The 71,279-nt window shown below is 47.4% G+C and overlaps 3 protein-coding genes and 1 pseudogene across 3 annotated transcripts; 1 reads left to right on the top strand and 3 right to left on the bottom strand.

Annotated features, from left to right (window-relative positions):
* Positions 1–11,394: 11,394 nt before the first annotated feature.
* LOC147349683 (myeloid-associated differentiation marker-like) lies at positions 11,395–12,308 on the bottom strand. Its single transcript, XM_086365008.1, has one exon. The coding sequence runs from the start codon at positions 12,306–12,308 to the stop codon at positions 11,478–11,480; it is 831 nt and encodes a 276-aa protein (XP_086221134.1). The 3' UTR covers positions 11,395–11,477.
* A 17,040-nt stretch (positions 12,309–29,348) lies between these two features.
* LOC147349682 (myeloid-associated differentiation marker-like) lies at positions 29,349–32,429 on the top strand. The gene is made up of 2 exons (XM_086364629.1): positions 29,349–29,385; positions 31,549–32,429. The coding sequence occupies exon 2, from the start codon at positions 31,581–31,583 to the stop codon at positions 32,427–32,429; it is 849 nt and encodes a 282-aa protein (XP_086220755.1). The 5' UTR covers positions 29,349–29,385; positions 31,549–31,580.
* Positions 32,430–45,900: 13,471 nt separating this feature from the next.
* LOC147349681 (myeloid-associated differentiation marker-like) lies at positions 45,901–47,284 on the bottom strand (annotated as a pseudogene).
* A 13,681-nt stretch (positions 47,285–60,965) lies between these two features.
* On the bottom strand, positions 60,966–65,732 carry LOC147349680 (myeloid-associated differentiation marker-like). Its single transcript, XM_086365338.1, has 2 exons — positions 65,249–65,732; positions 60,966–65,095 (listed from the first exon to the last, which is right to left on the bottom strand). The coding sequence occupies exons 1-2, from the start codon at positions 65,337–65,339 to the stop codon at positions 64,398–64,400; spliced, it is 789 nt and encodes a 262-aa protein (XP_086221464.1). The 5' UTR covers positions 65,340–65,732; the 3' UTR covers positions 60,966–64,397.
* Positions 65,733–71,279: the final 5,547 nt, after the last annotated feature.

Genomic DNA, 71,279 nt, shown 5'->3' with positions numbered 1-71,279 from the left:
GAGATCCAACCAGTCCATTCTGAAGGAGATCAGCCCTGGGATTTCTTTGGAGGGAATGATGCTAAAGCTGAAACTCCAGTACTTTGGCCACCTCATGCCAAGAGTTGACTCATTGGAAAAGACTCTGATGCTGGGAGGGATTGGGGGCAGGAGGAGAGGGGACGACAGAAGATGAGATGGCTGGATGGCATCACTGACTCGATGGACGTGAGTCTGAGTGAACTCTGGGAGTTGGTGATGGACAGGGAGGCCTGGCGTGCTGCGATTCATGAGGCTGCAAAGAGCCGGACATGACTGAGTGACTGAACTCAACTGAACTGAACTGTTGTGTGAAAATTGAATAAATCTTAATTATGTTGAATGGTTCATAGCGCTTTTCAGGTCTACTATACTTTTCTGCATTTTCATTCTATTAATTTTTGGGAGTTTGCTATTAAAACTCTAACTAAAAATTGTAATTTATCTACTTAAAAAGTAATTGAAATATATAGTGGATATTACATACATACCTGTATTACATATACATATGTAACTTTGTTCTGTATTTTGCAAGTCTACTGTAAATGTGTTATCATATTTTCACAATTTAAAAAATTTAAAAAATAAATTAGCATAATGTTTGGCTTCTAATCTCCATAACTGCCATCCAGGTGCAGTCTGGAAAGATCTAGGAGTACTCCTACCTGAGTGAGGATTTTCCTGGCCTGGGAGACTGGTTAGCAGCTTCAAAGCTGGGAAGAAGGGATTGGAAATGAACAAGGATGCTCCATCTGATGCTGATGGGGAGCATTTAGATTCATTTAATCGCACAGAGGAACCAGAGATCGAAATGCCAACATCCGCTGGATCATCGAAAAAGCATGAGAGTTCCAGAAAAACATCTATTTCTGCTTTATTGACTATGACAAAGCCTTTGACTGTGTGGATCACAATAAACTGTGGAAAATTCTTCAAAAGATGGGAATATCAGATCACCTGACCTGACTCTTGAGAAACCTATATGCAGGTCAGGAAGCAACAGTTAGAACTGGGCATGGAACAACAGACTGGTTCCAAATAGGACAAGGAGTACGTCTGTATACTGGCTGTATACTATCACCCTGCTTATTTAACTTATATGCAGAGTACATCATGAGAAACGTTGGGCTGGAGGAAGCACAAGCTGGAATCAAGATTGCTGGGAGAAGTATCAATAACCTCAGATATGCAGATGACACCACCCTTATGGCAGAAAGTGAAGAGGAACTAAAAAGCCTCTTGATGCAAGTGAAAGAGGAGAGTGAAAAACTTGGCTTAAAGCTCAACATTCAGAAAACGAAGATCATGGCATCTGGTCCCATCACTTCATGGGAAATAGATGGGGAAACAGTGGCAGACTTAATTTTTGGGGGCTCCAAAATCACTGCAGATGGTGATTGCAGCCATGAAATTAAAAGACACTTACTCCTTGGAAGGAAAGTTATGACCAACCTAGACAGCATATTCAAAAGCAGAGACATTACTTTGGAAACAAAGGTCCGTCTAGTCAAGGCTATGGTTTTTTCCAGTGGTCATGTATGGATGTGAGAGTTGGACTGTGAAGAAAGCTGAGCGCTGAAGCATTGATGCTTTTGAACTGTGGTGTTGGAGAAGACTCTTGAGAGTCCCCTGGACTGCAAGGAGATCCAACCAGTCCATTCTAAAAGAGATCAGTCCTGGGTGTTCTTCGGAAGGACTGATGCTAAAGCTGAAACTCCAACACTTTGGTCACCTCATGTGAAGAGCTGACTCATTGGAAAAGACTCTGATGCTGGGAGGGATTGGGGGCAGGAGGAAAAGGGGATGACAGAGGATGAGATGGCTGGATGGCATCACCGACTGAATGGACATGAGTTTGAGTGAACTCTGGGAGTTGGTGATGGACATGGAGGCCTGGCGTGCTGTGATTCTTGGGGTTGCAAAGAGTCGGACATGACTGAGCGACTGAACTGAACTGAACTGAATCACACAGAGGGAGAGCTTGGAGGAGAGGCATGGGGGTTCCTGCTGGGTGGGATAAGGCATGTGCCCTCTCTGGCTTCAGTTCCCCCACCTGGAAATCAGCAGCTTTACCTGGGTCTTCCAGCAGCCCCTCTGCCACTCTAATCTTTGAGGGTGGCGTGGTGCCCCCTTCAGAGCCCAGCCTGGATGTGGCTGAACCTTGCCTGCCCAGCAGCCAAGCATGTGGACTGGAAGACGGTGAGCCAGAAGGGTCATGGCCTGGACAGAGGAAGGAAGGAGGAGGTGCCGGAAGGACAGAGAAGAAGGAGGGGAGATGGACACTCAGAGGGACAAGGAGTCTGTGGGGTGTGGAGGAAACTGGCAAGTTACTTTACAGAGCCTCCATTTTCACATGTGTGCAATGGGCTGAATACCTACTATACAAACAAACTATACAAAGTTGTATCCGACTCTTTGTGATCCCATGGACTGTAGCCTACCAGGCTCCTCCGTCCATGGGATTTTCCAGGCAAGAGTAATGGAGTGGGTTGCCATTTCCTTCTCCAGGGGATCTTCCCAACCCAGGGATGGAACCCGGGTCTCCCGCATTGCAGGCAGACGCTTTACCCTCTAAGCCACCAGGGAAGCCCCTATATATCAGTTAAATGAATGAAACTATGTGAAGGGCTCCTCAGAGGGCCTGGCACGTGGCACTCTGGATCCATACAACCTACCTGTTCCCCTCCCCCTGAAAGAAAACCCAGAAGTCCCTGGCTCCACTTTGGACATAAGCACACGCAAGCTTGATTTGCTCCAGACCAGAGGCTGCACACTTGTACGTCCTGGATGTGATCTGCCTGTGTGTTTGGTTTTTCCTTCGCAGTGCTTTCAGGAAGAGATGTGTCGGATCAGCTGTGTTTCTTCCTCAAGTGTTTGGTAGATGCACAGTGTTTTCATCTCACATGAAAATCCAGATTTCTAGCTCTTTTAGCTCTTCTAGCTCATAAGATCAGCTGCTATGCCCTTTACTCTATATTATTCTTGATCCTCATCTTTGTTTGGTTTTCTATATTTTTATTCTCCTCATGTATAATTGACAAAGTAGGATTATGATCATCTCACATGTGCCCAGTTTCTCCTTTTTGGTGTGGCCAGGCTTCCTGCCTGCTCATAGAAGCGTCCACCCCTCCATCCAGGGAGCATCCATGTTCTCAACCTCATGTACAGCCTTCAACACATTTCACATATGTACATGTGTGTAGGGCACACATATAGATATTTTCAATTTTATAAACTTGAGACCGTATCATCACACAGCATCTAGCTTTTCCATCACCCCTGACAGGTGCAGCTGGTCCTCTCCAGGGACCCTAGTCCTCTCCATCTCCTTTACTCATTTCCTTCCCTCCTGGCTCCTGTGGGCATTTGGACTGAACACCCTTCTCTGTGATGATCTCTGTGGTGATCAGTGAGCCTCCTGTGAGCCTCAGACACTAGGATCACAGGACATGACAAGTGGTCCTGGGATCCATGTGATCTCCCTTCTCTAGGGCAGAAGGTCAGCAAGTTTTTCTGGAAACTTTTTAAAACTATAACAAAGATTTTATTTTTTATCTCTAGTAACTGGAATGTAGAAAGAAGTTATACAACTTAATAATAGACAACCCAGTTGAATATCAACTAAACTTCCTAAGATGTTTTAGTTATCTTACTGATTTAAACGTGATAATTTTTAATAATTTCTTTAGATACCATGGAACTCTAAAATTTTTAATTTGGTATTTTACCCTCTAAGCCTTGCTTCAAGGCATTATAAGTCTATGAGAATGGCTACTATTTTACAAAAATGAAATTCATATAAGAGATAAATGATTTAGATGCAGTGAATCCACCTAATCAGTACTTGTGCTCTTTTGGAAAAATGTATAAATTGTGTAAATCAATAGTTGGAAAAGTGAAAGTTAATATAAGAAATAGATCATTAAATTCAAATGGCACAGTTTGATTGCAAAAAATAGGCCAAAATATTTTGCAAAGACAGATACGGGAATAGTGTTAGTTGCTCAACCGTGTCCGACTCTATGCAACTCCATGGACTGTAGCCCACCAGTCTCCATGAGATTGGTTCATGGGATTCTTTACACACAAATCCTGAAGGACGAGCCCCAGACAGAGTGACAAGTTCTGTGGCTTCTCTTTCTTATGTTAGATGTCAGGGTCTGGTCTGAGAAATTCATCTCTCTGGGCAGAGTGCATGGAACAACCAGGAAGCCATGAACTTTATAATCAAATAGTCATGAGTTCAAGTTCTGACCCTACCACTTAACACTGTGCTTAAGTTTGACTATCTGCTGTCCATGGGATTCTCCAGACAAGAATACTGCAGTCTGTAGCCATTCCCTCCTCCAGGGGATCTTTCCAACTGTTCTTTCAAAAAATGTCTGAGATTTTTGAGAAGGGTAATTATTTAATTTTTAAAATAAAGTTTCATAGGACTCCCCGATGGTTGGCTCAATGGTTAAGACTCTGCACTTCCAATGCAGGGGGCACAAGTTCTACCCCTGGTTTGGGAATTAAGATCCCACATACTTGTTGCTCAGCTGGTAAAGAATCCACCTGCAATGCCAGAGACCTGGGTTCGATCCCTGGGTTGGGAAGATCCCCTGGAGAAGGGAAAGGCTTCCTACTGGAGAAGGGAAAGGCTTCCCACTCCAGTATTCTGACCTGGAGAATGCCAGGGACTGTGTAGTCCATGGGGTCACAAAGAGTCTGACACGACTAAGCGACTTTTACTTTCACTTCACATACTGTGTGGAGGGGCCAAATAAAAACAAAATAAATAAACAAACAAACATCTTGTAACTGTTTAAAATAAATAAATAAGTTTCAGTTCAGTTCAGTTCACTTCAGTCACTCAGTTGTGTCCGACTCTTTGTGACCCCATGAATCGAAGCACGCCAGGCCTCCCTGTCCATCACCAACTCCCAGAGTTCACTCAGACTCACGTCCATCGAGTCAGTGATGCCATCCAGCCATCTCATCTTCTGTCGTCCCCTCTCCTCCTGCCCCCAATCCCTCCCAGCATCAGAGTCTTTTCCAATGAGTCAACTCTTTGCATGAGGTGGCCAAAGTACTGGAGTTTCAGCTTTAGCATCATTCCTTCCAAAGAAATCCCAGGGCTGATCTCCTTCAGAATGGACTGGTTGAGAAAGATTAATCTGACATATGTTCATAGAATGGTGAATTTAATAAAAATGATACAACATGAAAAAAAACTAATAAAAAGCATAGTGTCTTTTTTTAATAGAATGCAAGTTATAAATCATTAAAGTCCTGAAGTTATAGGATAGATAAGCTAATCTAATTGTCAGTTGGCATGTCTAAAAAGTTGTAATCAAATTATCTTGCAGAAACTGCAGGCATTTCTTCCATAGTTTGACTACTTTTATAGGAGCATCCCCTCAATTACGTTTTTACTTTGTATAAAACAATGAAAGTGTGAAAGTGAAAGTCGCTCTGTTGTGTCTGACTCTTTGTAACCCCCATGGACTATACAGTCCATGGAATTCTCTAGGCCAGGACACTGGAGTGGGTAGCCTTTCCTTCTCCAGGGGATCTTCCCAACCTGGGGATCGAACCCAGGTCTCTTGCATTGTGGGTGAATTCTTTACCAACTGAGCTATCAGGGAAGCCCTGTATGAAACAATAGTTGTTGACAATTAGCTCCCATATTATCACAAAATAAAAGACAATAATTTAACATATTAGTTTTTGTGTAGTTCACAATTTTTACATCTTCACTAAGCCCACTATTTAGTTTTACTAACTTTATTTTTGTTTTTGGCAAAACATTCTTGATTAAGGGAGCAGAGCATTGATTCTCTAGCCCAGCCTCCTTCATTTGGGTCATGCCTGTCCTGCCACTGCTACAGTAAACTTACCCTCCAATTTGCTGACTCTCATCATACTCTTGGATCTTTGTACAATGTCAAGTTGCCCTGCTGCTGCTGCTGCTGCTGCTGCTGCGTCGCTTCAGTCATGTCCAACTTTATGCGACCCCATAGATGGCAGCCCACCAGGCTCCCCCTTCCCTGGGATTCTAAAAGTTTCTAAATACTCCCTCTCACTTTCTGTACTTCATCTCATTGTGAACAAGGAACAATTTGCAATCCGCACTAATCCACAAACCACACTCTGAGGAGCACTGTACAGAGCTCTCTCTGGGAAATGATGGATGAGCCCAGAGTTAGGGTACGAGGCAGAGAACTGAACTAAAGTTCTAAAATGGTCCCTCCACCCAGGGATGCTCTGATGTTGTAGTTTGGGAAGGAGATCATCTGGGGACATTAAATGTTCAGAAAAGCTACCAAATGTTTCTGAACGTGCTTCTCCTGAGGCCAAGGGAGGTCAGTGCTCCAGACAGACAACCCAGAGAGATTCTCAAATCCATACTCCCTCACTTACACTGTTTGATTCAGCAATTTTAGGAGATCCTACTTCTTCAGAAGTTATGAGAGTCCCTTGGGAACTCTTACCTTTTCTGCACATAAATCCCCTTGAAAACATGACTATCCTAGAAAGACAAATGTACCTACATTGGAAATCTTGCATTCATTTACAAGGCTTTGGTAGACCTCTTAGACCCCATTCCAGGACATCAGTGGATTCATGGGGCTTAGAGTAGGAAGCTGGCCTTGGAGGAGTAAGTCAGGTGATTTTTTTTTTTATAATTTTATTTACTTATTTATTTATGGCTGTGCAGCGTCTTTGTTGCTGTGAGGCTTTTCTCTAGTTGCCTTGCCTGGGCTTCTCCCTTGTGATGACTTCTGTTTCAGAGCACCAGCTGTAGGGAACTCAGACTTCAGTAGTTTTGATTCCTGGGCTCTAGAGCACAGGTTCAGTAGTTCTGGTGCACAGGCTTAGTTGCTTCAAGGCATGTGTGATCTTCCGGGATCAGGGATTGAACCACCGTGTCTTTCGCATTGGCAGGCAGATTCTTTACCACTGAACCATTAGGGAAGCCTGGAAAGTAATGGCTTCTTACAAATGGCTGCTGAACTGGACTCCAAAGAAGTGGAAAGGAAGAATGTGCAGGAACAAGGAAGTCTGGGACACCTCAAACTGTAGGGGCACCTGGAAGCAGTTTGGGTTTTTGACAAAAATCACTGGAGAGTTGGACCCCAGGGAAGTGACTGAGGAAACTCATGTTACAAGAGAGAAACACATTCCCCACCAAGCAGAGGTCATGGGAAGGAAGGTCTGTGTAATCAGGGAGGATGTGACCAATAAACAGGACCCAGCAGCCAAGAGGAAGCAAGCAGAGAGGGTGGACAGAGAGGAGGGAGCCGGCTTCCATCTCCACGTCTGAGTCTCCAGGACTGGCAAGTCCAGGGGCCCCGGAAAGAGGGGGGCTGGGAGGGACCAGGGGTCTCTGGCATCCCTCCCCCATCTAGCAGATGAGGAAACAGACTCAGCAGCAGTGAGTGCCCTCCTTGGGGGGACGGGGCAGGTTTGTGCAGAACAAGGGTGGACGGGGCAGAATCCCAGCCTGGAGGATGCTGCCACCACACTTGTCACAAGCAGCGTGGGGCCGTGAACGGACAGCCAGCCTGGGGACAGGGCACCTGGTCCTGACTCTGACTCTGCCACACGCAGGGTGACTCTGGACACGTCCTGCCCCTCCCTGGGGTCCAGCTGCTCCTCCTGTATGGCGAGAGGGTGGGACTAAGCAGAGGACCTTTCTACCCTCTTTTGAGCTCCACAGTGAGGGGACTGGACCAACCTTGGAATTGTGACAAATGACCCTTCACCCTCCAATAGGAGGGATGCAGCAGCCGCCGCTATGAACCACAGGCTTGGACGGTGAGCCCCTTGTGTGAGCCCACCCTGTACAGGTCTTTCACTAAAGCACAGAGGCATCTCCAGCCTCCTGGGAAGTGAGGTCCCAAGGTTGTGTTCAATTTGATTCAGGAAAACATAGGACTCTGAGATTCCCTGCACCGAACTTATGGAGATAAATGCATACTTGCTTATATCGATGGAAAAAATTGATCAGTAGTCAAGAAAGAAATGGAAAATTTTATTCAAGCCAACATAAGAATTATAACCAGGAAGACAATTTCAGAAAGCTGTGAAAACTGTTCCAAAGCGGTTAGGCGTTGAGGGCAGTGTGTATGTGACTTTGGTGAAGGGATACACGCAACCAAGCTCACATCTTGACAAAGTTACTGCTTTTCGAAAGGACCAGATACCATGGTTAATAGTTTCAGTGCTTTTCTAAGTATGGGAAGATGCAAGGTACCATGTTTATAAAAAATTCTCCTGAAAATACATAAGTATCTGAGGGCTGGTTCTGCCAATTTTCCCAGAGCACAAAGGGCCGCATCATGACATTCGCCCTGAATTCCTTTCAGGGTGGATTGTAGATCAGTGACTGGAGTGACTAATGACTTAATGCTTGTAGAACTGGGTGGTGGGCAACATTCTTTATTACACAATGCCTTCCAATTCCCTCTTAATTTCCAGCAAGGTTTGGAAAGCATTTTTGACCAATTGTTCCAGAAGTCTAGAAATGTTCATTCCCAAGTCAGGAAAGGATTTTGCTGACTGACCACTCGGTGTGCAATTACTCACCTAGTCCTGGTAACAGTAGCCTTAATCCTCTGGGCCACCTGTCTTACTAGTCTGTCAGCTCCAGGAAATGGTTCCCTCCTTTGCTTCTTCCCATAGCCAGAGTCACGCTATTATAATCATATAGATCTTATAGACTATATATCAGGCCAGTCATTTCAAGTATTTGGTCATCATCATCATTATTTTTTTTAACCACAGCCTAAATCACACATTCATTAATGTAAGAAATAACAATCTTATAAAATAAGCAGAATAAATTAATAATAAGTAGTGACATTAATCAAATCATGAATAGGTAAGCAGTGTTATCTTCTAAGGAGTTGCATGGCTGGCACTAGAAGAAAAATTGATCTTTTTGGCCAAACCCTCCTTTGAGGAGGGCTGTTTAACACAATGCAGATGTACAATGGATACTAGAGGAGGAGGAGGGCCAAAGGGCAGAGAAAATTTTTTATGTTGAAATTTTTCTTGTCTTGCCTTCAAATTTGAGTTTCGTTTCATCACTTTTTATGATTTTCTGATCATGGAAAGCACCTCCTGGGAGCCCTCCCACACCACCCCACCTTCCACTGCATGAAGAGCTCATGCTTCCTCCCAGTACAGGACTGAGGGGCAGCCATGGGGGTTCCTCCCCTCCCCTCCCCTATCCCGCAGCTCTGCTTGCCTGGCTCCTCTGGCCCTGGTGACGCCAGGATGCTGGGCTCTGAGACTCTGTGTCTGAAGACAGAAGACTTTAGCCACCAGTTACTGTAAAGGGCTGCTGGTGTCAGTGCACCCGTGGCCTGGAACACACACAGAGCATGCACACAGGCGCACAGCTTTACGGAAAGGCATCCAGGTTCTGACAGGGGCCCTTTAAAAGCTAGGGGACAGGGTACTGGGCAATGGGGTAGGACCCGTAGGCTACTTTTCCATGGCTGGGCCAAGCTCCTAGGCTCTGGCCAATGTGGAAATTGGGAGACAGTGAGACAGGTTTGCAGAGAGGGTTGTTTGGGTGAGAATGGAAATCTACTTAGTTGCTTCTGAACTCTAGACAAATTTGAGTCAATTAGATTATGTTATTTTGCAGGGGTTTTTCTATCTTTCTACTGAGGTTTTAAAAAGTACATTGCAGATGCAGGAGAAGGCTTCTCTCTATGATACAGAGCAGGGACTTATGGGAACCAGAAGCTCCAGGGAATTTTAAAATTTTTTACACATTTAGGTGGCACTAGTGGTAAGGAAATGGCACCCCACTCCAGTACTCTTGCCTGGAAAATCCCATGGATGGAGGAGCCTGGTGGGCTGCAGTCCATGGGGTCGCTAAGAGTCGGACACGACTTCACTTTCACTTTTCACTTTCATGCATTGGAGAAGGAAATGGCAACCCACTCCAGTGTTCTTGCCTGGAGAATCTCGGGGACAGAGGAGCCTGGTGGGCCGCTGTCACTGGGGTCACACAGAGTCGGACACGACTGAAGCGACTTAGCAGTAGCAGCAGCAGCAGTGGTAAGGAACCCACCTGCCAATGCAGGAGACATAACAGATGTAGGTTTAATCCCTGGGTTGGGAAGTTCCCCTGGAGGAGGTCATGGCAACCTGCTCCAGTATTCTAGCCTGGAGAATCCCATGGACAGAGGAGCCTGGCAGGCTACAGTCCATGGGGTAGCCAAGAGTAAGACACGACTGAAGTGACTGAGCGAGCACACATATAGATCACATTATATGTGAGTCCTAGAGAAGCAGAAACAGCAGTAGAAAGCAACTGGCACACAGAAACTTGTCTGTGCAAAGCACAGTCAAGGAAAGCAAGCATTAATACTCTGACTATTGAAGCAATGATACCCACTCAACCAACCCACCTGCTAATCTAAAAAGGGTTGAAAGGCACTTCCCCCTTAAGAATAAGGCCACACAGTAATTTTTACCTTTGTGATAAAAAAAGAACAGAAACTGTACCGAGTCTAACACCAGCTTCAAGGCTGGCAGTGTCCATGTTCTCCCTGCAGAGGCAGGACCTGCTGTTTTTAGCACTGAGGACGGTGGGTCACATCTCTGCACCTCTGAAATACTCTGGAGTATTGTCTTCAAGAAACTGCAGCTCTTTGCCAGTTCAGTTTTTGATTCCCCAGAGAGCAGTTGGACTGGAAGTCATCTACCCTTCACTAGCTTTAAAATGAGCTCTAGGCAGCAGGTATTTAATGAGTCCACAATATTCTGGAGCCAATCTCAGGTAGGACTGAGCATCAGATAGGGCCTCTGGATCCAAGGTCTCTGGTTTAAGCTTGCAACTCACTGGAGTTATTGACCTCCTGAGTTTTTCTTTTACCTTAAAGAGGAGGGACACTGTATACCACCTTACACAGGGAGAAAGGTGGCCCAATCCCTAGCTACAACCCCCCTCCTCCTCCCTACCAAGCACACATACACACACCAACTAGGGCACCCAGGGGGACAGACACGCTTTGGCAACGAGGCCCCTCCAAAGGCCCAGGGTGTGAACAGTTGCACAGAGGGCTGTGTGCTGTGGAGTCAGCACCTTAGGAAGGGGGAGGGGCGATGGGCAAAGAAGGAAGGAGTCTCAGGTCCTGATGGATCAGAAGAAGGAAGATGGGGGGAGGTGGTCAGGACACAGGAGATGAGAAAACTAAGAATGACCCCAAAAGGGACAAAAAGTATAAAATGAGGAAAAAATGAGAAACAGGCAAAACAGGGTGTGGGCAACCACACAAAACAGGAAGGAGACAAAACAGAGCAGAAGGAGGGAAGGAAACAGAAAGGATAGAGAGATGAGTGGGGCAGGATGAGAGGAGAGAGGGAGCCAGGAAGGAGACGTCAGAGCATGTCAGAGCTCGGTAAAGAAACCTCCAGTGAGAAGAGGGAATCAGGAGCCTCTGGGCAGAGCCTCAGATCCGGGAGGCCGAGATCACCAGGTCAACCATGTAAATCAGCAGGTTGATGGCTGTCAGGGTGGCCACAGCCAGTTGTTGGTCCCAGATGCACACGCTATACCCAGCATTGCAGCTTGCATCTCTGGACCGCTGGGGATTCCCGCCAAACTGCTCATTGAACTGATGGAGAGGCCAGAGGACAGCAGCAGTGGTGTAGAGGAGGACGGAGAGCACAGTCTGCCCAAACACAAAATGGGAGGAGGGTAGACTCTCATCACAATCACACCGATGCCGCAATAAGGATATGACCCCCAGGATGAAGCAAATGGAGTACACGGCCACACACCACACCAGGGCCTGCTGGTGCATGTACAGGAAGGTGTTGCTGATGAAGGCAAGGATGCAACAGGCCACAATGATCTCTAGCTTTTTGAGCAGGCCGATAAAGGAGCAAGACTCACTAGTGTTGACACAGGTCCAGATTGTTTCCATGGCGTAAACCACTGAAGCAATAAAGGAGAACGCAGTGGCGGCGATAGCATGGTTCTGCTGGGTGCCATAACTCAACAGCTGAAGATGGATGATGGGGTACATGATGGAAGCTGAGAGGCAGGCGAGGGCAGAGAAGCAGGTATAGGTGATGAGAAAGTTGTCCCAGGACAAAGAAAATTGCTCCTGGAGTTCACATACCTCAACTAGGACAATAAAGTGATTCACGACGAAGCAGAAGCACCAGATGAACATGGACCAGTTGCTTACGTCTGCTCTCCAGGCTTTCTCACTGGCCACCAGGGATAAGGCCACACAAGTGGAGAGCAGCTGCAGCAGGCGGAAGAAGTAGCCCATGATGGTCACAGAGCCCAGGCCTGAGGACGATCACGCGGTCATGTGGATCACTGACATCAGGATGGCTGTGGTCTTCTTGAAGGAGCTCAGGAGGTGGATTGAGTCAGACAAGTAGAAAAAGTTCAGGGTTCAGTGTCAGCTGAGGCTCAGGATCTGCAGAGTTGAAACCAACGGCCCAGACACTTGGGTAACAGCACAGCTGCTCCAGAATGGTTCTCCCCACCCATCACCCTTGACTTTGCCACAAGACTTGTCTTATCCCAAAGCTCACAGCTGGCTTGGGTCTGGCATCAAACCATGGACATTACTTATCTCTTTGAACTTTTTGCCATTACTGTCAGAGACACGGGGTAGGATGGTCCTTATCTATAATCCTAACCTTCAAAGCTGTGAAATATGCAAAAGAGTTTTAAAAATTTGTTTGGTAATAACATTTGACCTGAATGAACATGAGACAAGTTATGATCTTTATTTATTTCACTTACTGTTAAACTTCAAAAAGTCAGTTGCAGAAATGTTACTATGCTTGATCACAAGGTGCTTTCAGACCCCAGAGTGGTGTGATGTCATATACAGCAGATGCACCATGTCACCTGTCTGAAGCAGAAAAATTCTGAATTCTGGAGAAGATCTGACCCCCAAGTTTTCAGAATAGCAATTGTACATTGTACTGCTTACCATTTGACAAAAGAGAAAATAAGGCTCAGGGAACCAAATGTCTACCACGAGGTTCCATGGATAGGAGTGGGAACTCAGGTAACAATGCCAAAGCTGTGGCTTTGAGCATTTGGCTGTACAGCCCACATGTCAGCAGGGCCTGTGGGTGGGAGCCCAGGACCAAAGCTCGGGACTCTGGGACTCAGAACACCCCTTTAGGGCCACAGCCTCCTTCCACAGCAACCTGAAGACATATGTGTCCCGGCCCCTCCTGCCTGCAGCATCACTAGAAGGAGCTGCCATCTGAGGGGAAACAGACCCACCCAGAAGCTTCAGGGGTGAACTGGGAGGAGCCATGGGATGAGAGCAAGGCCGTGGGGACAAGATGACATGGGAAGCAGGGACTGTTGTGAATCCTCTCCGCCAGCATGACTCCAAGGTGAAGTGTGTTGGAGGAATCACAGAGTAAATTGACATAATGTTTGGCTCTTAAGCTCCAAATCTGCCATCCAGCTGGGAGTCTGGAAAGATCTAGGAGTAGTCCTACCTGTGAGGATTCTCCTGGCCTGTGAGACTAGTTAGCAGCTTCCAAGCTGGGAATAAGGAACTGGAAATGAACAAGGATGCTGTGACTGATGCTGATGTGGAGCCTTTCAGGGCATCCCAGGGAGGGGGTGGGGATGGACGGATGATCAGCCCCCTTTTAAGGGAAGGAGCTGAAATAGGAGGCACCTACAGGACCCCTGGGAGGGGGCAGCCCTGAGGATGCTGGGACTGGGGTGGGGGTGAGGGTCAGAGTGGGGATGACTGGGGGTATCCCAGGGTCCCAGGGGCCCTGAGGCAGCCCAGTAGGGGTCTTCTGACCCAGAAGGGATGCAGGCATGGAGCCAACCTTCCCATGGAGGAGGGGCCTGGACTGGAACAGAGAGAGGAGAACAGGGACCTGAAGAGGTTTCAGAGCTGTGACAGGGACACATGGCCAGAGTGGCAGGGACCCTGGAAACCATGGAATTGCCCAGGCCACCTGCCCAAGACAGTCCCTCCAGCCAGGGCTGCAGTCCTGCTCACATAGGGGCTCCTCCAGGATCCAGTGTGTCGGGGGAGTGAGGCCCCTCCCAGCCCGCCCCCTCCTCAGGGACAGCTGCCCTGTTTCCAAGGGCCTATTTGCTGAGAGGCCCCCAGAGCTGAAGGGCCAGCAGTCTGAGCCCCAGCCAGCTTCCTGCCATCAGGGCCCTGTCACCTTTGCTGATAATAAACCCCGGGACAGGCTGAGGCTGGAAAGAGAAACACAAAGCTAAGCCCAAGAACCTTCCTGGACTCACAAAGATCCTTGAGCCCCAATTGTCAGTGGAACCCTGGAACCTGCTGGCCTCCCAGTGGGCCATGAGAGAGGCTGGGATGTCACTCTGACTGTTCCTGAATTTGTTCCCAATTTACTGTTAAAATGACTCTGCGATTTACACCTAAGTCTAAATAATAACTTTGGATCCACTTAACACTACAGAAGCAGAGCTTGGAGAAGGACAGGATGAGGTTCCTGCTGTGTGATCCTGGGTAAGGCCTGTGCCCTCTCTGGGCCTCAGTTCCCCCACTTAGAAAGCAGCAGCTTTACCTGAGTCTCCCAGAAGCCCCTCCTCCACTCTAGTCTGTGAGCCTGGACATGGTGCCCCCATCAGAGCACAGCCTGGATGTGGCTGAGCTCTGCCTGCCCGGCAGCCAGGCATGTGGACTAGAAGACAGTGAGCCGAGAAAGTCATGGCCGGGACAGAGGAAGGAGGAGGAGGTGCCGGAAGGGCAAAGAAGGAGGAGGGGAGATGGACATCAGAGTTACAAGGAGGCTGTGGGGCCTGGAGGAGACACTTTAGAGCTGCATGATCCTGGGCAAGTTATTCATCAGAGCTTCAGTTTCTTCATCTGTGCAATGGGCTTAATACCTGATTTGTGTCAGTTAAATGAATAAAAGCATGTGAAAGGCTCCTCAGAGGGTCTGAAACAAAACACAGTCATGCCAGCTACCTGTCTCCGCCCCCCTCACAGAGGACCCAGAAGGCCCTGGCCCCACTCTGGACATGAGTACACGCAAGCTTGATTTGCTCTAGATCGGGGGTTACAAATTGGTTTGTACTGAAGGTGGTCCCCTGATGTGTTTAGTTTTCCCTCACAGTGTTTTCTGGAAGAAATGGTGTGGAATAAGTATTGTTTCTTCGCTAAGGGTTTGGAAGCTGCAGTGTTTTAATTTCACACGAAACTCCAGATTTCCTGCTCCTTTAGAAACCTCAGGAGATCTGGTATCACTGGGCTATGTTCCCTTGGTGGGGGACTGACTGGAGATGAGCAGCGGCTATGCCCTCTATATTGTTTTCCATTTATATCTTTGTGTTGCTGCTGCTGCTGCTAAGTCGCTTCAGTCGTGTCTGACTCTGTGCGGCCCCATAGACGGCAGCCCACCAGACTTCCCCGCCCCTGGGATTCTCCAGGCAAGAACACTGGAGTGGGTTGCCATTTCCTTCTCCAATGCATGAAAGTGAAAAGTGAAAGTGAAGTCGTGTCCGACTCTTAGCGACCCCATGGACTGCAGCCTACCAGGTTCCTCTGTCCATGGATTTTCCAGGCAAGAGTACTAGAGTGGGCTGCTATTGTCTTCTCCAATATCTTTGTGTAGTTTCCTATATTTTCTTCTTCTTATGTATAGTTGACATAAAGCAGGACTATAATTATCTCAACATGTGCTGAGTTTCCCCTCTTCAGCGTGGCCAGGCTTCCTGCCTGCTCACAGGAGCGTCCACCCCTCCATCCAGGAAACATCCATGTTCTCAACCTCATGTGAAGCCTTCAGCACATTTCACATGCTCTGATATCATATGTAGACCTGTGTGTACATACATGCACATGTGTTTGTAGGGTGTATCTGTATCTTTTTTCTGTTTTATAAGCATGAGACTGTGTCATGCACACAGCATCTTGCTTTTCCACCACCGCTGACACGTGCAGCTGGTCCTCTCCGTGGGCCCTAGTCCTCTCCATCTTCTTTACTTATTTCCTTCCCTCTTGGCTCCTGTGGGCGTTTGCACTGATCTCCTTTCTCTAGATCAGTGGACCCTCCCCTGCAAGTCTCAGACACTGCGGATGTTAGGGGAAGCACACTGATTGAAACCGCCCACCTTGGCCAGGCACCATAGTAACCATTTGCATGAGTTGTTTTATGACAGGAGATCCTGATAAGGAATAGGGAACTAATAAGCCACCGCCAACCAGAAGAGTTCAGGAAAGGTCAAAAGGAGACACCGCGTGTCCGTCCACTTCCCAGAATCCCTCTCGCTAGCATCCATCTTGGCTGAGCAATGTGTGCGCCACCAGGAAAGACTCTGAATTAGAATGATTGGCCAAAGACCATCCGGAAACTAATCCCATCACCATAAAACCCGAGACTGCGAGCCACGCGGCAGAGCTGTTCTCCTGGTTTCCCTTACCCTACTCCTCTCCACCTGGTGCCCTTTCCCAATAAAATCCCTTGCTTTGTCAGCACATATATCTCCTCGGACAATTCATTTCCAAGTGTTAGACAAGAGCCCAGTTTCGGGCCCTGGAAGGGGTCCCCCTTCCTGCAACAGGGACACAGGATATGACAAGGGAGTTCTGGGAACCTCACTGTATGACCCTCTCAAAGGCGACAATTTAAGCTCTGCAAGGGTGCCTTGCTGTTGTATTTTCCAATATTTGGATTAAACCCTTTTCAGAGAGTGGACCATGATCTGGAGTGACCATCCTGAGGAAATGAGGGGCTCCTGAACCAGGGCTGTGCTGGGGGAGAGGCACTTCTCACAGTAAGCAGGAGAAGCCAGGGTGGGTGTTCTGAGCAATGTTTATGATGGAGAGAGACAGAGACAGACACACACAAGAGAGAAGACTCTGGCAGGGACAGGCATTCACAGCCTTCAGTTCAGTTCAGTCGCTCAGTCATGTCCGACTCTTTTCGACACCATGAATCGCAGCATTCCAGGCCTCCCTGTCCATTACCAACGTCTGGAGTTCACTCAAACTCATGTCCATCGAGTCAATGATGCCATTCAGCCATCTCATCTTCTGTCGTCCCCTTCTCCTCCTGCCCCCAAATCCCTCCCAGCACCAGAGTCTTTTCCAATGGGTCAACTCTTCACATGAGGTGGCCAAAGTACTGGAGTTTCAGCTTCAGCATCATTCCTTCCAAAGAAATCCCAGGGCTGATCTCCTTCAGAATGGACTGGTTGGATCTCCTTGCAGTCCAAGGGACTCTCAAGAGTCTTCTCCAACACCACAGTTCAAAAGCATCAATTCTTCAGCGCTCAGCCTTCTTCACAGTCCAACTCTCACATCCATACATGACCACTGGAAAAACCATAGCCTTGACTAGACAGACCTTTGTTGGCAAAGTAATATCTCTGCTTTCCAATATGCTATCTAGGTTGGTCATAACTTTTCTTACAAGGAGTAAGCATCTTTTAATTTCATGGCTGCAGTCACCATCTGCAGTGAGTTTGGAGTCCCAAAAAATAAAGTCTGCCACTGTTTCCACTGTTTCCCCATCTATTTCCCATGAAGTGATGGGACCAGATGCCATGATCTTTGTTTTCTGAATGTTGAGCTTTAAGCCAACTCTTTCACTCTCCTCTTTCACTTTCATCAAGAGGCTTTTTAGTTCCTCTTTACTTTCTGCCATAGGGGTGGTGTCAGCTGCATATCTGAGGTTATTGATATTTCTCCTGGCAATCTTGATTCCAGCTTGTGCTTCCTCTGGCCCAGCGTTTCTCATGATGTACTCTGCATATAAGTTAAATAAGCAGGGTGACAATATACAGCCTTGACATACTCCTTTTCCTATTTGGAACCAGTCTGTTGTTCCGTGTCCAGTTCTAACTGTTGCTTCCTGACCTGCATACAGATTTCTCAAGAGGCAGGTCAGGTGGTCTGGTATTCCCATCTCTTGAAGAATTTTCCACAGTTTATTGTGATCCACACAGTCAAAAGCTTTGGCATAGTCAATAAAGCAGAAATAGATGTTTTTCTGGAACTCTCTTGCTTTTTTGATGATCCAGCAAATGTTGGCAAATTGGTCTCTGGTTCCTCTGCGTTTTCTAAAACCAGCTTGAACATCTGGAAGTTTACGGTTCACGTATTGCTGAAGCCTGGCTAGGAGAATTTTGAGCATTACCTTACTAGCGTGTGAGATGAGTGCAATTGTGCGATAGTTTGACCATTCTTTGGCATTGCCTTTCTTTGGGATTGGAATGAAAACTGACCTTTTCCAGTCCTGTGGCCACTGCTGAGTTTTCCAAATTTGCTGGTATATTGAGTGCAGCACTTTCACAGCATCATCTTTCAGGATTTGAAATAGCTCAACTGGAATTCCATCACCTCCACTAGCTGTGTTCGTAGTGATGCTTTCTAAAGCCCACTTGACTTCACATTCCAGGATATCTGGCTCTAGGTTAGTGATCACACCATCTTGATTATCTGGTTCATGAAGATCTTTTTTGTACAGTTCTTCTGTGTATTCTTGCCACCTCTTCTTAATATCTTCTGCTTCTGTTAGGTCCATACCATTTCTGTCCTTTATGGAGCCCATCTTTGCATGAAATGTTCCCTGGGTATCTCTAATTTTCTTGAAGAGATCCCTAGTCTTTCCCATTCTGTTGTTATCCTCTATTTCTTTGCATTGATCGCTGAGGAAGGCTTTCTGATCTCTTCTTGCTATTCTTTGGAACTCTGCATTCAGATGTTTATATCGTTCCTTTTCTCCTTTGTTTTTTGCTTCTCTTCTTTTCACAGCTATTTGTAAGGCCTCCCCAGATAGCCATTTTGCTTTTTTGCATTTCTTTTCTATGGGAATGGTCTTGATCCCTGTCTTCTGTACAGTGTCATGAACCTCATTCCATAGTTCATCAGGCACTCTATCAGATCTAGTCCCTTAAATCTATTTCTCACATCCACTGTATAATCATAAGGGATTTGATTTAGGTCATTCCTAAATGGTCTAGTGGTTTTCCCTACTTTCTTCAATTTAAGTCTGAATTTGGCAATAAGGAGTTCATGATCTGAGCCACAGTCAGCTCCTGGTCTTATTTTTGTTGACTGTATAGAGCTTCTCCATCTTTGGCTGCAAAGAATATAATCAATCTGATTTCAATGTTGACCACCTGGTGATGTCCATGTGTAGAGTCTTCTCTTGTGTTGTTGGAAGAGGGTGTTTGCTATGACCAGTGCATTTTCTTGGCAAAACTCTATTAGTCTTTGCCCTGCTTCATTCCATATTCCAAGGCCAAATTTGCCTATTACTCCACGTGTTTCTTGACTTCCTACTTTTGCATTCCAGTCCCCTATAATGAAAAGGACATCTTTTTTGGGTGTTAGTTCTAAAAGGTCTTGTAGGTCTTCATAGAACCGTTCAACTTCAGCTTCTTCAGCATTACTGGCTGGGGCATAGACTTGGATTACTGTGATATTGAATGGTTTGCCTTGGAAACAAACAGAGATCATTCTGTCGTTTTTGAGATTGCATCCAAGTACTGCATTTTGAACTCTTTTGTTGCCATGATGTCTACTCCATTTCTTCTGAGGGATTCCTGCCCACAGTAGTAGATATAATGGTCATCTGAGTTAAATTCACCCATTCCAGTCCATCTTAGTTCGCTGATTCCTAGAATGTCGACGTGCACTCTTGCCATCTCTTGTTTGACCACTTCCAATTTGCCTTGATTCATGGACCTGACATTCCAGGTTCCTATGCAATATTGCTCTTTACAGCATCGGACTTTGCTTCTATCACCAGTCACATCCACAACTGGGTATTGTTTTTGCTTTGGTTCCATCCCTTCTTTCTTTCTGGAGTTATTTCTCCACTGATCTCCAGTAGCATATTGGGCACCTACTGACCTGGGGAGTTCCTCTTTCAATATCCTATTATTTTGCCTTTTCATACTGTTCATGGGGTTCTCAAGGCAAGAATACTGAAGTGGTTTGCCATTCCCTTCTCCAGTGGACCACATTCTGTCAGAACTCTCCACCATGACCCATCTGTCTTGGGTGGCCCCACCAGCCACCAGCATGGCTTAGTTTCATTGAGTTAGACAAGGCTGTGGTCCTAGTGTGATTAGATTGACTAGTTTTCTGTGAGTATGGTTCCAGCGTGTCTTCCCTCTGATGCCCTCTTGCAACACCTACCATTTTACTTGGGTTTCTCTTACCTTGGACGTGGGGTATCTCTTCGTGGCTGCTCCAGCAAAGCACAGCCACTGCTCCTTACCTTCACCACATTAAGCATTTGGGACTCAGTAGAAAGCCATTGTTGAGAGGTAAACAGGGGACTAACATTCACTTACAGAGAAGCCTCTGGGAATTCTTCCCAGATAAGAAAGAGACAAATATACAATGAGAGGGTTTCAAAAAGTGAGAGTCTTGTGGTGCCCAAGACTGTGAATGCCTGTCCCTGCCAGACTCTACTCTCTCTCTCCCATAAACTGCTCAGTCCTCTCTGCCCCTGGCTTCTCCTGTGAGAAGTACCCCTCCCCTGTCAGAGCCCTAGTTCAGAAGCCCCTCAGGGTGCAAACCCTAGACCAAAATCAACTCTCTGAAAAGAGTTCAATCCAAATAGCAGAGAATATAGCAGCACTTCACCTTCCTCAAAGGCTTCAATAGTCACCTTCTGAGGATCCTGCAATGGGGGTCCCAGAACTCCTGAGTCATAGAAAGAAAAGGGGACCACGAAGATGAGTGTGGGCATCATTGTCAGGACTCAGACTCCTTGGTCTGCCTCCAGAGGACTCTCTCGTCTATCTGGGGACCTCCGGCATTTGAGGGGGGCACCAATGGGGGAGCCCTGAGTATGAACCAGGAACCCATAGTGCAGGAATCACCTGACTTACTGCTGCAAGGCCACTTCTTACCCTGAAGCCATGAGTCCACTGATGTCCTGAGATGGATTTTAGGAGGTCTATATAGCCCTGTAAGTGAATATAGTATTTCCAGGGTATGTGCATGCATATTTCTGTGATAGTCATATTCTCAAAGGGAGTTGTGTGCTGGAAAAGCTGAAAAGTTTCCAAGGGGCTTTCTTGTATCTTCCAAAGAAGTAGAGTTTCCTAATATTGTGTACCAAACAGAGTAAGTGAGGAAGCATGGAGCTGAGGTTCTCTCTGGGCTGTCTGTCTGGAACAGTGACCTCTGTTGTCATCAGTAGAAGCATGTTCAGAAATATTTGGTAGCCTTTCTGAGCATTTAATTTCCCCCGCTTGTTTCCTTCCCAAACCACAGCATCAGAGTATCCCTGGATTGAACTGAAACGTCATATCCTTTGACAACATCTCCCCATTTCCCCACCACCTTGTCCCTGGTAACCATTGTTCTACATTCTGCCTCTGTTAATCTGACTTTTTTAGATTCCACACATAAGTGAGATTTCGCTAGCTTTTCTGTATCTCTCTTTCCACTTAGTGTAACGTCCTCCAGGTTTATCTCTGCTGCTGCTAATGTCAGAATCTCTTTCCTTCTTTAGGGCTGAATAGTATTCTGCATATGTTTCTTATTCTATTCACCCACTGATGTACACTCAGGATGTTTTCATATTACCATGCTCTTTAATATCAGGTAATATGAAAGGGCAAAAACTGAAATTGGACATTTGTAAAAACAGAATGTTTACAGATTGTTATAAAATGTTCCATTATTTAAAACATTATCAAAAGGTGGCATATGCATGTCTTGATACTGCATATTTGTAAAATGTTATCAAACACTTTACAGAATGAGAGGACACCTTAATTTTCATTTTCACTCAAAAGAAAATCCATGCACAAAAAATTCATGGGTTCAGAATCTATTTCTTTCAATTAAAGTTTAATTATAATAAACAGTAATAAGAAATTATAGTGTTACAGAGTAATTATTGATACTGTCTACTAAAAAAACACTGAAGATAGTTTTTAAAACAGGTCAGCATTTACCTTGCTTTGGGAAGTAGCTAAAAAATAAACCCTGAGCTTGATGAAGTTACTATAAAATCTCTTTATCTTACCCTATTATAGTCCTATGAGACTGCTTTCCGTACAATGGATATTGGTGAAGCAAAACACAGAAGCCATTTACTCACATTTGTCTCCTGTGACTAACATTGTCATCAATCCAAAACAAATATATTAGATTTTTGTTCAAAATGTGTGTTTTGGGGATTAATATGGGGAATGAAAAATTTCAAATTTGAAAGAACAGTGAATACCCATACATTCATTATCTAGTTCTTCAATAAATATATGTACTTACTCCATCACATATCTCTCTACTTACCCATTTCTCTTTCCATCCACTAATATATCTTTTTAAGAATGTACTAAAGTAAGCTTCAAATGTGCTTCACCAGCCCTGAGTACTTCAGCATTGCTAGCATTAACTGGGGTTCAGCATTTGTTTATGGTTCTTTTTTATTCCTTTGGGTAAATTTTATATACAACGACAGGCACAAATCTTAAGGGCGTCGTTCGATGAGTTTTGGCAAATGCAAACAGCTATGTGTTGCAAACAGTTAAAATAAAAGCAATAAATACACCTCAGAGGGTTTCCTCATACCCTTCTAAGTATATCCATGTCCCCCACCCAAGAGGGAACTGCTTCTGACTTTTTCCCCTCATAGGTTCAGTTCGGTTCAGTTCAGTCGCGTCCAGCTCTTTGCGACCCCATGGCCCGAAGCACACCATGCAGCACGCCCTCATAGATTACTTGAACCTATTTCAGCATCTGCAGTGGATACTCTTTTGTGCCTGGCTTCTTTCACTCGGCATCCAGTGTTTGAGATGCATCCATGTTTATGTAGATACATGGTTCATTCGTTTGTATTGTGGGTGATATCTAATTTTGAATGTCTTTGTTGTTTAGTTGTGTCCGACTCTTTGGCAACCCCCATGAACTCTGGCCCACCGAGTTCCTCTGTCCATGGGGTTTCCCAGGCAAGAATACTGGAGTGAATTGCCATTCCCCTGTCCAAAGGATCTTCCCAGACCAGGAATCAAACCCGTACCTTCTGCAAGCATCTTCTGCATTGCAGGTGAATTCTTTCCTGATGAGCCACCAGGCAAACCTCCCTTGAACAGATTACTGTTTGTTCATCCCCCAGTTAATTGACGTATTGTTTGCTTCCAGTGTGGGATTATTATGGGAAAGCTGTGGTCAACATTCTCATACAAGTCTTATAGAGTCAACTTTCATTTCTGTTGAGAAAATACTTATGTGTGAAATTGCCGGATCATGGGGTAGTTTATGTTTAGTTGTATAAGAAACTGTCAGACCCTTGAGTGTAGCTTTTACACGCCCACAGTTACTCACGCATGTTCCAGTTGCTTCACACGACCACTATACTGTGTTGCTTCTTCACTGACCTCCATTTCATTTTCCCCCTAACAACTAGAGGCACACTTTCAGTGTGGGCATCTGACTGAGTGGCCCAACCGCAGAAAATACCAGTGAGGCATCTTCACTTACAGCTAAAATCCAACTTATTTCTACAGGGTTCAGGCCCATCCAACACCTCTGTTACTCCCCACCTCACTTGTGATGTAATCAGATAAGATGCAGGACAATGTAATGACCTGTCCACAATCTCTACTTCCTAGAGGACCAAGGTTGAGAAGTATCAGTCTGGGAGCAATGAGAGATGGAGCTGGTGGGATCCAGGAAGTCTTCCTAGAGGAGGTGATTTGGGATCAAGGACAAGTTAGAATTAGCAAGACAGATGAGAGGAAGGATTTGTATGATTAGATGCTTTACTCAAGGGTCTCTGAATCTTCAGTGGCAGAGCTGATGTGACTATTGATTGGATGTTTGAGAGAAAGAGAAATGGAGAATTGAACCTGGCCAACTGGAGGCTGGTCTATATGCCCACTTGGGCCAGGAATGAGACTTTGGAGTGGTGCAAGGTAAGGAGCTGGAGCTGAGACACTTCCCTAAAGCCAGGACCACGTGGCCTGCAGCCTAGGAGCAAAGGGTAGACAAGGAAAACCCACCCTTCAGCAAGAGGAAAGTCAAGGCTGATATCTACCTCCACGGGAGAAATAAAAATGTCGTCTTTACTTCTTGTGTGTTGAGCCCATATATGCATGATTTCTGAGGTCCAAAAACTCCAACCTGGAAATTAACACAGTTGGTGCCCAAAAGGAGATTGGCCTGGAGGGTCCTGAGCAGCAACAAATGCAGTTATTCTGGGTGAAGCTCCCAACCCAGGCAGCAGGATCCTCCCAGGAAAAGGGGGTCCTGTAAAACGGGGCTCACAGATTAATGACAAGGTACATGAGGGATCGACCCACTGTGAGTCACAAGAAGTTCAGTGAACAAACACCAATCTAAAAGATAAAGCAAATAAATACACTTAATGCGATAAACACGTTAGAAAAAGACACCATGAAATAAGGACAGGAAGATATGAGAGAGAACCTTAATGGCTGCAGAATATCCCCAATTCATGTCTACCTCAGAATGTGATGCTATTTAGAAGTATGGTCTTTGCAGACATATTTAGTTAAGGGTTTAGGGATGAAATCATCCTGGATGGAGTGTTGGCCCACGGTCCAGTGACAGGTGTCTTTGTAAGAGAAAGGACAGAGAGGGTTGCACACACAGAACTGAGCGAAGATGAGCACATGAAGGTGGAGCCAGAGATAGAATTAAGTGGCCACAAGCTAAGGGGTCTCCAGAAGCTGAAGGAGGCAAGGATGGACCCTATTGGAGCATCACAGACATCACAGCCTTGCTGACACCTTAATTCCACACTTTGGGCCTCCAGGATTGTGAGAAGAATAAACCTCTGTTATTTTAAGCCACCTAACTTGTGGAGAAGGCAATGGCACCCCACTCCAGTACTTTTGCCTAGAAAATCCCATGGACGGAGGAGCCTGGTAGGCTGCAGTCCACGGGGTCGCTAGAGTCTGACACGACTGAGTGACTTCACTTTCACTTTTCACTTTCATGCATTGGAGAAGGAAATGGCAACCCACTCCAGCGTTCTTGCCTGGAGAATCCCGGGTATGTGGGAGCCTGGGGGGCTGCCGTCTCTGGGGTCGCACAGAGTCGGACACGACTGAAGCAACTGAGCAGCAACTTGTGCTAACTTGTTGCAGTAGCCCTAGGAAACCAAAAAGTTTCCAGAAAGGAAGAAAAGAGTCTTTCTCATATTTTTAAAAAGTTCACAGAGAGGATTGCCAACCGGTGGTCACATAGATCCCAGGCCCCTTGTCATATCTTGTGTCCCCCAGTGTCTGAGACTCACAGGGGAGGATCCACCAGTCTAGAGAAGGGTGGTCAGTCCAAATGCCCACAGGAGCCAGGAGCGAAGGAAAGTAAGAGGATTAAGGCCCCTGGGGAGGACCACTTGCACTTGTCAGGGCTGGTGAAAAAGCAAGATGCCCTGTTCATGACATGATCTCATGTTTATAAAATTGCAACAACAATAACAAAAAATCTACAGCTATGTATCACAAAACATGTGCATATACGTATGCATATGTATATTCAGTCATTGAGTCTTCTTGGACTCTTTGCAACCACATGGACTGTAACTCACCAGGCTCCTCTATCCATGAAATTTTACCAGGCAAGAATTTTGGAATAGGTTGCCATTCCCTTCTCCAGGGGATATTCACAACTCAGGGATGGAACCCATATCTCTTGCATTGCAGGCGGATTCTTTACCACTAGAGCCACTTGGGAAGCTGCATGTGTACACACATGTCTAAATATGATTTCAGGGCATGTGAAATGTGCTGAAGGCTGTACAAGAGGTGGAGAACATAGATGCTTCCTGGATGGAGGGGTGATGCTCCTCTGAGCAGTCAGGAAGTCTGGCCACGCCCAAGAGGGGAAACCGGGACAAGGGAGATGATTATAGTCTTGCTTTATGTCAGTTATATATGAGAAGAAGAAAATATAAAAAACTAAACAAATATAAGAATGAAAAACAATATAAAGTAAAGGAGCATCTGCTCAGCTCCACCCCTCCCCCGCAAGGCAAAACAGCCCATTGACAGCAGATCTCCTGAGGCTTCAAGTTCAGTTCAATTCAGTCGCTCAGTCATGTCTGACTCTTTGTGACTCCATGGACTGCAGCACACCAGGCTTCCCTGTTCATCACCAACTCCCGGAGTTTGCTCAAACTCATGTCCGTCGAGGCGGTGATGCCATCCAATGATCTCATCCTCTGTCATCCCCTTCTCTTCTTGCCTTCAATCTTTCCCAGCATCAGGGTCTTTTCAAATTAGTCAACCCTTCTCATCAGGTGGCCAAAGTATTGGAGTTTCAGCTTCAGTATCAGTCCTTCCAACGAATATTCAGGACTGATTTCCTTTAGGATGGACTGGTTGGATCTCCTTGCAGTCCAAGGGACTCTCAAGAGTCTTCTCCAACACCACACTTCAAAAGCATTCATTCTTTGGCAGTCAGCTTTCTTTATGGTCCAACTCTCACATCCATACATGCCTACTGGAAAAACCATAGATTTGACTAGATGGACCTTTGTTGACAAAGTAATGTCTCTGCTTTTTTAATATGCTGTCTAGGTTGGTCATAGCTTTTCTTCCAAGGAGCAAGTGTCTTTTAATTTCATGGCTGCAGTCACCATCTGCAGTGATTTTGGAGCCCAAGAAAATAAAATCTGTCCCTGTTTCTATATTTTCCCAGTCTATTTGCCATGAAGTGATGGGACCAGATGCCATGATCTTTGTTTTTTGAATGTTGAGTTTTAAGCCAGCCTTTTCACCGTCTTCTTACACTTTCATCAAGAGGCTCTTTAGTTCCTCTTCACTTTCTGTTGGTTTTCTTCACTTTCACACCACCACATAAGGGTGGTAGCACCTGCATATCTGAGGTTATTGATATTTCTCCTGGCAATCTTGATTCCAGCTTCATCCAGCCCAGCATTTCGCATGATATATTCTGCATATAAGTTAAATAAGCAGGGTGACAATATACAGCCTTGATGTAGTCTTTTTCCAATTTGGAACCAGTTCATTGTTCAATGACAAGTTCTAACTGTTGCTTCTTGACCTGCATACAGATTTCTCAAGAGGCAGGTAAGGTGGTCTGATATTCCCATCTCTTTCAGGATTTTCCAGTTTGTTGTGATCCACAGTCAAAGGTTTTGGCGTAGTCAATGAAGCAGAAGTAGATGTTTTTCTGGAACTCTCTTGCTTTTTCAATGATCCAACAGATGTTGGCAATTTGATCTCTGGTTCCTCTGCCTTTTTAAAATCCAGCCTGAACATCTGGAAGTTCTCGGTTCACATATTGTTGAAACCGGGCTTGGACAATTTTGAGCATTACTTTGATAGCGTGTGAGATGACTGCAATTGTGCAGTAGTTTGAACATTCTTTGGCATTGCCTTTCTTTGGGATTGGAATGAAAACTGACCTTTTTCAGTCCTTTTGGCCACTACTGAGTTTTCCAAATTTGCTGGCATATTGAGTGCAGCACTTTAACAGAATTATCTTTTAGGACTTGAAATAGCTCATCTGGAATTCCATCACCCCCACTAGCTTTATTTGTAGTGATGCTTTCTAAGGCCCACTTGACTTCACATTCAAGGATGTCTGGCTCTATGTGGGTGATCACACCATAATGGTTATCTGGGTCATGAAGATTTTTTTTGTATAGTTTTTCTGTGTATTCTTTCCACCATTTCTTAATATCTTCTGCTTCTGTTAGGTTCATAACATTTCTGTCCTTTATTGTGCCCATCTTTGCATGAAATATTCCCTTGGTATCTCTAATTTTCTTGAAGAGATCTCTAGTCATTCCCATTCTATTATTTTCCTGCATTTCTTTGCAATGATCACTGAGGAAGGCTTTCTTATCTCTCCTTGCTATTTTTTAGATTAATACAAGATGGTAGAGTTGAAGAACTTGTGCTCATCTTCTCCATCAAGAACTCCAAAATTGCAACTCGCTGCTAAACAACCATCAACAGGAGAATGTTGGATCCCACCAAAAAAAGATACCCCATACCTAAGGGCAAGGGAGAAACCCCAACAAGACAGTAGGAAGAGCAAAATAACACTTAGAACCAAACCCCATACCCACCAGAGATGCTCAGAGGGCTCAAACAAAACCTTGTGTGCACCAGGACCCAGAGGCCCCACAGAGACTGAACCAGACCTGCCTTTGAGTGTTTGAGTATCTCCTATGGAGGCATGGGTCAGCAGTGCCCTGCTGTGGGGATAGGGGCTCTGGCTGCAGCAGACCTGGGTCATGTAACATGTGGCATAAGCCCTCTTTGGAGGAGGTTGCCATTAATCCCACCATAGAGCTGCCAAGCAGATGACCCACAAACTGCAGAAAAATTATACCAAAGAAATTCTCAAACTGTTAAGAAAGTTCTAGGACCCACAACAGACTTCCCAACCTGGGGATCTGGCAGAGGGACTGAGAACCCCCAGCAAATCTGACTTTGGAGGCCAGTGGGATTTGATTACAGAACTTCTACAGGACTGGGTAAACAGACTCTTGTAGGGCACAAACAGAAACTTGAGGCTTCAAAAGGAGCTGGAAATTGCGTTTTCATGTGAAATAAAAACACTGCAGCTACCAAACACTTAGGGAAGAAATAGTACACATTTTATACATTCTTTTCATGAAAACTCCCTTAAGAGAAACCAAACACATCTCTGGGCCACCTTCAAGACACATAGGTTTGTAGCCCCTGATCTGGAGCAAATCAAGCTTGCATGCACTTGTGTCCAGAGTGGAGCCAGGGCCTTCTGGGTCCTCTGTGGGGGGTGGGGGTGGGGTGGCACAGGTAGTTGGCATGACTGTGTTTTGTTTCAGACCCTCTGAGGAGCCTTTCACATGCTTTTATTCATTTAATTGACACAAATCAGGTATTAAGCCCATTGCACAGACAAGGAAACTGAAGCTCTGATGAATAACTTGCCCAGGATCATGCAGCTCTAAAGTGTCTCCTCCAGGCCCCACAGCCTCCTTGTCATTCTGAGTCTCCATCTCCCCTCCTCCTTCTCTGCCCTTCTGGCACATCCTCCTCCTTCCTCTGTCTCAGCCATGACCTTCCTGGCTCACTGTCTTCCAGTCCACATGCCTGGCTGCTGGGAAGACAGGGCTCAGCCTCATCTAGACTGTGCTCTGATGTAGCATGTGCTATGGAGAGTGGTACCATGTCAGTGCTCACAGATAGACTAGAGGAACTGAGGCCCTGAGAGGGCACAGGCCTTACCCAGGGTCACACAGAAGGAACCCCCATGCCTCTCTTTCCCCAAGGTCTGCTTCTGTGGTGTTAAATGGACCCAAAGTTATTATTTAGCCTTAGGTGTAAATCGCAGGGTCATTTTACCAGTAAATTGGGAACAAATTCAGGAACAGTCATAGTGACACCCCAGCCTGTCTCTCAGCCAGTGTCCCACCCCCACCCCTGGCAGTGCCCACTGAGAGGCCAGCAGGCTCCAGGGCTCCACTGGCAATTGGGGCTCAAGGAGCTTTGGGAGTCCAGGGAGGTTCTCAGGTTTGCTCTGTGTTTCTCTTTCCAGCCTCAGCCTGTCCCAGGGTTTATTATCAGCAAAAGTAACAAGGCCCCTGATGGCAGGAAGCTGCCTGGGGCTTAGGGTGCTGACCCTTCCGCCCTGGGGGCCTCTCAGCAAATAGTCCCTTGGAAACAGGGCAACGGTCCCTGCGGAGGGGGCGGGCTGGGAGGGGCCTCACTCCCCCAACACACTGGACACTGGGGGAGCCCCTGTGTGAGCAGGACTGCAGCCCTGGCTGGCGGGACTGTCTTGGGCAGGTGACCTGGGCAATTCCGTGGTCTCCAGGGTCCCTGCCACTCTGGCCACGTGTCCCTGTCACAGCCCTGAAACCCCTTCAGGCCCCTGTTCTGTCTCAGTTCCAGTCCAGGCCCCTCCTCCATGGGGAAGGTTGGCTCCATGCCTGCATCCCTTCTGGGTCAGAAAACCCCTACTGGGCTGCCTCAGGGCCACTGGGACCCTGGTATCCCCCCAGTCATCTCCACTCTGCCTCCCCCACCCCCACCCCCACCCCAGTCCCGGGAGCATCCTCAGGGCTGTCACCTCCCAGGGGTCCTGCAGGGGCCTCCTCTTTCAGCTCTTGCCCTTAAAAGGGGGCCAAACATCTATCCATCCCCACTGCCTTCCTGGGATGCCCTAAAAGACTCCACATCAGCCTCAGACACAGCATCCTTGTTCATTTCCAATCCCTTCTTCCCAGCTTGGCAGCTGCTAACCAGTCTGCCAGGCCGGGAAACTCCTCATAGGTAGGACTACTCCTAGATCTTTCCAGACTCCTACCTAGATAGCAGCTTTGGAGCTTCAGGGCCCCAAATTATGTTCATTTATTCTGCAGTTCCTTAATGATGTTCTACTTTGGAGTCACACTGGGTGGGGAGTCTCTCCTCCCCAGGGGGGAAGAGTCACATGTGAAGGCAAAATGGGGGGAGCAGATTCAGAACAGTCCCTTCTCCCACGTCATCTTGTCCCCACGGCCTTGCTCTCACCCATGGCTCCTCCCTGCTCACCTCTGAAGCTGCCGTCCTCTGGGTGGGGCTGTGTCCCCTCAGATGGCAACTCCTTCTAGTGATGCTGCAGGGAGGAGAGGCCAGGATACTTCAGATTGTCCCAGGTGTGTCTTCAGATGCTGTGGAAGGAGGCTGTGGCCCTGAAGGTGTGTCCTGGGTCCCGGAGCCTCAGGCTTTGGTCCTGGGCTCCCACCCACAGGCCCTGCTCACATGCAGGGCTTTAGAGCAAAGTGTTCACATCCACAGTTTTGGTATTTTTATCTGGGTTCTCACTTCCTAGTCATGCCACCCAAGGAAGGAACTTGATTCCACAGCCTTAGTTTTCTCATCTGTAAAATGGGGTTAGCAGTAGAATCCACAGTTCCTTTTCTGAAACCCTTGGAGTCAGATCTGCTCCAGACAGGTTAAATAGTACATCTACTCTACATGACATCACACCCCACTGGGGTGTGAACACACCCTATATTCAGACATTAGTGTTTCTGCAACTGAACATTTGAAATTTCACACTAAGTGAATTAAATAGATATCATGAATTGTCTCGTGTCTGTTCAGGTCAAATTTTGTTATCGAACAATTTTTCAAAAATTTGTTTTCAATTTTGAGAGACTCGAAGGGTTTGGATTGCAGATAAGGACCATCCTTCTCTGTGTCTCCATAGATAATGGCACACAGTCAGAGATCCACAATGTTCATGGTTTGAGGCCAGACTCAACCCAGCTCTGAGGTTTGGGATAAGACAAGTATCCTGACAAGGCCAACAGTGATGAGTGGGGAGAACCATTCAGGAGAAGCTGTGCTGTTCCCCAAGCAACCAGGCCATTTGTTCTAACTCCCCAGACCCCGAGCCTCTGCTGTCATAGGTCTCTGAGCCTTTCTAGCTGAATCTCTCTTAATCAACTTCCAGAACTGGATCTTTTTACAGTGGTTACTCAGAAGATCCTGCCACCCCAGTGACTGTGACCTGCCTGACCGTCACGGCACCATGTCCAACTCAGGAGCAGCTCTATACCTGGCCGACTTGGACACCACGTGCCGGTTCCTCCGCCTGCCACAGCTTTTTTCCACCTGCATGTCCTTCTCTCTGGTGGCCGACATGGGCATTCACAGGGGGTACGTAGGTAACTGGTTTATGTCCATCTGGTGCTTCTGTTGTGCGGTGACCCTCATTGTCCTCACAGTTGAGTTACGTAGGTTCCCATCCGAGTTTCCTTTCTTCTGGTACTTATCTAACACCTACGCCTGCTATGCTGCCCTCCTCTGTCTCTCAGCCTCCATCATCTACTCCCTCACCTACGTCCAGTTCCTGCCTTATGGTCCTCACCGGGACCAGGCCATCGCTGTTACTGCGTTCTCCTGCATTGCGTCTGTGTTTTATGCCATGGAAGTAGTCAAAATGTGGGAGCGCTGCAAGATCTACAAGACCTCCTGCTATGTGCTCACCGTGCCAGGCCTGCTGAAGGTGCTGGAGACCTTCATGGCCGGCATCATCTTCGCCTTCATCAGCAACACCTCCCTGTACCTGCACCAGCCGGCCCTGGAGTGGTGTGTGGCCGTGTACTCCATCTGCTTCATCCCAGCAGCCCTGGCCATCCTGCTGAACCTGGAACAATGGGAATACAGGCTGCCTGGGCCCTTCCCCCTCTTCCAGCTTGTGCTCAGCCTGCTCTCCGTCCTCCTCTATATCAGTGCTCTGGTCCTCTGGCTGCTCTACCAGTTCAACGAGGAGTTCGGCGGGCATCCTCAGCGGTCTAGTGATGAAGACTGCAAGGACAAGCTCGCCTACGACATGTGCGCCTGGGACCAGCGCCTGGCTGTGGCCATCCTGACAGCTGCCAACCTGCTGGTTTATGTGACCGAACTGGGGTACTGGGCCCGCCAGTTTTCTGTGGAGACTAAGGCTCTGCCCAGGGTCTCCTGATCCCCTCTGCTCATAGGAAGTATCTTTACAGAGTTCTGATGTCCTCTTCTTGGCTCCCTCTCTCCCTCCTCACATCCTTCCCCCTTCATCTCACTCTCTTTTCTGTTTCCTTCTCCCCTTCTCCGTCTTCTTCCTGCTTTCTTTGGTTGCCCACACATTGTTTTGACTTTTTCTCTTGCTGCTCTCATCTTCCCTTCATTTCCTACTTTTTGGCCCTTTTCTGGTCATCCTTGGTTTTCTCATCTCCTGTGTCCTGACCACCTCTCCCCATCTTCCTTCTTCTGATCCATCAGGACCTGAGACTCCTTCCTTCTCTGCCCACTGCCCCCTCCCACCTCCTGAGGTGCTGACTCCACAGCACACAGCCCTCTGTGCAGCTGTTTACACCCTGGGCCTCTGAAGGGGCCTCATTGCCAAAGTGTGTCTGTCCCCCTGGGGGTGCCTTAGTTGGTGTGTGTGGATTTGTGATTGAGGTAGTTAGTTAGGTATTAGACCCCTATTCTCACAGTGGATGAATGGTGCATCTCCCTTTTACTTAAAAGAAAAAAATCTCTGGAGGTCAACAATTTCCAGTGGCAGAAATCGTAGAGACCCTGGATCCTTACGTCCCATCTGATTCTCATCCTTGCAAGAGATTGGTTGAATTTTTTCAGGGTCACTAAACACCCATCACCCAGAGGGACTCTTAGAGAAAGCAAGGGATGAATGCCCTCTCTGAGGAATCAAAAAAAGAAGCTGAGAACAAATAATTTCACAATTTGTATGGAAATACAAAAAACCTCGAATAGCCAAAGCGATCTTGAGAAAGAAAAATGGAACTGGAGGAATCAACCTACCTGACTTCAGGCTCTACTACAAAGCCACAATTATCAAGACAGTATGGTACTGGCACAAAGACAGAAATATAGATCAATGGAACAAAATAGAAAGCCCAGAGATAAATCCACGCACATATGGACACCTTATCTTTGACAAAGGAGGCAAGAATATACAATGGATTAAAGACAATCTCTTTAACAAGTGGTGCTGGGAAATCTGGTCAACCACTTGTAAAAGAATGAAACTAGAACACTTTCTAACACCATATACAAAAATAAACTCAAAATGGATTAAAGATCTCAACGTAAGACCAGAAACTATAAAACTCCTAGAGGAGAACATAGGCAAAACACTCTCTGACATACATCACAGCAGGATCCTCTATGATCCACCTCCCAGAATATTGGAAATAAAAGTAAAAATAAACAAATGGGACCTAATTAAACTTAAAAGCTTCTGCACATCAAAGGAAACTATTAGCAAGGTGAAAAGACAGCCTTCAGAATGGGAGAAAATAATAGCAAATGAAGCAACTGACAAACAACTAATCTCAAAAATATACAAGCAACTCCTACAGCTCAACTCCAGAAAAATAAATGACCCAATCAAAAAATGGGCCAAAGAACTAAATAGACATTTCTCCAAAGAAGACATACAGATGGCTAACAAACACATGAAAAGATGCTCAACATCACTCATTATCAAAGAAATGCAAATCAAAACCACTATGAGGTACCATTTCACACCAGTCAGAATGGCTGCGATCCAAAAGTCTACAAATAATAAATGCTGGAGAGGGTGTGGAGAAAAGGGAACCCTCTTACACTGTTGGTGGGAATGCAAACTAGTACAGCCACTATGGAGAACAGTGTGGAGATTCCTTAAAAAACTGGAAATAGAACTGTCTTATGATCCAGCAATCCCACTGCTGGGCATACACACTGAGGAAACCAGAAGGGAAAGAGACACGTGTACCCCAATGTTCATCGCAGCACTGTTTATAATAGCCAGGACATGGAAGCAACCTAGATGTCCATCAGCAGATGAATGGATAAGAAAGCGGTGGTACATATACACAATGGAGTATTACTCAGCCATTAAAAAGAATACATTTGAATCAGTTCTAATGAGGTGGATGAAACTGGAGCCTATTATACAGAGTGAAGTAAGCCAGAAGGAAAAACACCAATACAGTATACTAATGCATATATATGGAATTTAGAAAGATGGTAACGATAACCCTGTATACAAGACAGCAAAAGAGACACTGATGTATAGAACAGTCTTATGGACTCTGTGGGAGAGGGAGAGGGTGGGAAGATTTGGGAGAATGGCATTGAAACATGTGAAACGTCATGTATGAAACGAGATGCCAGTCCAGGTTCAATGCACGATGCTGGATGCTTGGGGCTGGTGCACTGGGACGACCCAGAGGGATGGTGTGGAGAGGGAGGAGGGAGGAGGGTTCAGGATGGGGAACACATGTATACTAATTAAATAAATTTCTATTAAAAAAAAAAAAAAAAAGAAAGAAAGGAGCTGGTGAAGAACCCCAGGGACTTGCAGACACCTGTCTGCAGTCTTGGTGAGGGGCAGTGATGTGGCTCTCCTGCCCCAGTGATCAAAGCAGCAGGCCCTGCCTCTGCAGGGAGAAGACCATGGACACTGCAGCCTCAATGCCGTTGTTCCCTTGATTTTTTTTTTTTTACTTTTCTAATCAGGGGTTCAGAATTTACTGGGTGGCCTTGTTCTTAAAGGGACATTTCTTTTAAAAAATCTTGGGCAGATGTGTTGAGGTGGTGGAGAATTGCTGCTTTTGTAGTTAAAGAAACCGAAGTGCTTGAGTGTGTGGTGCACACATGTGTTTCTGTGAGTCAGTTGCTTTCTACTCTTGCTTCCTTGTGCTCTGGGCCCCAGGCATAATGTGATCTACATAATGTATTTTATAATGTGTGTGTGTGTGTGTGTGTACATATATAAAATATATGTGTGTCTGTGTGTGTTTTAAATTCCCTGGAGCTTCTGGTTCCTATCAGCCTTTGCTGGCAATCATAGAGAGAAGCCTTGTCTCTTGTTCTACATAATAATGTTCTTTTTTTCCCCAACCTAATATAAAGGACAAAGACAAAGGAAAACAAAATCAAAAGGTCCTGACTGCCCTCAATGTGTCTAGAGTTCAGAAGTACCCTAGCCAACTTGGACTTCCATGCTCACCCAAAAGACCCCCTCTGTGAACCGCACCCAGCGACTCCCCACACCCCCTCAGGCTGAGTCTAGGGCTTCAGCCCATTAGAGCAAACTAGCAGTTTGGCCCCACTCCAAAGCCCCAAATCCTTAGCTATTAAAACCCTCTGCCAGCACCAGGATGCTTCCTTTAAAGGTGCCTGGATGTAGGCTCAGTGCGTGCGTATGCATGTGCCTCCCCGACCCTCTTCATGGATGAATTCAGACCAGCAGCCCTTTACAGTAACTGGAGGCCGGGAAGCCCCCACAAGCCTTCTTCCTCTCCTGCTCTCAGCCACAAAGCCTCAGAGCCCAGCATTCTGGTGTCACCAGGGCCAGAGGGGCCAGGCTAGCAGAGCTGTGGGGGACGGGCAGGGAAGGACCCCCCTGCCCTGCTGCCCCTCACTGCTGTACTGGGATGAACCATGTGATCTTCACACAGAGGAAGGTGCGGTGGGCGGGGAGGGCTTCCAGGAGGTGGTGCACATGGCAGGCAAATTTTAAGAAGTAATGAAATAAAAATTGTATTTCAAGGCAAGACAGGAAACATTTCAACATAGTTTTTTTTCTCTGCCCTTTTGGGCCTCCTCCCTCCCCTCTAGAGTGCAGTGAGCATCTGCAATATGTGTTAACCTGACCTCCCCAAGGCGAGAAATACCTGCTCTACCATAAAGATGAATTTTTCTTCTTCTGGCCCCAGCCATGTGACTCCTTAGAAGATAACACTATTTACTTATGAGCTTATTAATTTCACAAGCTATTTCACTTGTACTCTGCCTATTTGACAATACTGTTGTTTCTTATATTAACAAATGTAATTTGTGAGATTGAGGCTCCAATAAAAATAATGATGACCAGGTGGGCCTGCTGATGAACCTAGAGAAGGGAAGGGTGATGAGTGTGGTCAGGGCCTCTGCTCCAGGGCTCACAACTCTAAATGCCTAAGCAGCTGATCCAGGAACAGGCCAGTGACCCTGGTCTGATGCTTGTCAGGACTGAGAATGCAGGCTGCACTGGGCAGGTGTCTCTCAGCCCAGCTGATGGTGTCTGTGAAGAAATGCTGGCCCGTGGAACCATGTTCAGGGCTGTGTCTGGACTCAGGTCATCAGGTTGAGCCCTGAGCCCTAGCCCACCTCCCACTTGCCACCTGACTCCTTTCATCTGGGCCGTGGACTCTGGCCTGGATGTGCCCAAGGACAGGGGAGTCATTGTCTGGAAAGCACTGCTCGGAGGGTTGGGTCCCTGGTTTATACACACAGGACTTTCCCCACTGAAGCTTCCACCTAGTACAAATCCAGTGTCACTTCCACATGGCGACCTGTCACCCATCTTTAGCTCATTCTCATGTCTCTGTCTCAACCCTGGATCTTTGACTTTCCAGGTTAAATGTCCCCAATTTATTCAATGGTTTGCCTTTATCTGGATTGCATTTCACCTGTGCCCCACCAGCCACCCCAACTCCCTGGCCTCCTTGTCCCTTCTCTGCCCATGTCCCCCAAACCCATTCACAGTGGATTCCTAACAAATGAGGAAAAGGTGGGAAGAAAACCAGAACTCAGCTGAGCCAGGGGCATCCAGCGTGTCCTCCAGCCCAGAGCTGGTTTTGGAAAGACCTGTACATTCCTGCTGCTGCTAAGTCACTTCAGTCATGTCCAACTCTGTGTGACCCCAGAGACGGCAGCCCACCAGGCTCCCCCGTCCCTGGGATTCTCCAGGCAAGAACACTGGAGTGGGTTGCCATTTCCTTTTCCAATGCATGAAAGTGAAAAATGAAAGTGAAGTCGCTCAGTCGTGTCCGACTCCCAGCGACCCCATGGACTGCAGCCTACCAGGTTCTTCCATCCATGGGATTTTCCAGGCAAGAGTACTGGAGTGGGGTGCCATTGCCTTCTCCAGTATGTTCCTGAGGCTCTGGCAAAATGAACTAGAAGACAGGGATGTGAGCCCTTAGTGCTACCTAACCCTGGAGGAACCAAGCGAAATCTGGGGGGTGGTCTAAAAAGGCTGTTTACAGTGGCCATGCCTTGCTGAGCTCCCTTGGGGCACCTGTGACTCAGACCTGTTAGCTGGAGGAGTACAGGGATTGGGAAGGGTGCCCGCCCCTCTAACACTCTGTAGCCACCCCTCCTCCCCTTCTTCCTCTGCCCCCAGCCCCACCCGATGGAGAAAGACCTATTCAGGGACAGGATTCTCCACCCTCATCTGCTGTCTCCAGGCACACATCCCACCACCTTGCTCCCCAGCGCCCAGCCCCATCAGGACAGCATCACTGCCTCCGAAGGTGAAGATCCAGCCAGTTTGGTCCCAGGAGTGATACGAACGCTGCCCACTTCCTGCCCAGTGTGCTGCTGTCTGGGCCAGGCTCCGCAGCCAAGAAACTTACTCACTTGGAGCACAGTTTCTCCTCTATATGGAAAGAACAAATGCTTTTCCTGTTGGGGGATGAGAGAGTTTGAGTGGGTTTGCTGAGAAATGGGAGAAAAGGGCAAATGCTGGCCTGGCCCAGCATCCTGAGTTCAGGGGGTGTGCTGTGTCACCTGGTAGAATCGCTGGTTTCTGTTACCAGGTGGTGGAGCCCTGGGGACACTGGTGGGGACTTGTTTAGGGTCCTGAACTTGACCCTTGCTCAAGGGCATCCTCACCTCTTTATTGTCCTCCCATCTCTCAGAGTTTAGGGCTAGGACAGAGAGAGAGGGCTGCCGACTCCATCCTGCCAGCCAATCCTAGCTCTGCCCCCGAGGGCCCTCAGTGGAGGCTGGAAGCATTCTGCCTGATGGACCCCCATCCAGCACCCTCCATCTGGAGGAAGAGCTCAGGCCAAGGGGTAGCTGGCAAGGCTGGTGGTTCAGCCTAACTGCACCCAGGACTCACTGGAGTCTACAGAAGGAGGGGTGGATTCTAATAAAAATTATCTTTTTGTGAATTAGCACCTGTCCTCTAAAGGAAGGAAAAGTCTGGAAAACAGTGATCATGGCTGAGGCTCCCCTGCTGTTTGGAAGCCCAAGGAGCCTGACCCGAGGTGCAGCTGAAGGAAGGGCAGGACCTGGCTGGCAGAGGCTGAAGGCCAGGACCTGCTCAGTGGTTCCCGGACTGGGAGGTCCTGAGCTCTCGCCTTGCTGAGGTTCTGGTTCCTGATGTGTAGACTGGGATAGTAATAACTTTCCCAGGGTCAGTTTAAGAGTCAGAGACAATGGTATGAAGGGCCAGGCAGAGAGGGGGGCCAGTGAAATGCAGCCTTGAGCAAAGATGCACCATGGCTTTGGTGGAGGAGGAGGGGAATAACAGCTGTGAGGGCTGGGGAGGGCACTAGGCCTGGAAATACTTGAGGACCAGATATTTCTGGGTCCTTCAGGAAGATGACAATTTTCTTCCCAGATCTATTATGTCTGCCACATAGGCTTTGATTGGAAGAAACACTCCAACTCAACAAACTGGACTTCCTGATATATTGCCAGGACCCAGTGTTTTCCAGTTGAGCTGCTGTAACAGAACTCCATAGACTGGGCAGCTTAAACAACAGACATTTACTTCTCAGAGTTCTAGAGACTAGGAAGTTCAAGATCAAAGTTCCTGGAGAGCTGAACTCTGGTAAGGGCTCTCTTCCTGGTTTGCAGTCTTCCCACTGTATGAGGCTATGACCTCACATGATGGAGAGAAAGATCATCTGTCCTATTTCTTCTCATAAAGGCACTAATCCCATTCACACAGGCCCCAGCCTCATGACCTAATTACCTCCTAGAAGCCCCACCTCCAAATCCAACATATTGGTGATTTAGGCTTCAACATATGAATTTTTGAGGGAAACAAACACTGAGTCTACAGAATTTGGCATTAGGAAAAAAAGTTACCAATGAGTTTGAAAGTCTGGTGGAAAATCATTTGAACTCTAGTTTCCCCTTTCTTTTACACTCAGGTCCAGGGGCAAGGCCATGAACCAAAAATATTCAGTTACTGGTCAGATTCTGCCAATAAAAAGGGTTTGCGTTCTGGCATGAGTAAATGGAATTCAATCCATGTATATGGCACATGTCATGTGCAAACCACGTTGTAGCATCTTGCAGTTTAAAACAAAGCAGAAGCAAACCCTTGGTCCTACACCTGCCCAGCTATTGTCCTTTGCACTCTTTCTCCACAAGTATCCTGAACATGATCTAACCCCCCTCTGCATCTTCCTTCTCTCATCTACTCTAACCCCCTCTCTGCCTTCTGTTCCCGCCTCTCCATGGAAAATGTTCTCACCAGTTCACCACTGAGCAGCATGTGGGCAACTCAAGATATATTTACCCTCTCATCACCAGGTCTCTCAACACAATTCACCTGCTTCAGGAAACCTTCTCTGGAGTGATGGTCCTCCTGCTGCTCAGACTCTCCTTCCTCCTTCTCCTCTTCCTCCTCTCCATCATCTGAGGGTCTCAGGACTTGGGACTGGAAAACATCTGTCATGTGTCAAACCCTCTTCTTAGCACTGGGAATACACATACATATTGGTTCTAGATTTTAGTGTTTATCTTTCTCATGTTTTTTTTGAAACTGAATGCAGAGTTTTGCGTTCTTCTTTATAATAGGGCCATAATAACATAACAATAATGTATCAGGCCTTATTTCAATACAACAGTAATGCATGCATGCATGCTCAGTCACTCAGTCATGTCTGACTTTTTGTGACCCCATGGACTGTAGCCTGCCAGACTCCTCTGTCCATGGGATTTCCCAGAAAAGAATACTGGAGTGGGTTGCCATTTCCTTCTCTAGGGGATCTTCCTGACCCAGGGATCAAGCCAGTGTCTCCTACGTCTCCTGTATTGGCAAGTAGATTCTTTACTATTGAACCACCTAGAAATCCCACAAAAGCAATGTTTTCCTACAAATGGCTGCTGAGATGGACTCTGAAGAAGTGGAAAGTCAAGCATGTGCAAGAACAAGGGAATCTGGGACACCTCAGACTGTGGGGGCACCTGGAAACAGTTTGTGTTTTTGACAAGAAACACTGGAGAGTCAGACCCCTGGGAAGTGACTGAGGAAACTCTTGTTATGAAAGAGAAACATGTTCCCCACCAAGCAGAGGTCATGGGGAAGGAAGGTCTGTGTAATCAGGAAGGATGTGACCAATAAACAGGACCCAGCAGCCAAGAGGAAGCAAGCAGAGAGGGTGGACAGAGGGGAGGGAGCTGGCTTCCATCTCCACATCTGAGTCTCCAGGACTGGCAAGTCCAGGGGCCCCGGGAAGAGGGGGCGTGGGAGGGACCAGGGGTCTCTGGCACCCCTCCCCCATCTAGCAGATGAGGAAACTGACTCAGCAGCAGTGAGTGTCCTCTTCAGGGGGATGGGGCAGGTTTGTACAAAACGAGGGTGGATGGGGCAGAATCCCAGCCTGGAGGGTGCTGCTGCTACACTTATAATAAGCAGCATGGGGCTGTGGACAGACAGCCGGCCTGGGAAGGAGGACACCTGGGTCCTGTCTCTGACTCTGCCACCCACAGGGTGACTCTGGACACGTCCTGCCACTCCCTGGGGTCCAGCTGCACCACTTCTATGACGAGAAGTTTCGACTAAGCAGAGGACCTTTCTACTCTCTTTTGAGCTCCACAGTGAAGGGACTTGACCTGCCTTGGAATTGTGACAAATGATCCTCAACTCCCCAACAGAAGAGATGGAGCAGCCACCCTCCTGAACCACAAGACTTGGACAGTGAGTCCCTCAGGTGAGCCCACCTGGACAACAGATCTTTCACTAAAGCACAGAGGCATCTCCATCCTCCTGGGAAGTGAGGTCACAGAGTTATGTTCAATTTAATTCATGAAAATAGAGAATATGAATTTCTTTCACTTATGCAAATATTTATAAATGCACACTTGCTCATATCTATGAAAAAGTGAGTGAAAATCAATTAAGAAAGAAATGAAAAATTTTATTCAAGCCAATGTAAGAATTATAACCAGCAAGACATTCTTTCAGGAAGCTGTGAGAACTGTTCCAAAGAGGTAAATGGGGGCCACTATGTATGTGATTCAGGGAAGGGGTACATGCAACCAAGCACACTTCTTGACAAAGTTATTGATCTTCAAAAAGGCCAGAAGCCATAGTTAATGGTTTTAGTGCTTTTATAGTATGGCAAGATGTAAGAAATTGGGTTTGTAAATATTTCTACTGGAAATGTCTAAGTATCTGAGGGCTGGTTCTGCCAGTTTTCCCAGAGTACAACTTGCCTTATCATGGTCTTTGCCGTGAATTCCTTCCAGGGTGGATTCTAGATCAGTGATGGCAGTATGCTAATGACTTGATTTTTGTAGAACTGGGTGGTTTGTTCTATTTGATTGTGATATTACACAATCCTATGGCTATTCCCCTCTAAATTTCAAGCAAGGCTTGGGAGACACTTTTGACCAATTTGTCCCTGGGTCATAGGAATGCTCATTCCCAGGAGGGGAGAGGATTTTTTATACAGGCCACTCGGTGTGCTAATACTCAATTTCTGTTACCAGTAGCCAAAAGCCTCTAGGCCACCTGTCTTACTAGTCTGTCAGCTCCAGGTAGTGATTCCATCCTATTCCTTCTTCCCATATCTAGAGTCACACTATTACAATCATGGATCTTACAAGCTATACATCAAGTCAATCATTTCAAGTCACCTGGTCATTATTATTTTTATTGGAGGTTCAGTCACACATTTGTTAATGCAGGAAACAATAATTTTGTAAAAAAAAAAAAAAAAAGCAAAGTACAGAAAACATCAGATCAGATCAGTCACTCAGTCGTGTCCGACTCTTTGCGACGCCATGAATCACAGCACACCAGGCCTCCCTGTCCATCACCAACTCCCGGAGTTCACTGAGACTCACATCCATTGAGTCAGTGATGCCATCCAGCCATCTCATCCTCTGTCGTCCCCTTCTCCTCTTGCCCCCAATCCCTCCCAGCATCAGAGTCCTCTCCAATGAGTCAACTCTTCACATGAGGTGGCCAAAGTACTGGAGTTTCAGCTTTAGCATCATTCCTTCCAAAGAAATCCCAGGGCTGATCTCCTTCAGAATGGACTGGCTGGATCTCCTTGCAGTCCAAGGGACTCTCAAGAGTCTTCTCCAACACCACAGTTCAAAAGCATCAATTCTTCAGCGCTCAGCTAGTTGGAAAGTGTTCTGCCTATGTTTTCCTCTATGAGTTTTATAGTGTCCAGTCTCACATTTAAGTCCTTGATCCATTTTGAGCTTAATTTTGTGTATGCAGTTTAAATATGATCTAATTTCATTTTTTACATTAGCTGTCCAGTTTTTCCAGCAGCATTTGTTGAAGAGACTGTCTTTCCAACAATGGGCAGTCTTGCCTCCTTTGTCATAGATTAATTGTCCATAGGGTTTCCCAGATGGTGCTAGTGGTAAAGAACCTGCCTGCCAATGCAGGAGATATAAGAGACCCAGTTCACTCATTGGGTCTATAGTTTCATGGGTTTATATCTGTTTTTGTTCTGTTCTATTGATCTATAATTTCTATTTTTGTGTGGGTATCATACTGTTTTGATGACTGTAGTTTTATAGTATACTCTGAAGTCAAGGAGCCTGATTCTCCCAGCTCCAATTTTCTTTCTCAAGATTGCTTTGGCTATCCAGGGTCTTTTGTGTCTCCATACAGATTTTGAGATTTTTTTGTTCCAGTTCTGTAAAAATTCCATTGGTAATTTGATAGGCATTGCATTGAATCTATAGGTTGCCTTGCCTGACATAAATCACAGCAATATCTTTTTTTGATCTGTCTCTATGAATAATGGAAATAAAAACAAAAATAAATAAATGGGACCTACTTAAACTCTAAAGCTTTTTCAGGCAAAGGAAACAATAAACAAAATGAAAAGACAACCCACAGAATGGGAGAAAATATTTGCAAAGGACATGACCAATAAGGGATTAGTCTCCAAAATTTACAAAAAGCTTGTGACATTTAGTAGCATCAAAACAAACAATCCACTCAAAAAGTGGGCAGGAAACATAAGACATTTCTCCAAGACATACAGATAACAATAGCTACATGAAAAGATGTTCAACATTGTTATTTATTAGGGAAATGCAAATCAAAACAATCTGATATCACCTCTCACCAGCCAGAATGACTACCATCAAAAAATCCACACAAACAATAGAGGCTGGAGAGGGTGTGGAGAGAAGGGAGCCCTCCTACACAGTTGGTGGGAATGTAAATTGATACATCCACTATGGAGAATAGTATATGAAAGTTGCTCAGCCATGTCTGACTCTTTGCATCCCCAAGGACTGTGGCCTGCCAGGCGCCTCTGTCCATGAGATTCTCTTCTCTATTTTATTTTTAATTTTATTTTATTTTTAAACTTTACATAATTGTATTAGTTTTGCCAAATATCAAAATTAATCTGCCACAGGTATACATGTGTTCCCCATCCTGAACCCTCCTCCCTCCTCCCTCTCCACACCATCCCTCTGGGTCGTCCCAGTGCTCTAGCCCCAAGCATCCAGTATCGTGCATCGAACCTGGACTGGCATCTCGTTTCATACATGATATTTTACATGTTTCAATGCCATTCTCGTAAATCTTCCCACCCTCTCCCTCTCCCACAGAGTCCATAAGACTGATCTATACATCAGTGTCTCTTTTGCTGTCTCGTACACAGGGTTATTGTTACCATCTTTCTAAATTCCATATATATGTGTTAGTATACTGTATTGGTGTTTTTCTTTCTGGCTTACTTCACTCTGTATAATAGGCTCCAGTTTCATCCACCTCATTAGAACTGATTCAAATGTATTCTTTTTAATGGCTGAGTAATACTCCATTGTGTATATGTACCACCGCTTTCTTATCCATTCATCTGCTGATAGACATCTAGGTTGCTTCCATGTCCTGGCTATTATAAACAGTGCTGCGATGAACATTGGGGTACACGTGTCTCTTTCCCTTCTGGTTTCCTCAGTGTGTATGCCCAGCAGTGGGATTGCTGGATCATAAGACAGTTCTATTTCCAGTTTTTTAAGGAATCTCCACACTGTTCTCCATAGTGGCTGTACTAGTTTGCATTCCCACCAACAGTGTAAGAGGGTTCCCTTTTCTCCACACCCTCTCCAGCATTTATTATTTGTAGACTTTTGGATCGCAGCCATTCTGACTGGTGTGAAATGGTACCTCATAGTGGTTTTGATTTGCATTTCTTTGATAATGAGTGATGTTGAGCATCTTTTCATGTGTTTGTTAGCCATCTGTATGTCTTCTTTGGAGAAATGTCTATTTAGTTCTTTGGCCCATTTTTTGATTGGGTCATTTATTTTTCTGGAGTTGAGCTGTAGGAGTTGCTTGTATATTTTTGAGATTAGTTGTTTGTCAGTTGCTTCATTTGCTATTATTTTCTCCCATTCTGAAGGCTGTCTTTTCACCTTGCTAATAGTTTCCTTTGATGTGCAGAAGCAATCAAAGAGGACACTAATAGATGGAGAAATATACCATGTTCATGGATTGGAAGAATCAATATAGTGAAAATGAGTATACTACCCAAAGCAATTTATAGATTCAATGCAATCCCTATCAAGCTACCAACAGTATTCTTCACAGAGCTAGAACAAATAATTTCACAATTTGTATGGAAATACAAAAAACCTCGAATAGCCAAAGCGATCTTGAGAAAGAAGAATGGAACTGGAGGAATCAACCTACCTGACTTCAGGCTCTACTACAAAGCCACAGTTATCAAGACAGTATGGTACTGGCACAAAGACAGAAATATAGATCAATGGAACAAGATAGAAAGCCCAGAGATAAATCCATGCACATATGGACACCTTATCTTTGACAAAGGAGGCAAGAATATACAATGGATTAAAGACAATCTCTTTCACAAGTGGTGCTGGGAAATCTGGTCAAGCACTTGTAAAAGAATGAAACTAGAACACTTTCTAACACCATACACAAAAATAAACTCAAAGTGGATTAAAGATCTCAACGTAAGACCAGAAACTATAAAACTCCTAGAGGAGAACATAGGCAAAACACTCTCTGACATACATCACAGCAGGATCCTCCATGAGATTCTCTAGGCAAGAATTCTGGAGTGGGTAGCCATTCCCTTTTCCAGAGGATCTTCTCAACCCAGGGATCGAACCCAGGTCTCCTGCATTTCAGGTGGATTCTTTACTGTTTGAACCATCAGGGAAACCCAGAGAACAGTATGGAGGGTCCTTAAAAAACTAAAAATAGAACTACCATATGACCCTCCAATCACACTCATGGGCATATATCTGGAGAAAAACATTATCTGGAAAAATACATGCACCCCAATGTTCATTGCAGCGCTGTTTGCAATAGCCAAGACATGGAAGCAGCCTAAATGTTCATCAGTGGAGGAAAGGATAAAGAGGGGTCCATTCCCTAGCTACCTACCCCCACACTTCCAACCCCCACCCCCCAATACCACCAACTAAGACACCACCAGCATGTATAGACACGCTTTTGCAATGAGGCCCCTCCAGAGGCTCAGGGTGTGAACAGCTGCACAGAAGGCTGTGTGCTGTGGAGTCAGCACCTTAGGAAGTGGGAAGGGGAAGTGGGCAGAGAAGGAAGGAGTCTCAGGTCCTGATGGATCAGAAGAAGGAAAATGGGGAGAGGTGGTCAGGACAAAGGAGATGAGAAAGCCAAGGATGAATGCAAGAGGGGCAAAAAAAAAAAAAACAGAAAATGTAGAAAACATGAAAGAAACAAGGGAAAGAGGCAAAACAGGATGTGGGCAACAAAACAAGGAGACAGAGCAGAAGGAGGGAAGGAAGCATAAAGAGAGTGAGATGAATGGGGAAGGATGTGAGGAGGGAGAGAGGGAGCCAGGCAGAGTGAAGATACGGGATAGGACTGGACAGAATCGGGAGCACTGGAGACATCCTCAGTCCCTATGGAAACCTGGTGGGCCCAGTACCCCAGGTCAACCGTGTACATCAGCAGGTTGATGGCTGTCAGGATGGCCACAGCCAGTAGGCGATCCTACAGGCACATGTCGTAGGCAAGCTCATCACTGCAGCTCACAACACTGGACCGCTGGGACTGCCCCCCAAACTCCTCATTGAACTGGTAGAGAGGCCAGAGGATCGCAGTGCTGATGTAGAGGAGGATGGAGAACAAGGTGAGCACAAGCTGGAAAATGGGGTACGGGATGTGCAGTCTATATTCCCGTTCACTCACTTTCAACAGGAGGACCACAGCTCCCAGGATGAAGCAGATGGAGTACACGGCCACACACCACACCAGGGCCATGTGTTGCACAATAGGGTGCAGGTCCAGGGAGGGGCTACTGATGAAGGCAAAGATGACACCAGCCACAAAGGTCTCCAGCACCTTCAGCAGGCCTGGCACAGTGTGCACGTAGCAGATGATACCATCAAGGTCATACCAGTTCCACGTGAAGGCCACACCCAAGGCATAAATACAGATGCGACTCGGGAGAAGGCAGTGGTGGTGATGGCCTGGTCCCGGTAAGGACCATAAGGCAGGAACTGGACATATGCAACGGAGTAGACGATGGAGGCCAAGAGGCAGACGAGGGTAGCGTAGCAGGCATGGCTAACGGGGAAGTTGTACCGGTAGAAAGGAAACCAGGACGGGAGATCACAGAACTCAACAGTGGAGAAGATGAGGGTCACAGCGAAATAGATGCACCAGATGGACATGGACCAGTCACCTATGACTCCTCTCCAAATGCCCATGTCGGCCAGCAGGGAGAAGGCCATGCAGGTGGAGCAGAGCTGCGGCAGATGGAGGAGGCAGTACACCTTGCCCGATTCATCCTTTTCTGGGGATGTCGCCCTGGTGGGCATGGTGTTGTGAAATCTGGCAGGTCACAGTCACCAGTGTGGCAGTTGTCTTCATTGATGACCCATCATTGAAAGATCCAACTCTGGAGGAGGATTAAGTCAGACGCCTAGAGAAGGCGCAGGGCCTGTGATGGCTGAGGTTCAGGATCTGTGGAGTTGGAACCAATGGCTCAGACACGTGGGTAACAGCACAGCCACTCCAGAATGGTTCTCCCCATCCATCAGCCTTGGCCTTGTCAGGAGACTTGTCTTATCCCAAACCTCACAGCTGGGTCGGGTCTGGGCACAATCCATCAACATTTTGGACCTCTCTGAACTGTGTGGCATTATCTACAGAAACACAGGGTAGGATGGTCCTTATCTACAAAGCCATCCCTTGAAGTCTCTCAACATTGAAAACAAATTTTTAAAAAATTATTTGGTAGTAAAATTATACCTGAACAGATATTAGAGAATTTATCATCTGCATTTATTTCCCCTAGTGTGAATGTTCAAAGGCTTCAGTTTCAGAAACACTCATGTGTATGATTACAAGGTGCTCTCAGACCCCAGTGGGGTGTGATGTCATGTAGAGTAGATACACCATGTCATTTGTTTGGAGCTGAAAAATCTTGAATTCTGGAGCTTATCTAATCCCAAGGATTTAAAAAAAAAAAAAATGGACTGTAGATTGCACTGCTAACCCCATTTATTGATGAGAAAACTAAGACTTGGGGACTTAAATGTCTTCCCTAAGGTCGAAACCCTAAGAAAAGAGAACCCCAGATAAAAATCCCAAAGCTGTGGGTGTGAGCACTTTGCTCTACAGCCCAGCATGTCAGCAGGCCGGCAGGTGGGAGCCCAGGACCAAATCGTGGCGCTCTGGGACCCAGGACACACCTTCAGGATCATGGCCTTCTTCCACAGCAACCTAAAGACACACGTCCCAGCCCCTCCTCCCAGCAGCATCACTAGAAGGAGCTGCCATCTGAGGGGACACAGCCCCACCCAGAGGAGGGCAACTCCAGGGGTGAACAGGGAGGAGCCACGGGGTGATAGCAAGGCCATGGGGACAAGATGACACAGAAAGTAGGAACTATTTGAATCCCTGCTCTCAGTTTTGCCTTCACATGTGACTTTTCCCCACTGGGGCAGGGAAACCCCAACCCAGCATGATTCAAGGTGGAGCCTCATGGAGGAACCACAGAATAAATTAACATAATGTTGCGCTCTTAAGTTCCAAAGCTGCCAGCCAGGTGTGAGTCTGGAAAGATCTAGAAGTACTCTTACCTGAGCAGGGATTTTCCTGGCTGGGAGACGGGTGAGCAGCTTCCAAGCTGAGAAGAAGAGATTGGAAATGAAAAAAGATGCTGTGTCTGATGCTGATGGGGAGGCTTTGGATCCATTTAATGGCACAGAGGGAGGCACTGGAGAAGGAGAGGCATGGGGTTTCTAGCTGTGTGACCCTGGATAAGGCCTGTGCCCTCTCTGGGCCTCAGTTCCCCCACCTGGAAAGCAGGAGGTTTGTCTGAGCCTCCCCAGCAGACCCTCCTCCACTCTAGTCTGTGAGCCTGGACATGGTGCCTCCATCAGAGCACAGCCTGGATGTGGCTGAGCCCTGCCTGCCCAGCAGCCAGGTGTGTGGACTGGAAGACGGTGAGCCAGGAAGGTCAAGGTCAGGACAAAAGAAGGAAGGAGGAGGTGAGATGGAAACTCAGAGTTACAGGGAGGCTGTGGGGTGTGAAGGAAACTGGTAAGTTACCTTACAGAGTCTCAGTTTTCTCATGTGTGCAATGGGCTTAATACCTACTATATGTCAATTTAATGAATGAAGCTGTATGAATGGCTTATAGAGGACCTGGCACCTGAACACACTGGAACCATAGCTGGCATGCCAGCTACCTGTTCCCCTTCCCCTACCCACCAAAGGGAACCCATATGGCCCCAGCCCCACTCTGGGCATAAGCACATGCAAGCTTGATTTGTTCCAGATCATGGCTTGCAAACCTGTGTGTCCTGGAAGTGGCCCAGGGATTTGTTTGGTTTTCCTTCACAGTGTTTTCAGGAAAAGATAGTGTAGAAGCAGTTTTATTTCTTCCTGAAATGTTTGGTAGATGCACGGTTTTTTCATTGCATATGAAAATCCAGTTTTCCAGATCCTTTACAAGTCTCATAAAATTAGCTGCTATGCCCTTTATACTGACTTTCACTCTCATCTTTGCTTAGTATTTTCTATATTTTCTTCTTCTCATGTATAATTGACACAAAGCAGAACTACTTTAAAAGAACTAAATTAAAAGATGTTTTATTTTCTTGGGCTCCAAAATCACTGCTGATGGTAACTGCAGCCATGAAATTAAAAGACGTTTGCTCCTTGGAAGAAAAGCTATGACAAATCTAGACAGTGTATTAAAAAGCAGAGACATTATTTTGCCAACAAAGGTCCATATAGTCAGAGCTGTGGCTTTTCCATGGAAGGACTGATGCTGAAGTACTGAAACTCCAGTACTTTGGCCACCTGATGTGAAGAACTGATTCATCGGAAAAGACCCTGATGATGGGAAAGATTGAAGGCAGGAGGAGAAGGGGATGACAGATGATGAGATGGTTGGATGGCATCACTGACTCGATGGACATGATTTGAGCAAGCTCTGGGAGTTGGTGATGGGCAGGGAAGCCTGGCGTGCTGCAGTCCATGGGGTCGCAAAGAGTCGGACACGACTGAGCGACTGAACTGATGGTTTTTCCCGTAGTCAGGTAGGGATGTGAAAGTTGGACCGTAATGCAGGCTGAATGCTGAAGAATTGATGCTTTTGAACTGTGGTGTTGGAGAAGACTCTTGAGAGTTCCTTGGACTGCAAGGAGATTAAACCAGTCAATCCTAAAGGAAATCAATTCTGAATATTCATTGGAAGGACTGATGCTGAAGCTGAAGCTCCAATACTTTGGCCACCTGATGCAAAGAGTTGTCTCATTAGAAAAGACCCTGATGCTGGGAAAGATGGAAGGCAGGAGGAGAAGGGGAAGACTCACCAACTCAATGGATAGGAGTTTGAGAAAGCTCCAGGAGATAGTGAAGGACAGGGAAGCCTGGCATGCTGCAGTCCATGGGGTCACAAAGAGTTGGACACGACTGAGCGATGGAACAACAACAAATGATGACCTCACATGTCCCAGTTTTCCCTCTTGGACATGGCCAGGCTGCCTGCCTGCTCACAGGAGCGTCCATGTCTCCATCCAGGGAGCATCCATGTCCTCAACGTCATTAGAGCCTTCAACACCTTTCACATGCTCTGACGTCATATGTAGACATGTGTGTACAGACATGCACACATATTTGTAGAGCATATCTGTATCTTTTTTCTTCCCTGTTTTTTAAACATGAGACCATGTCATGCACACAGCATCTTGCTTTTCTACCAACCCCAAAAGGTGCAGCTGGTCCTGTCCAGGGGCCTTAGTCCTCTCCATCCCCTTTACTTATTTCTTTCCCTCCTGGCTCCTGTGCATATTTGGACTGACCCCCCTTCTCTAGATCAGTGGATCCTCCCCTGTGAGTCTCAGACACTGGGGGACACAGGACATGGCAAGGGGTCCTGGGTTCGATGTGATCATCCTGCTCTAGAGTAGGAGGTAGGCAAGAATTTCTGGAAATTTTTTAAAAAATATGACAAAAATTGTGTTATTCATCTCTAGTATCTAGAAAATAGACAGAAATTCTACAACTTAATAATAGACAACACAATTTAAAATCGAACAAACTTCTTAAGATGTTTTACTTTGTCTTACTAATTTACAGAAGAGTCCAAAATGCAGTACTTGGGCGCAATCTCAAAAACAACAGAATGATCTTGGTTTATTTCTGAGGCAAGCCATTCAACATCACAGTAATCCAAGACTATGTCCCAGGGCTTGATACTGAAGAAATTGAAGTTGACCAGTTCCGTGAAGACATACAACACCTTCTAGAACTAACACCAAAAGAAGATGCTCTTTTCATCATAGGGGATTGGAATGTAAAACTAGGAAGTCAAGAGACACCCAGGACAAGAGGCCAAGGCATTTTGGCCCTGGAGTACAAAATGAAGCAGGGCAAAGGCTAACAGTTTTGTCAAGAAAACACACTGGTCATAGCAAACACCATTTTCCAACAACACAAGAGATGACTCTACATATGGACATCATCAAATGGTCAATACTGAAATCAGATCGATTATGTTCTTTGCAGCTAAAGACAGAGAAGCTCTATGCAAATAAGACCTGGAGCTGACTGGGGCTCAAATCATCAGCTCCTTATTGGAAAATTCAGGCTTAGATTGAAGAAAAGTAGGGAAAACCATGAGGCCATTCAGGTATGAACTAAATAAAATCCCTTATGATTATACAGTGGAGGTGATGAATGGATTCAAAGGATTAGACCTGATAGAGCGAGTGCCTGAAGAACTATGGATGGAAGTTCGTAACACTGTACAGGAGGCAGTGACCAAAATCATCCCAAAGGAAAAGAAATGCAAGAAGGCAAAGTGGTTGTCTGAGGAAACTTTACAAATAGCTGAGGAAAGAAGAGAAGCAAAGGGCAAAGGAGAAAGGAAAAGATACACCAAACTGAATGCAGAGTTCCAGGGAATAACAAGGAGAAATAAAAAGGTCTTCTTAAAGCACAATGCGAAGAAACAGAGGAAAACAACGGAATGCAAAGGCTAGAGATTTCTTTTAAGAAAATTGGAGAGATCAAGGGAGCATTTCATGCAAGGATGGGCACAATAAAGGACATAAATGGTAAGACCTAACATAAGCCAAAGAGATTAAGAAGAGGTGGCAAGAATACACAGAAGAACTATACGAAGAAAGGTCTTAATGACACAGATAGACACGATGGTGCGGTCACTCACCTAGAGCTGGACATGCTGGATCATGAAGTCAAGTGGGCCTTAAGAAGCATTACTATGAACAAAGTTAGTGACGAGATCAGGCTGGGTTATAAGGTAGAGAGCTGAACTGAAATCCTAAAGTGGTCTCTCCACTCTGATGCTCTGATGCTATGGTTTGAGAAGGAGACAATCTGGGGAAATTAAATGCTGAGAGAGGCTACAAGGTTTTTCTGAATGAGCTTCTCCTGATGCCAAGGGAAGTCACTATTCCAGATGGAAAACACAGAGAGATTCTCAGATTCACACTCCCTCACTTACTTGGTTTGGTTCGGCAATATTAGGAGACTCTACTTCTTCAGAAGGTATGAGAGAGCCCCTTGGAAACTCTTAACCTTTCTGACACAAAAGTCTCTTTGAGAATATGACTATCCCAGAAATATGCATGCACATACCCTGGAAATGTTGCACTCACTATCAGGGCTCTATAGACCTCCTAACCTATCCCAGGACATCAGTGGATCCACAAAGCTCAGGGCAGAAAGTGGCCTTGGAGGAGTAAGTCAGGTGATTCCTACACCACCTTTCCCTCACGTGTGGGTGAGCAGAGTCCCAGCCTCATATGCAGGGCTCCCCTTGTGGATCTCCCAAATGCCAGTGGTCCCCAGATAAACAAGAGAGTCCTCTGGAGCATCGGTCCCTAAACTTTTTGGCACCAGTGACCTGTTATGTGGAAGACGATTTTTCCACATACAGGAGAGAAGGCGGTGGTTTTGGGATGATTGAAGCACATTGCATTTATTGTGCACTTTATTTCTATAATTATTGCACTGTGATACATAATGAAATAATTATACAACTCACTATAATGCAGAAGCAGTGGGAGCCCTGAGCTTGTTTTCTTACAAATAGACAGTGCCACTGGGAGTGACGGAAGACAATGACAGCCACTCTCCAGTGTTAGCATCACTACCTCAGCTCCACTTCAGATAATCAGGCATTAGATTCTCATAAAGAGCACACAGTCTGGATCCTGTCAGATGCAGGGGGTCTGAGCAATGTTTATGGGAGAGAAAGATAGAGAGACGTGGTGGGGAGGGGGATGCGGTGCAGAATCTGGCAGGGACAGGCATTCACAGCCTTGGGCACCACATTGAGTATTTCGGACTCAATGGGAAAGTATTGATGAGATGTAACCAGGGGACTAACATTTACTCACAGAGAAGCCTCTGGGATTGCCCCCCAGATAGGAAAGATGCAGTATGCAACGAGGGGCATTCCAAGAAGAGAGGGAGGGATCTTGAGCTCAAAGTCATTGGATGAGTAGGCCCCTCAGAGCCCCAGGCGGGGGCAAGTGTGTGCTGGTGGCTGGGAGCTCATTTGGATGGAAGGGCCCAGGGAGTTATAGCCACATGTAGGCCCTTCCAGTTCAGTGGATGTTTATGAATCATCTGCTCTGGATCAGAGGCTGAGGATCCAGGTAAACAAGGTCTGATTCATCCTTGAGAAACTCTTGGTTGAAATGGAGGAGGCCCATGACCTGACCATTAGCACATCTGTCGGGAGTGTCCACAGAGGGGAGGCCAGGCGTCCTGAGCAGGGATGGAGGGCGGGGGCAGACAGGACACCAGATCTGAGTGGAGGATGCGGGTGTGTCTTAGTGAAGAAGGCAGGAGAGCGGGGCCTGGGGAGACGAGAGTCCAAGCCCCAGTCTGAGGAGTTGGGGAGCTTGTCTTGGAAGCCAGAATGTGCAGGAGGCAGGGGATGGACCTGAGTTTGTGTATCTCCCAAATACCAGAGGTCCCTATGCAGGGCTTGTGGCACCAGGGACCCAGGACAAAGTATCAGCTCCTGGATTCACTCAAGAGCCCTGTTCTCAACATGCTGAGCAAGGAGCACTCTAGAAACATCTGTGTCCAGGTTCCCCGGGCCCTGGGCTCCTGTAAGAACTGCTCCAGCCCCTCTGGGTCTGAGCCAAGTCTGCAGTGCCCCGCCCCCACCCAGCAGACTGGAGCCCCTGGAGGACACACCTGGCCTTAGGACCTGGATTCCTTGCCTGGGCCTGCCTGGGCCCCAGGCTCATGGGTGAAGCCTGGCCTGCTCCAGACACCTGCCGAGTCCAAAGTCTCAGGGGCCTGGGAGACTCACCCCTGACCCACTTCAGCCCTGGACTCAGGAAGTGAGCAGGGAAGGCCCGGGTCACATGGTGCCTGGATTCAGCCCCCTGTCCCCTCTCAGTCCGTGTCTACAGGACAACTCGGTGGAAGATGCCAGAGCAGCCATGGAGCTCTACCGCATCTCCAGGAGAATTCGATAGCAGCGAGGGCTGCCTGCCTGGTGGAGTGCAGTACCTCCCCAAGGACTTGAAGCCTTTGTCTTTTCAGGACAGCAACTCTCTTGCTTTTGAAAAGTGCATTTTTAGCATTAAAATGGCTCCATATGCTCTCAACTTCCCTTGTAGCTCAGTTGGTAAAGAATTTGCCTGCAATGCAGGAGACCTGGGTTTGATTCCTGGGTCAGGAAGACCCTCTGGAGAAGGAAATGGCAACCCACTCCAGTATTCTTGCCCGGAGAATCCCATGGACAGAGGAGCCTGGCAGGCCCCAGGCCATGGGGTTGCAAGAGTAGAACACGACTTAGCAACTAAACCACCACCACATATGCTCTCTACTCCTCCAGATCCTCCTCTTGTCTTTTTATTTCTTCTCTCTGAGCTGGGTGTCAGTGGACACTGCCCAGCACTGAGAGAGCAATGAACAATTGAGCTGGATGGGGATGAGTGTCAATTTCCTTAACATCTTGAATCCTGTGGGTCCAGGAGTAGTCCTGGTGACTTAATTAATACCCCTGGCTCCCCCTCCCTTTTCCAGCTGTGTCTATGCCCAGGAGGGAGGCATTATTTCCTGGGGGCGACACCCAGCTCAGAGGTTGATTCGGCCCATCTTGATATTGGGGAGCTCTCAGGTACTTTCAGGCAAAGGTGCAGAAGGAGTGATGGGTGTCCCCAGGTGACCTTCAGCACCTCATTCCTCTCGTTTGTAAAATGGGGAAAAAAGGTGGTGGACTCTGGAGTCTGAGATAACCAGTTTGGAATCCTGCCATTTAGTAGCTGTGTAACCTAGGCTGAGTTACTCAACCTCTCTGTGTCTCAATTTCTCCATTTGTGAAGCAAGAGAATCTAACAACTCATAGGGTTCTTGTGAGATGATGATCCATACAGAGCCCACAGCACCATGCCTGTCATAGCTCGAGCAGCCACCAAGTGACAATAACCCATGACTATTCTGTAGACCACAGGCCAGTCTAGGAGAGCCACTGCTCTCTGCTACAAGGTCAAGAATCACTGAGGTGGAAGAGTAGGGGTGTGGCAGGCCCTGGTTAGTATTTTGACCTCCAGAGGTGATTCCGACGCATAAGACATTCAAATCCCATAAGGTGTCTTCTCAGCATCCCCTGGTACGTGAGCACAGCGTTCTCTCACTGCACCAGATTGGCATCACCTGGGGGCTGCTGGGCCCTGTCCAGAGTTTCTGATTCAGCAGGTCTTGGTGGGAGAACCTAGGAATCTGCATTCCCCAACATTTCCTGTTGATGCCTTGCTGCTGGTCCAGGGACCACACTTTGAGAAGCACTGCCCACATCAGGCCATTGAAATGTGCAGCCACGGATGAGCCATTGGCTTAAGGGCTGAACACCACCAGGGGGCTCTTCTCACTGGTCCAGCCTCACCCCGCCATCTACCTTGGCTGCCTATTCAAGCAGAGAGAGGACACAGCCCTGCAGGACGAGTCCTAAACAGCCCACTACAGGGCTGAAGTTAAGAACTCAAGGGATTGAAATCTAGTCCCATCTGACAGCAATGCCAGCGCTTCTCAGACAGTTTTACACTGATGGTGGTTCCCATTCCCACCACTGACACCCAGGAGCCAGGTGTGAGAGGGCGGGCAGATTGAATTCTCAGGGTTCTCTCCTGCCCTGTCTCCCAGGGTCAGGGTCCTGACCTCCTCAGTTATGATTTTTATGAACCTTGGAAACTGCTGGGTGGGGCTGCCTGTCTGGCTGTGAGTGGCCACCAGGTAGAGCCCTTGGACCATCGCTCTCTAAGACTGACTTGCATGTGGGATCAGCCTGAGAGTCATTCTGGCAGGAGATGTGAGGGACTGGGTCTTTCATATGAATAGGGGGAAGCTCCAGGACCCTCTAGATGCCCTCACTCACCCGTGAGCTGAAGCTCAGGGCAGCCAGAGCAGTGGTGAAGCCTGGCCTGGAAGGTGACCCCGGGCTCTCTGACTCCCAGCCCAAGTTTCTTCCAAAGGATCAGGCGTCCTTGAAAGGAGAGAAGCCAGGATTCCCATCCCCTGAGATTTGGGGCTGGGACTGAGGGAGAAGGGTGCAGACTCTGCCCTGCCAGTCAGTCTCAGCTCTACCCGCCATGGGGTCCTCAGCAGAGGCTGGAATTATTCTGCCTGACGGACCCCCACCCAGGACCCACCATCTGGAGGAAGAGCTCAGGCCGCAGGGGAGCTGGTAGGGCCTAGTGGTTCGGTCTAACTGCACCGGGACTCACTGGAGTCTATGGAACGAGGGGTGGATTTGCAATAAGAATCCTCTCTATGTGAGTTCGCATCTGTCCTCTAAGGGAAGGAAAGGCTGGAAGACAGCAACCAGGCTGAGGCTCTCCTGCTGTTTGGAAGCCACAGGAGCCTGGCCTGAGGTGCAGCCACAGGAAGGGCAGGACCTGGCTGGCAGAGGCTGGAGGCCAGGCCTGCTCAGTGGTTCCCGGGCTGGGAGGTCCTAGGCTCTAGCCCCGCTGACATTCTGATTCCTGATGTGTAGACAAGGGATAATAATAACCCTTCCAGGCTAGTGTGAGGGTCAAAGACAATGATGTGAGGGGCTGGGCACAGAGGGGTGCCTGGTGAAAGGTGGCCTTGAAGAAAGACTCACCTGTGATCCATCCATCCAAATAGGGCCACAATAATCTACCCATGACATGTCAGTCATGTTTCAATACAAAGTTATGACTTCCTACGAATGGGCGGGTACTTGTGCTGCCCTATTTGCTTTAAGATACAGAAAATGGTGTGTTTGTGTGCCTGTATTTGATCAAGTCTGGTTTACATTAGAACAAAGCTTAAACTGAGTTTGGGGTGGGTGGAGGAGAAAGCTGGGGTATCACGGTTCTATGGGAGGGGGGCAGAGAATAAAAGATGATGGAAGGATCTTGGACTGTGTTGGCCTCTGACAGGTTCAAGGAATAGAGTATTCCAGTAGTGCTTCCTTCTGCCCAAAGCAACAGAAAGAACAAGCTCTTTTTGTTGTAAGGGATTTGTTTAAAGAGTGGTCCTAGACTAGTAACAGAGTGTAACTGGGGGCAGGGGTCTGGGCTGGTGGGAGCTGGCCCCAGCTCAGCATGGACATGGACTGTTGAGGTCACCTGGCGGCCTGAGGGATGGCATGCTGCGGGCAGCAGTGGGCAGCCAGGAGCCTGAGGGGCAGACAGGCTGCCGCTGGGACCAGGGGAGTGATTTCCCTTGGCAGCCGTGCTAACAGCGTGTCATTGGCCTTAAGACTTGTTAGGGTCAATGTAAGGAGGGGAGGAGCCCTGAGGGACCCCACCCCATGAGCAGCCTGGTTGTCCAGATGAATTGCTTTGGAGAGCTTTGTGACCTGAGGAAGCTTACTCTCTCTGCAGACAAAACACTGGGGGGATTTACGGAAATACGCTGGTTGGAATGGAAGTGAGAGCATGGGCTTGAACTGACCTCCCCACCCCACCTCCCCACCCTTGGTTAGATGCAGACCCTGAAAAGATCAACTGTGATGAATCCTCACCCTCTGAGCCTGGCTCCAGAAAAGACCTCAGATTACAGCTCATAGGTTCTGTCGGCTGAGAAAGGGGCCCTGAGGACTTGTGCTGCAGCGGGGCTGCTGTGGACACAACAGTTACAAGAGGTCACACATGTCATGCTCACTGCATATCAAGCTCTGCTCTGATTCATTTGTTCCTCCCAGCAGCCCCTGAACTATATCCTCACTGTCCCCATTTTCACAGGCACAGAAAGGTCAACTGGCCAAGATCACACAGGTTTAAGCGGCAGAGCTGGGATTTGAACCCAGTCATGGGGGTTTAGGATCGTAAATTCTGCTTGGCATTCATTCACCTTGCAATTTATACCCAGAGGAAAAGAGTAACCAATATTTTTTTCATATTAACCATCTGATTTGGTGACTTGTTATATTTATTCATTTTATCTTCAGTTCAGTTCAGTTCAGTCGCTCAGTCATGTCTGACTCTTTGTGACCCCATGAATTGCAGCACGCCAGGCCTCCCTGTCCAACACCAACTCCCAGAGTTCACTCAAACTCACGTCCATCGAGTCAGTGATGCCATCCAGCCATCTCATCCTCCGTCGTCCCCTTCTCCTCCTGCCCCCAATACCTCCCAGGATCAGAGTCTTTTCCAATGAGTCAACTCTTCGCATGAGTTGGCCAAAGTACTGGAGTTTCAGCTTTAGCATCATTCTTTCCAAAGAACACCCAGGACCGATCTCCTTTAGAATGGACTGGTTGGATCTCCTTGCAGTCCAAAGGACTCACAAGAGTCTTCTCCAACACCACAGTTCAAAAGCATCAATTCTTCGGTGCTCAGCCTTCTTCACAGTCCAACTCTCACATCCATACATGACTACTGGAAAAACCATAGCCTTGACTAAACGGACCTTTGTTGGCAAAGTAATGTCTCTGCTTTTCAATATGCTGTCTAGGTTGGTCATAACTTTCCTTCCAAGGAGTAAGCGTCTTTTAATTTCACAGCTGCAATCACCACCTGCAGTGATTTTGGAGCCCCCAAAAATAGTCTGACACTGTTTCCACTGTTTCCCCATCTATTTCCCATGAAGTGATGGGACCAGATGCCATGATCTTCGTTTTCTGAATGTTGAGCTTTAAGCCAACTTTTTCACTCTCCTCTTTTTCAGGCAGATTATTATTGTCATCCCCATTTTATAGATGATGAAACTAAGGCTCAGAGAGTACATTATGTAATTTAAACAAAGTCACAGTTACTCCCTGACAGACCCTGGATTTGAATATAGGTCTGTCTCCCTGCAAAGCTCAGCAGGTAGTAGAACCTCAGGAAATGTGGAGCCCCTTCCCACTTTTCTCAGGTCCAGGAATCATCTCCTGGCTCTTGTGTGTCCTGCTCTGGCTGGACCCACCAGAGGTTCTGCAACAACCAGACCACTTTCTGTTGGAAAGCCAGCCAGAAAATGTCAGAGAAAGTGTGGAGACTCTAGGCACGGGCTAATGGAACATAACTATCCTCTTTCCACCCACCAACCTCTCTATGGGGAGGTGTTTCTCCTCCTTTGAGAGGAGACAGCCACACAGACAAGGGCCACATGCATTGGCAGCCAGTACTGCCACCCCCAACCAGGGTGGACAGCCAATGCCTGAGACTGCAGGAGAGAGGGGTCCTTCTTCTCTCCACTCACAGGAGAATTGAGAAACGCTGACTCTGTGATTTTTCCAAGAAGCTGGTCAGAGCCAGAGAATGGGAACATCTGTGCCACAGGCTCTGTTCTGGATGTGGCTCAGACCACAGTCTGAGGGAGTGTCAGCTGGAAAACCCTGCGTGGAGGAGGCCAGAGGAGCAAGGGTAGGGCAGCTGTCCCGGGAAACAGGGAGCCCAGGCCAGGCAAGGAGCAAGAGAAGGGCCTGAGGCTAGGGCACCAGAGGGCTTCTTCATCAACTGTTTCTGCTAAAGGGCTGGGGGAAGCCCTGGGAATCCAACAGGTGGGCTTCAGGGCCACAGCTCCCCCTCCCCAGACCTCTGGACCCAAGGCACCTCCCTCTGCTCTGCCTTTGGAGACAGGCCCATGCAGGCATCTCTCAGCTCCTCCCCCAGCCTGTCCATCAGGCTGCAGGGAACATGCAGACCGTTTGCCAACCATCCCTCTTCTGACCTTCCTTCTCCACTTGGTCTATTTTTCAAACTGAAATTTTCTTTTCTTAAAGATAATTTACTTACATGTTTCAAAATCAAAATGCTCTAAAAAGCCACATATTGAGAAACCTCCCGTCCACATGTGGCTCCGTGCCCTCTCCCCTCAGCTGCCCTCTCTCATCAGTGCCAGGTAGTGGCTGCTCCATTGTGCTCATGGGAGCCCTTCCCGTGCTCCATGATACAGAGCAAGTACATGCAGATTTATTTTCTATTTCTCCCACTCTCTTTACATTAAAGAAGGATATAATATGTTGTTCTGTATCTTACTATTTTTACTTAGGGTATATTGGACATTTTTCTTTATCATTATTTTGAGAGCATCCTCATTTTTCCCAGCTGTATAGTATTCCCTCTTCTGTCTACACCTTGGTTCATTAACCAGCATCTTCAACATGACCATGTGAGTTGTTTCCAATCTTTCCAATCTTATTTTCAAGTGAGATCTTGAGTCGGACCTTGATTTCCACCAGGCTGCTCTGGTTAGAGAAAGTGGTGAGTGAGGAAAACACCCTATTTTCAACCCCCATCAGCTCACCAGAAACTCAAATCAGGGACAAGACTCATCTGTCATATGGTGGCAGAACTAGAACTAGAAACCAGATTTCTTGGGTTCTGCTTTCCATATTCCTCATGGTTCATCCCTAAGGGGACAGACCACAATGGTGGGGCCACTGGACTGGAGGCAGGATGACATGTGACTGTGAACCCAGATGTGGACCCCAGATCTGCCCCTCTCTCTTACTCTGGGATTCCACTAAGCCATCAGGGAAGCCTGGGGAGGACTACGCATGCTTGCTTTTCTTGATGAAAAGTGAATCATTAGTCAATCTAAGAAAGCAATGGAGTTTTTTATTTGAGCTCAGCGGTAAAGAATCCACCTGCCAATGCAGGAGGTGCAGGTTCGATCCCGGAGTCAGGAAGATCCCCTAGAGAAGGAAATGGCAACCCACTCTAGTATTCTTGCCTGGAAAATCCCATGTACAGAGGAACTTGGCAGGCCACAGTTCATGGGGTCGAAAAAGTTGGATACGACTGAGCGAGTAAACAGCAACAAGGAGGAATATGACCCGAGCGACAATCTTTCCGGAAGCTATGAAACTGTTCTGAAGAGGTAAGGGAGGAGGCCAGTATGTATGTGAGTTCAGGGGTACACGCAACCAAACACATAGTTTTGGTGGAATGTTACTGCTCTTCATGAGGAATAGATCCCTTAGTTAACGGTTTGAGTGCTTTTCTAGGTATGAGAAGATGCAAGAAACTGGGATCATAAAAATTTCTCTTGAGAAACTCTTGCTATCTGAGGTCCAGCTTTGTAGATCACAGTGTCTCATCCTGATGTTCGACCTAAATTCCTTCCAGGGTGGATTGTAGGACAGTGACTATGGTGGCTAACTACTTGATTCTTGTAGAACTGAACAGTGGGTGACATTTTTTATTTCACAGTCCTCTCCCTTTTTATCTTAATTTTAACCAGGATTTAGGAAGCATTTTATGGCCATTTTGTCACAGGTCACTAGGAATGTCTATTCCTGGTCGTTCAAGTGCTATCACTCACCCAGTCCTGGTAACAGTAGCCTTAATCCTCTGGACCATCTGTCTTACAAGAGTGTCAACTCCAGGAAATGGTTCCTTCCTATCGCTTCTTCCCATATCTAGAATCACACTATTACAATCAAGGATCTTATAGACTATACATCAGGTCAATCATTTCAAGTCAACATTAATTTTTTACCAGAGGCTCAGTCACACATTTGGCAATGCAAGAAACAATAATCTTGTAAAATAGGCAGAATACAAATAATACAGCTGTGACATTAATAAGGTCATAAGTTGTGTTAATCTTCTAATGAGTTATATGACTGGGGCCAAAAGAAGGAAAATTCACCTGTAAGGCTGAGCAGAGAGGTTGGTTAACACATACTGCAGATTCACAGTGCACTCTAGAGGGGAGGGAGGAGATTCAAATGGACAGAGAACAATTTTATCCTGAAATTTTTCATCTTGCCTTAAATATGAATTTTTTTTAGTCCTTCTTAAGATTTCCCCACGATAGGGACCACCTCCTGGGAGCCTGCCCCATTCATCCCACCAGCCACTGGATGAAGATCACATGACTTCATCCCAGTACAGGAGTGAGGGGCAGCAGTGGGCGTCCTCCCCTCCCCTCCCCCACAGCTCCTCTTGCCTGGCCCCTCTGGCCCTAGTGAAGCTACTATGCTGGGCTTTGAGGCTTTGTGGCTGAGAACAGGAGAGGAAGAAGGTTTGGGGTGACTTCCTCACCACAGTTATACAAACGGCTGCTGGTGCCAATGCCAGCGTGCACATGGACACGCATGCTCATACCCAGGCAACATTCTGTGCATGCACACAGGCACACAACTTTTAAAAAAAAAATGTTTTTGCCTGCGCTGAATGGCAGGTGGAACCTTAGTTCCCAGACCAAGTATAGAACCCACTCCCCCTGCAGTGGAAGCCAGGAGTCTCAACCAGTGGACTACCAGGGGAGTCCCTGGCACAAACTATTAAAGAAAGACATCGGGGAGCTGGCAAGAGCCTTTTAAGACTTATCTGATGGGATATTTGGCACTGGGGTGGGGCCCAAACTCTAGTTTTCCAGGGATGGTCCACTCCCTAAGGTCTAGCTCAGGTGAGGGCGGGAAGACAGTGGGAGGGACCCCACCAGGGACCCCACCCAGGGTCGGATGGGTGAGAAGGGAAATCTGGTAGGCCTCTTCTGAGCTCTAGATAAATTTAGGTTAATTAGGATCTCTTGATTAGTGAGGAGGGGAGAATGTATTGTTTTGTTTTGTTTTGTTTTCCTTTATCTTAATATTGAGGTTAAAAAAGTACATTGTGATTGTGGAGAAGGGACGAGATTTTCTCTATGATTGACAGCAGGGGGCTGATGGGAACCAGAAGCACCTGGGAATAAGATATACATACTTATACATTCATATAGACCATCTTATTCATGAGTCTCAGAGAAGCAGGAAACAGCAGAGAAAGCCACTGATAGAATCATACTAAGCCATAGAATCATACTTCTGTGTGCAGCAGTCAGGGATGCAATTCTTTTCACTCTGGCAGAAGGAATTTCCACCCTTTGAAGTAACCCCGCTGGGAAAAAGAATGAAAAGAAACTTCCCCTTTAGTGAATAAGGATATTCACTAATTTTTGCCTTCCTGATCAGGGAAAAAAAACCCAGGCTAACATCACCTTTAAGGCTGCAGGGGCCACACTCTTCTCCCTGCAGAGGCAGGACCTGCAGTTTTGATCACTGGGGCAGGAGGGCCACATCACTGCCCCTCACCAACACTGCAGACAGGTGACTTCAAGACCCTGGGGTTCTCTGCCAGCTCCTACTTCGATGTCCAGAAAGTAATTGGGATGGAAGTCATCACAACTTCCTCTAAGAAGCCCTCTAGGCAGTGGGTGTTTAGTGAACCTGCAAAAATTCTGGAGTCAGTCTCAGGTGGGGCTGAGCACCGGATGGGGCCCAGGGACCCAAAGTCGCTGCTTCAAGACTCCCACCCACTGGGAATTATTGACCTCTTTTAACTTAAAAACAAGCCGACTCATTAGAAAAGACCCTGATGATGGGGAAGATTGAAGGCAGGAGGAGAAGAGGGTGACAGGGGATGAGATGGTTAGATGGCATCACTGACATGTCCATTAGGACATGCATTTGAGCAAGCTCCGGGAGATGGTGAAGGACAGGGAAGCATGGTGTGCTGCAGTCCATGGGGTCGCAAAGAGTCGGACACAATTGAGAGACTGAACAACAATAATACTCTACAACCACCTCCACTGGGAAAAACGGGGTCCAATTCCTAGCTACCCACACTCACCCGACTCCACATATCTGTACCAACTAAGACACAGCCAGGGTGACAGACAACCAGAGCCTCCAGAGGCCCAGGGTGTGAACAGCTGCACAGAGGGCTGTGTGCTGTGGAGTCAGCACCTTAGGAGGTGGGAGGGCAGAGGAGGAAGGAGTCTCAGGTCCTGATGGATCAGAAGAAGGAAGATGGAGAGAGGTGGTCAGGACACAGGAGATGAGAAAACCAAGGAAGAACAGAAAAGGGACAAAAAGCAGAAAATGTAGAAAAGATGGAACAACACAAGAAAGAGGCAAAACAGAATTATGAGCAAGGACACGAGACAGAAGGGAGACAGAGAAGAAGGAGGGAAGGGAACAGGAAAGAGCAAGATGAATGGGAAAGGATGTGCGAAGGGAGAGAGGGAGCCAGGAAGAGGACATCAGAGGACGACTGAGCTTGGTGAAGATGCCTCCACTGACAATAAGAGGGAACCGGGGGGCCTGGTGCAGAGCCTCAGAAGCTGATAAAAACAGCAGCGGGCCAAGTCCACCAGGTCCACCACGTAAACCAGCAGATTGACGGCAGTCAGGACGGCCACAGCCAGTCGCTGGTCCCAGGTGCACACGTAGGAGCTGAGCTTATCACGGCAGCTCACGTCGCTGGACCTCTGGGGCTGCCCGCCGAACTCCCTGTTGAACTGGTAGAGCGGCCAGAGGACCACAGCGGAGGCATAGAGGAGGGTGGAGAGCAGGGTCAGCCCCAAATGCACGAGGGGGACGGGGACGGGCAGCCTGTTGTCCCAGTTGTACCAGTTCAGCAGGAGGGTCACGGCTGACAGGAGGAAGCAGAGGGAATACACGGCCACGCACCACTCCAGGGCCGGCTGGTGCACATATAGATGGGGGCTGCTGATGAAGGCGAAGATGATGCAGGCCACGAAAATCTCCAGCCTGTGAAGCAGGCCTGGCAAGGTGAGCACAGAGCAGGAGAACTCTCCAGACCGGGCGCAGGTCCAGACCACTTCAGTGGCATAAGCCACAGATGCAAGGCTGGAAAAGGCAGTGACCGCAATGGCGTGGTCACCGAAGGGGCTGTGAGGCAGCAACTGGATACAGGCAGTGGCAAAGACGATGGAGCCTGAGAGACATAAGAAGGTGGCACAGGAGGCGCTGGTGATGAGAAAGCCATCCCAGGAGAGGTGGAGGCGAGGCTGAAGCCCACACAACTCGACTATGAGGATGATGAGGGTCACGATGAAGCAGAAGCACCAGACAAACATGGACCAGTTACCTGCAGCCACCTGCAAAGTGCTCACACCAGCCACCAGGGAGAAGGCCACACAGGTGGAGAGCAGCTGCAGCAGGCGGAGAAAGTAGCCCATGATGATGGTCAGAGAGCCCAGGCCTGAGGACGATCCTGTGGAGGTCCTGATGGTTGTGCAGGCCTAGGTCATCGATACGGCAGTGGTCTATGCTGACACCCACCAGAAAAAGATCCAGCTCTGGAGTCAAGACGCCTGGAAAAGGCTCAGGGCCCTGTGAGGGCTGAGGCTCAGGATCTGCGGAGTTGGAACCAATGGCTCAGACACTCGGGTGACAGCACAGCCGCTCCAGAATGTTTCTCCCCACCCATCAGCCTTGGCCTAGTCAGGAGACTTGTCTTATCCCAAACCTTATAGCCATGTTTGGTCTGGCCTCAAACCATGAATATTTTATCTCTCTGAGCTGTGTACTTTTATCTATGGAGACAGAAGTTACACTGGTCCTTATCTGCAATCCCAACCCTTCAAGGCTATGAAAATTGAAAAAAAGAATTTTGAAAAAACTCATTTGGTAACAAGTTTTGACCTGAACAAACATGAGACAATTTATGTTCAAAAGTTCAGTTGCAGAAACACTCCTGTATCTGATTACAAGGTGCTTTCAGACCCCAGTGAGGGTGATATCTCAGAGTAGATGCACCATGTCACCTACCTGGAGCTGAAAAATTCGGAATTCTGGAGCAAACCCAAAGGTTTCAGAAATGGGATATTGGATTGTACTGCTAACCACATTTTACAGATGAGAAAACTGAAGCTGGGTGGTTAAGTATTTCCCTGAGGTTGCCCCGTAGATAGGAGTGGGAAACCCAGATGAAAATGCCAAAGCTGTAGGTTTGAGCACTTTGCTCTACAGTTCAGCAGGTCAGCCAGAGTGGGAGGCCAGGACCAAAGCTCAGGGCTCTGAGACCCAGGACATACCTTCAGGGCCATGGCCTCCTTCCACAGCAACCTGGAGACACGTGTCCTGGCCTGTCCTCCCAGGAGCCATCACTGGAAGGAGCTGCCATCTGAGAGGACACATGTGGCTCCACCCGGAGGAGGGCAGCTTCAGAGATTAACAGGGAGGAGCCATGGGGTGAGAGCAAGGCCATGGGGACAAGATGACATGGAAAATAGGAACTGTTCTGAATCCCCTCCCCTGCATTTTGCCTTCCCATGTGACTCTTCCTCACTGGGGCAGGGAGACTCCAACCCAGCATTCCAAGGTGGAGTGTCCTGGAGGAACCACAGAATTCCAAAATTGTCATCCAGATGTGAGTCTGGAAATATTTAGAAGTAGTCCTACCTGAGTGAGGATTCTCCTGGCCTGGGAGACTGGTTAGCAGCTGCCAAGCTGGGAAGAAGGGATTGGAAATGAACAAGGAGGCTGTGTCTGAGGCTGACGTGGAGTCTTTTAGGGCATCCCAGGAAGGCAGTGGGGATGGACGGATGTTTGGCCCCCTTTTAAGGGCAGGAGCTGAAAGAGGAGGCCCCTGCAGGACCCCTGGGAGGTGACAGCCCTGAGGATGCTCCCGGGACTGGGGTGGGGGCGGGGGAGGGGTGCGGGCAGAATGGAGATGACTGGGGGGATCCCAGGGTCCCAGTGGCCCTGAGGCAGCCCAGTAGGGGTTTTCTGACCTAGAAGGGATGCAGGCATGGAGCCAACCTTCCCCATGGAGGAGGGGCCTGGACTGGAACTGAGACAGGAGAACAGGGGCTTGAAGGGGTTTCAGGGCTGTGACAGGGACACATGGCCAGAGTGGCAGGGACCCTGGAGACCACGGAATTGCCCAGGTCACCTGCCCAAGACAGTCCCGCCAGCCAGGGCTGCAGTCCTGCTCACACAGGGGCTCCTCCAGGGTCCAGTGTGTGGGGGAGTGAGGCCCCTCCCAGCCCGCCCCCTCCTCAGGGACACCTGCCCTGTTTCCAAAGGACTATTTGCTGAGAGGTGCCGAGGGCTGAAGGGCCAGCACCGTGAGCCCCTGCCAGCTTCCTGCCATCAGGGGCCTTGTCACCTTTGCTGATAATAAACCCTGGGACAAGCTGAGGCTGGAAAGAGAAACAGAGCAAACCTGAGAACCTCCCTGGACCCCCAAAGCTCCTTGAGCCCCATTGCAGGGGAGCCCTGGAGCCTGCTGGCCTCCCAGTGGGCACTGCCAGGGTGGAGGATGGGCACTGGCATGAGGGTTGATGGGGGTATCTGTCCCCAAAGCTGTTCACAACTTACCTCAACAAAATGACCCTGAAATTTAAGGTAAGTTCAGTCGCTCAGTCATGTCCGACTCTTTGTGACCCCATGATTCGTAGCCCGCCAGGCCTCCCTGTCCATCACCAACTCCCAGAGTTCACTCAGACTCATGTCCATCGAGTCGGTGATGCCATCCAGCCATCTCATCCTCTGTCGTCCCCTTCTCCTCCTGACCCCAATCCCTTCCAGCATCAGAGTCTTTTCCAATGAGTCAACACTTTGCATGAGGTGGCCAAAGTACTGAAGTTTCAGCTTTAGCATCAGTCCTTCCAAAGAACACCCAGGACTGATCTCCTTTAGGATGGACTGATTGGATCTACTTGCAGTCCAAGGGACTCTCAAGAGTCTTCTCCAACACCACAGTTCAAAAGCATCAATTCTTCAGGGCTCAGCTTTCTTCACAGTCCAACTCTCACATCCATACGTGACCACTGGAAAAACCATAGCCTTGACTAGACAGACCTTTGTTGGCAAAGTAATGTCTCTGCTTTTTAATATGCTATCTAGGTTGATCATAACTTTCCTTCCAAGGAGTAAGCATCTTTTAATTTCATGGCTGCAATCACCATCTGCAGTGATTTTGGAGCCCCAAAAAATAAAGTCTGACACTGTTTCCCCATCTATTTCCCATGAAGTGATGGGACCAGATGCCATGATCTTCATTTTCTGAATGTTGAGCTTTAAGCCAACTTTTTCACTCTCCTCTTTCACTTGCATCAAGAGGCTTTTTAGTTCCTCTTCACTTTCTGCCATAAGGATGGTGTCATCTGCATATCTGAGGTTATTGATATTTCTCCCAGCAATCTTGATTACAGCTTGTGCTTCCTCCAGCCCAGCGTTTCTCATGATGTACTTTGCATATAAGTTAAATAAGCAGAGTGACGATATACAGCCTTGACGTACTCCTTTTCCTATTTGGAACCAGTCTGTTGTTCCATGTCCAGTTCTAGCTGTTGCTTCCTGACCTGCATATAGGTTTCTCAAGAGGCAGGTCAAGTGGTCTGGTATTCTCATCTCTTTAGATCCACTTAATAGCACAGAGGGAGGACTTGGGCAGGAGAGGCATGGTGGTTCCTTCTGTGTGACCCTGGGTCAGGCCTGTGCCCTCTCTGGGCCTCAGTTCCCCCACCTGGAAAGCAAGAGGTTTGCCTGAGTCTCCCCAGCAGCCCCTCCTCCACTCTAATCTGTGAGCCTGAACATGGTGCCCCAGAGACATCACAGCCTGGATGTGGCTGAGCCCTGCCTGCCCAGCAGCCAGGCGTGTGGACTGGAAGACAAGGAGCCGGGAAGGTCATGGCCGGGACAAAGGAAGGAAGGAGGAGGTGCTGGAAGGACAGAGAAGGAAGAGGGAAGATGGACACCAGAGCGACAAGGATAAGACATCTCATAACTGGATGATCCTGTCCATTTACTCATCAGAGCCTCAGGTTCCCCATCTGTGCACTGGGCTTATAACCTACTATGTGTCAATTAAATGAATAGAAGCACATGAAGGACTCCTCAGAGGGTCTCTGACAGGGCACTCTCAATCCATGTCCCCTACCTGTTCCCCTCCCCGCCCCCTTCACAGAGGACCTGGAAGGCCCTGCCCTACTTAGACATCAGCACATGAAGCTTGATTTGCTGCAGATCAGGGGCTGCAAACCAGCTTGCACTGCAGGTGGACTCTTGATGTGTTCAGTTTCCATCACAGTGTTTTCATGAAGAAATGATGTAGAATCACTAGTATTACTATTTCTTTCCCTAAGGGCTTGGAAGCGGCAGCGTTTTAATTTCTCATGAAAATTCAGACTCCCAGCTCCTTTGGAAGCCTCAGGAGGTCTAGTGTCACCGGGCTGTGTGTCCTTGAGGGGCTGGGGGCACTGGAGCTGATGTGGCTATGCTCTCTATATTGTTTTCCATTCATATCTTCATGCAGTTTTCTATATTTCTCTTATTCTCCTGTATAATTGACATAAAGCAAGTCTATGATCATCTCGCATGTCCTGATTTCTTCTCTTGGGCATGACCAGACTTCCTGCCTGCTCACAGGAACGTTCACCCCTCCATCCAGGGAGCATCTGTGTCCTCAACCTCATGTACAATCTTCAATACATTTCATATGTTCTGAAATATGTAGACATGTGTGTACATAAATGCACATGTTTGTAGGGCATATCTGTATTTTTTTTCCATTTTATACACATGAGAGTGTGTCATGCACAGGGCCTCCTTCTTTTCTACCCTGGCAGGTGCAGCTGGTCCTCTCCAAGGGCCCTAGTCCTCTCCAGGGGCCCTAGTCCTCTCCATCCCCTTTACTTCCTTCCTTCCCTCCTGGCTCCTGTGGGCATTTGGACTGACTCTCCTTCTCTAGATCAGTGGACCCTCCCCTGTGAGTCTCAGACACTGGGGGACACAGGAAATAACAAGGGGACCTGGGATCCAAGTGACTACCATGCTCTAGAGTAGGTCAGCTAGATTTTCTGGTAATTTATAAAAATATGAGAGACTATATTTTCCAATTTTTTATTTATTTTTATTTCTTAGAGTTGTTGCATAAGGTTACCATGAGCTTGGTGGTTTAATACAAGAGAGATTTATTCTCTCACAGTTCTGGAGGTCAGAAGTCTGAAATCAAGGTGTCAGCAGGGCTGTGCTGCCTGTGATGCTCCGAGAGGGTCCGTCCTTGCCTCTTTTAGCTTCTGGAGACCCCTTATCTTGTAGCCCCCCACCCTTAACTCCATCTCTGTCTTCATATGCTCATCTTCTCTCAACTCTGTGTGGGTAAATCTCTGCATCCTTTCTCTCGTAAAGACACCAGTCACTGGACTGTGGTCCCACCCTCCATCCAGGATGATTTCCATCCCCAAATCTTTAGTTAAGTATGTTTGCATCACCATGCTTCTATATAAGGCCACGATCTGAGGTTCTGAGTAGACATGAGTTTCAGGAGGACCCTCTTCAACCCATTACAGTTCTCTCTCCTATCTTCCTGTCTTTTTTTTCACGGTGTCTTTTTCTAATGTGTTTATCATTAGTGTATTTGTTTATCAAAGTGTATTGGTTTGCTGAGTATTTCATATTGGTTTGTATTCACTGGAGTTCCTGGGACTCACAGCAGGTTGATCCCTCACAAATTTTGTCATTAAACTGTGAGCCCCCTTTTACAGGACTTGCTTTTCTGGGAGGGTCCCGACACCTTTGTTGGAAGCTTCACCCAGAATAACTGCATTTGCTTCTGCTCAGGACCCTCCAGGCCAAACACCTGCTGGGTGCCAATTGTGTTAATTTCCAGGTTGGCATTGTTTGACCTCAGAGGTCATGTATATTTGGGCCCGTTTCACCGGAAATGAAGACTTAGATTTTGCTTCTCTTGTGAAGACTTAAAAAAAAATCCAACACTCCTGTCAAGGTGGGTATTAGCCTTGACCTTTCCTCTTGCTGAAGGGCATGGTTTTCCTTGCCTACTCTACCTCTGAGGTTGTGAACAATGTGGTCCTAGCTTTAGGGAAGTGTCTCAGCTCCAACTCATTACTTTCTGCCACCCCAAACCTCATTCCTGACCCAAGTGGGCATATAGACCAGCCTCCAGTTGGCCAGGGTCAATTCTCTCTTCTCCCTCCTCCCACACACAAGCAGCAGTCACATCCACTCTGCCACTGAAACTTCATGAGATCCTCAAGCAAATCATATAACTGAAAACTCTTCCTCACTTCTTTGCTTTGTTAACCTTTTTATATGTCCTTTAAGACTTGACTTTTAATCACCTCCTCCAGGAGGTCTTCCTTGATTCC

The sequence above is a fragment of the Bos grunniens genome, chromosome 21, assembly GCF_055505025.1.
Source record: "Bos grunniens cultivar Pamir isolate PY7600 chromosome 21, Bosgru_T2T1.0, whole genome shotgun sequence".
Taxonomy (NCBI): domain Eukaryota; kingdom Metazoa; phylum Chordata; class Mammalia; order Artiodactyla; family Bovidae; genus Bos; species Bos grunniens.
Note: the sequence above shows the minus strand (reverse complement) of the source record. Positions and strands in the feature narration are given on the sequence as shown.

Excerpts from the sequence above, each read along its gene's own strand:
- LOC147349683 (XM_086365008.1), bottom strand. The coding sequence starts at position 12,308 with ATGGGCTACTTCTTCCGCCTGCTGCAGCTGCTCTCCACTTGTGTGGCC.
- LOC147349682 (XM_086364629.1), top strand. The coding sequence starts at position 31,581 with ATGTCCTTCTCTCTGGTGGCCGACATGGGCATTCACAGGGGGTACGTA.
- LOC147349680 (XM_086365338.1), bottom strand. The coding sequence starts at position 65,339 with ATGGGCTACTTTCTCCGCCTGCTGCAGCTGCTCTCCACCTGTGTGGCC. Across the intron at positions 65,096-65,248 it reads CACTTTGCAGGTGGCTGCAG|GCTCCATCGTCTTTGCCACT; the intron begins GTAACTGGTCCA and ends TATGTCTCTCAG.